This window comes from Crassostrea angulata, chromosome 2, assembly GCF_025612915.1.
Source record: "Crassostrea angulata isolate pt1a10 chromosome 2, ASM2561291v2, whole genome shotgun sequence".
Taxonomy (NCBI): Eukaryota; Metazoa; Mollusca; class Bivalvia; order Ostreida; family Ostreidae; genus Magallana; species Magallana angulata.
In genome coordinates, this window is record NC_069112.1 from 73,127,310 (window position 1) to 73,179,479 (window position 52,170).

General features: G+C 32.2%; 2 protein-coding genes across 3 annotated transcripts; one reads left to right on the top strand and one right to left on the bottom strand.

Annotated features, from left to right (window-relative positions):
* Positions 1-18,017: 18,017 nt before the first annotated feature.
* LOC128172342 (multiple epidermal growth factor-like domains protein 10) lies at positions 18,018-50,156 on the bottom strand. The gene is made up of 11 exons (XM_052838144.1): positions 50,022-50,156; positions 37,480-37,710; positions 29,570-29,821; positions 28,999-29,133; positions 22,670-22,807; positions 22,389-22,526; positions 21,871-22,002; positions 21,605-21,742; positions 21,375-21,506; positions 20,909-21,055; positions 18,018-19,562 (listed from the first exon to the last, which is right to left on the bottom strand). The coding sequence occupies exons 1-11, from the start codon at positions 50,071-50,073 to the stop codon at positions 19,279-19,281; spliced, it is 1,779 nt and encodes a 592-aa protein (XP_052694104.1). The 5' UTR covers positions 50,074-50,156; the 3' UTR covers positions 18,018-19,278.
* On the top strand, positions 31,946-35,137 carry LOC128172346 (uncharacterized). 2 transcript variants are annotated; one of them, XR_008242250.1, is made up of 5 exons: positions 31,946-31,981; positions 32,426-32,955; positions 33,073-33,603; positions 33,777-34,473; positions 34,942-35,137. XR_008242250.1 is itself a non-coding variant. In XM_052838147.1 (4 exons), the coding sequence occupies exons 1-4, from the start codon at positions 31,977-31,979 to the stop codon at positions 33,803-33,805; spliced, it is 1,095 nt and encodes a 364-aa protein (XP_052694107.1). In that variant the 5' UTR covers positions 31,946-31,976; the 3' UTR covers positions 33,806-35,137. The 2 variants fall into 2 exon arrangements, 1 of the variants encoding a protein (XP_052694107.1); XM_052838147.1 differs by having other exon boundaries at positions 33,777-35,137.
* Positions 50,157-52,170: the final 2,014 nt, after the last annotated feature.

Below are 52,170 nucleotides of genomic sequence, written 5' to 3' on the forward strand. Positions count from 1 at the left end.
AGCATTAAGATTCATAACAAATCTCTGTTACAGTTATTCAAACTGATTATGATATTTCAATCAGTGTACTACATATATATATATAATACTGTATTCCATCGTTCTAAATCTGATTTCTGCATGAGCTCTCTTCGTCGCAGTAATGTCCAATCATATTGTGACTTACTGATATTCATTTGTTTTCTCTAATTCGCTGTTGATACACATCACGCTGATACAGTTTTGCGCTACAATAACGCACGACTTCAAAAGTAGAACTTATTCTGAGTTCATCGTAGATTGAGTCGTATCTACTACTTTACCTCAATGCAGAAAATCGCCAAAAGCTGCGAGTTTCTGAGCAATCGTTGCTACAGTATGGCTTTTACATGTAATCATTCGTAGACAATCGCACTAAACTTGCATTGCACTTCTTCACATATATGTATTCGCAATACATCTTCTACATTCGCATCCGCACAATCTGATTAAAATCCGTTTTAATCAAATTGACATCGCAAGACTTCGTAGTACTAGAGTTTACATATATTACACCGAGTATCCTACAAGTTGCTAAGAGTGTTCATTGGGTATCTGTAATACATAGAGATGAAGCGAGATTTGATTCGATTACGATGGTGTGACCGAGTAATTGATAAAAACAAGGTTTTTTGTTGGTGGAAAAAAAGAATCGGATGGCAAGTGATTTGCTGCGTTTTTTTTCTATTGAATTTAATGTACAACTGGTAGTCATTGCAAATCTTCTAATATCATACACACACATAGTATTTTTACTTCCCTGTGTTCTGAAATGTATTCTTTATTAATTATCTTTTTTCAGTAATTGAATTAAATATTACAGTTACATTTATTTCATGATGGTGATAATTATATTATTCAACAATAAAGATTATAACAATAGGACCCCCCCTCCAAGAAAAAATTGTATTTCCCAAAGGGCATCGATGGAAAGAAATGAGATTTCTCAAGGAGAATTGTTCTTTTTTAAACTTTGGAATGGAATGTCCAGAGGTTTTCAAAGCGGTGAAACATGTTACTAGTATTTATTCCGCGGGATATACGACCTTCTGCTGGTCACCCGTCAGATGACTTTCTAAGTTACCCAGATGACGCATTATATAGAAATATCACACGGGGGTATAATGATAATGCTTGTTTGATGACTGTCAAAACAAAACAACAATAACACACATTATTCTGATCTGCCTGCTCGTTATGAGAACAAAAGAGTACCACGCGGCAGTTAAATTATTAGAGCACTATAAGTCAAAATCCCCTGAGTAACATTTTTGGGGGGAAAATGATTATGATTACGGTTTGAGGAGGGCGAGTTGTTATTCATGGATAACACAGGACACCTTAATCCACAAATCAAATCTGCAAATTATTTGCATCCCTTTAAACGTCTTTAAATTTATATTAATATCTTTTTTTCGATTATTTTATAAATATTATACCGATCACATTTTTAATCTGGTGTCGTTAAATTTGCTATTTCCGGTCAGTAATTATAAGTACAAATTTGCAATTACCACTAAATCAACTGTCATACTACATGTATTAATATAATCGTTGCCCTGTTTGATAATGTGTACTTTTCGTACAAAAATTCAATTAGTTAGAGAGAGAGAGAGAGAGAGAGAGAGAGAGAGAGAGAGAGAGAGAGAGAGAGAGAGAGAGAGAGATTTAAAACACTTGCAATATTACCGCATACTCCTAGTTGTAAATGCGCACGCATCATTAATTATTTGTACATGTAAGAGAGAGAGAGAGAGAGAGAGAGAGAGAGAGAGAGAGAGAGAGAGAGAGAGAGAGAGACATTTAAAACACTTCCAATATTACCGCATACTCCTAGTTGTAAACGCGCATCATTAACTATTTGTACATGTAAGAGAGAGAGAGAGAGAGAAGAGAGAGAGAGAGAGAGAGAGAGAGAGAGAGAGAGAGAGAGAGAGCCTTTTTTTGAAAAAGAAATATATAGTAATGTTCAACACTGGCCATATTACTGCATGCTCGTAGTTCTCAACGCGCATAAAGTATTTGTACATGGGAGAGTAAGAATCTCTAACATGCTCGGAAAAGGGGGTAGGGGACTCCATATTAGAAACCCCCTTTTAAATATGTAGATTTTGGAAAAAATGTTTTCAGCGAGAATATAGTGCTTGTGTGTAAGGGGGGGGGGGGGTCCAGCCCCTCCCCCCCCCCTTCCGGCTGATGCTGCTATGTGCCTATGATGTGCATGTTTTAGTCTGTACATGTAAATGAAAGAATAATATAAATGTGTACATGTAGTCTTTGTTAATGATTCAGATTGAAAGAACAAGTCGAAAACTTTAGTTGCTAGTATTAAGCAGTGTTTTTGAATTTTTCTTTCAATAGATTGTCTCTTACATTGCAGTGCACAAAATTTAAACGTCTTTCTTAGACTGAAATTGACACATACACAATGCTGCAGTAGGTAGTTATTTCGTCTGTAAAATTCAGTTTGGTTTCCTGTATTGTGATATACACAAGGCTTGTTCTTTAGTTACTTGTCAAACCAAAGGAGGGTATCTTAAAACCATTGATCTATAATTTTGTTTTTTTTTTTTCAATTGGTATACCTCTGTCAATTAAAAGAACTCTCGAATTGACATTCCACATCTTAATTTCAAAACAGAGATACTAATATAAAAAAATATCCGATACAGAGTCACCTAATCGCTAATCTACTTTTTGAAGCTAGATAATCGTAATCTAACAAAACTTTGTAGCGAATTTACTTCGTTAAATTTGTGTTTTTATTGCATGTAACTAAATGCATGAATTTTTTTTATCCACATGTCACGTTGTGAAATTCAATCTTTTGGAGTATTTTCAATTATTTTGTAAATTAATTTTTCGGACTTTGTGTTAATTGCTACTAAAACTTTTCATCTATTTCGACAACTGTTTTAAAGACGTTATAAATTCAGCGCAGCATTAATCCCACCTGAGGCACACTCAGTGATGGACAGCTAATCTTTTAATTGACTTCTGTTTATGTTTATCGAAACTTCTTTCATCTTATTATCCTTTTATGTACATGCTGCTAAAATGTCACGAATCACTCAATAGCTGTTCTTTAATTGATTTTCTTACTTCTGTACATATTATGTTAATCCTTCAAAGTGTTATTACATTGTTCATTTGATTATAATAATTCTGAATTGTAAATTAAAGGCAGTTAGAACCAGACCCTCAGTGCTGATGCATACCAAACTCACATAAAAGTATATTTCATGTAAAGTCTATATAAAAGTCTGAAAACTAAAGCGTGTTGGCTTGTTGGAGGTTTCATGAGGCTGGTTCCAACAACAAGAGAATAAGCTCAAGGTTGGCCCAGAATTAGTCATGTACGGGAAAGAGCGCCCCGTAATAAACATCTTATTTCAAAATTGTAAAATACTTCAAACATTGCTTCGGGTACCTGTCTCACTACATGTAACAACATGTTGTGTTAAAACTTTTGATATTGTTTGTTACTTTCTACAATAAATTTTTACTTATTGATTTATATAACGAACGTTTTCAGTTGAAGCAATTCGTGACAATTTCAGAACTCTAATATATTTTCAATATTGCCTCGGGCACCTGCTCATGGCATGCATTAAACTCATGTGTGTATATCTTGTATATTCTGTGTTAGTTCCAGTGTTTGTCTGATCGTTAGCAAAATTAATATAATTGTCTTTTATCTACCTACTCATATATAGCAAGATATCTGTGCGTAGAACGTAAATCGCCACGACTTCTCCTGTTATAAATATAGATCTTTCTTTCAAGATTTGAAAAAAAAAACAGTGTCTCAGATTTATCGCAAGTTGGCCTGGCGAAAATTTCGACTTTAAAATTTTGTAATTGTAATTTGTAAGAAATTGTAGTGTAAATCGGGACAATGCGACAGGGCCTAAGAATGGTTTTCGTAAAGGCAACAATTTATTCAAAGCATCGTAGGAGTCTTTGCAAAAATACACGTTTATAATTCTTTAAATGCGTGATTAGCGACCAATGAAGAAAGACAGATTTAGAATGTTATAATGTATATACATCTTAAAGAAGTTATACATTGTATTTGCCTTTAAGATTTCGAGTTAATGTGATTATACCTGACATGCGGTAAACGGCGCATCTTAATTATGCGCTTACAAGTTTAAAAAATGTCATGATATTTTAATTTCTTTCAAGTCACAAAGTTCTAATAGGTCAAAACCCATGGTCAGTCATGGTGTGTAACAGTAAATTTCAGCTTCATTCAAAACTTTGTACCCTGTTCATGCTTCTTTTTATAGGTATGTCTCTTTTGAATATAATTTAAGATGAAACACCTTTGACGAATACAAATGCATCCATTCCAAATATATAATATCCACATGTACACAATGACATGCAGTTAAACACCCAAAAGTATACAGTTAATTGGGGTTTTCACAACTTGGTTGCAAAACATGTAACATAACAGCCATGTTTGGTATCAGATACCAGATTTAGTTGCAAAATATGTTTATAATATGGTTTATATGATAGGTTGTTGGTACATGTATCATAGAAAGATTATGTAGCTCGAAAAACAAACTGTATCACAAAATATTTCTATCTTTAGAATAGATATTGATAGAGGTTGTCACAACCACTTTCAGTACCTAATTTACATACTAGTATAGCAAAAAACATGTAGGACCCCCCTCCCGAAAAAAAAATGATATTCTCAACGAATTAGCTCCTATTATTTTTCTACAGGGAGTATATAGGAGGCCGGTTACATTAATCAAATCACAAATTAGCTATTACTGTACATTATATATCGTCTTTAAATTTTGAATAAAGTTGATATATATTGCTGATGATGATTGTAGGGTCATTTCATATCCTGATGTTTTATACATTGCATAGCGATACATCAGAAGTGCGAAGACAATGACCGTGAATGAATCCCAAAATCAGTGTACGTCGTTGCAAGTTTTAGGAAAAGTTAATCTGTATTTTATCAATGCCGTGAAGCATATAATTCAGACCCACCGCTGTGGGAATTATCTCTCATAAGAATAGTGATAAAATGCGATCTGCAAGCTTACAGAAAAGTCGGCCAAATTGTTTTGGAGGAAGTATACAGTGAAGTGGAACAGCGATAAAGGTATCTATTTAAAACTTTATGTTGTACTTTCAGAATACCTCGCATAATAGAAAACATTTAAAACTTGAAATAAGGGAATCCACCCCATTCATACATGTATATCTTTATTTTATATTAAACTGTCATTATGCAATGTACATGAACTCGAGGGCTTGATTTTGTTTCAACAAAAACATGGCCCATTATTCCCAGTTTGAGAATTCAAATCCGTGTTTTTATTAATAAATTATTATAAATTAAATTTATTTAAAATATACTTATAATTTTTGAGATATACCAGTCCTTGTTAATCTAAACAGTGACATTCAAAAACTACTTTTAAATTTATATATGCACCGTGGTTATCCCACCAAAAGCACCCCATCACCTCGGATAAGAATTTTTAGGATAAGCGAAAATGGGTTTTAAATTAATTCTAGACACCCACTTGCACACATTCAACGTGAAAGTTGTAGATGTATTGATAAGCACCGTGGGGAGGGGGAGCGGGGGGGGGGGGGGGATGCGTAGTATTCCTTTTACTTTCAGTTTCATTTTTTATATGTTAATTTTTTTTTTAAAATGTCTGCTGGGTGCCCACCCCCCTCCCCCACAGTGCCTTATTGAAACAAAAACACCGATGTAGCCTGATATTTGTGTACAAACAGCGTAACTGAATATTATCTAAAATACTTCTCACCCTTGTTCCCGCTTTAAGGTTATTACTATACATGTACATGTATGTGCGCACTTGTTAAAACAGCGGATGTTAAATTCGGAGGAACTTTTAATTGAAACTCGAACTAGAACAAAACCGTTGTCAGTTTGATTAAAAGCTTGCAGGTAAATTATTTTAAAGCGCTCGTTAGAAAATATAATAAATCTTACATCATAACAAATAAATATTTCTAAGCGTTGTTTACGCTTTCGGAATAACGCTTTATAAGATCTAAACGGCTGCAAAAATGTAACCGCTCCCCCACTTATTTTGTAAATGACGAACGGTATCTATTTATATATGTCTACCCTCTGTACTATTGATTTTATAGTATAGAGGGTAAAGATACATAAATAGATATCACTCTTCATTTACAAAATTAGCTGGGGAGCGCCTATGCAGCCGTTTAGTTTTCAAAGCTGTAAAAATACTTCGATATGGCAGCTATTTTCTTCAGCTTTCAATAAACAAAGAATGAAGGATATTATTCTAGAAAAAAACCTGTTAATATATTTATTATTTGAGATATGAGGAAAAAGCTGGAGATAGTGTGTATACCCTTATATAATAAACGAAAAAAAGACAAGTCCACCTTGATATGAATAATTTTGAATAATTTTAAAGTAAGATAATAGCCAACCGGCCGCGGAAATTCAAATCATCATACATTTGAATACAATTTGATACATCGATCCATCATACACAACGCACATTAATTTGTTGCAGTTTCAAATAAATAATTATGCTTAGAATTTCGAATAGTTTTAATCAAATGATTCTTTGTATGTTTGTCAACTTGTATAGAGCCCCATCCAACCCCCCCCCCCCCCCATCCCCATATTGATTTGCCACAAATCTTTGAAAATAAGTGTTTTCAACAGAAAAAAGTTAATAAGCAATAAAAAAAAATCAAGTCATGTGAAATTATTAAATCTTATATTCTGATTGTGTTCTAAAAGTAACTAAATCTAAAACAAAATATACAATATTTCTTTTCCTCAGATACAAATACAAACTATCCACTATTATAGTCAATTTTTATCTTAATTATTCATCAGGTACATGTAGCTGAATAAACAATGGATTGGTTTGAAGTGGGGAACACATGTTACTTCGGATAAAATGAGACCCAACCTTTGTGTATCAGGACCAGTTATAAAGACTATATGTTGAACACCTACATGTATATCAGACATGGAATATTCATGAGATACTGACTGGATGTGTTGGAAGGATTTATTGGCAACAACTTTCGTGAAAACATATCAGCGCGTCAGGGTGGATATTTTTCGAGGAATTTGAATAGGAAGACAATATAAGTTTATATAGGCATCAAACGTTACTCTCGAGAGATCTTATTCTATACGCTATATATTTTCCCGAGTGTCGCAAAAAAGTACGATTGTGAAAGCTTGGCGTGTAGGTCTTTAAATCCTCACAGGAACCAATGTACCCGAAATGCCAGAAATTACATAAAGGCTTCCTAGCTAAATTTTGATTAATAATGCGATCATCCCTCCAAATTATCGTTAAACAGAATATGTAGCTTTTTAGCGATTAAAGAAAATAAATAAATACTACACTTATTCAAAGTATAGTTAAAGCATTCCAAAACAGTCTTTGATAAGACGACCAGTGTAAATAAGTTGACTGTCCGCATTGTCATGAGACTGCATGAAAGAATTGCAGCAAAGTCATTTTTTGTTTATTTCTAATGCTTCGACTTTGTAAAGATGTCGTCTTGTGTTGGGAGAAATTTACCCCCAAAGAATTGCAACACACACATTTTTTTGTTTATTATTGTCCTAAAATTTGTAAAGATGTCGTCTTATATTGGGGGAAATTTACCCCCAAAGCAATTACAACACAATCATTCTCTGTTTGTTTTTATCGCTTCGACTTTCTAAAGATGTCGTCTTGTGTTGGAGGAAATTTACTCCAAAGAATTGTAAGACAGAAACTTTTTTAAGGCTTTGAGTTTGTACAGAAGCGTCTTGTGTTGGAGGAAATTTACTCCAAAGAATTATAACACGGACATTTTTTTAAGGCTCTGACTTTGTAAAGATGCGGTCTTGTGTTGGAGGAAATTTACTCCAAAGAATTGTAAGGCTTTAACTTTGTAAAGATGCGGTCTTGTGTTGGAGGAAATTTACTCCAAAGAATTGTAACACAAAAACTTTTTTAAGGCTTTGACTTTGTAAAGATGCGGTCTTGTGTTGGAGGAAATTTACTCCAAAGAATTTTAACACAGAATTTTTTTTAAGGCTTTGACTTTGTAAAGATGCGTCTTGTGCTGGAGGAAATTTACTCCAAAGAATTGTAACACGGACATTTTTTTAAGGCTCTGACTTTGTAAAGATGCGGTTTTGTGTTGGAGGAAATTTACGCCAAAGAATTGAAACACAGTCATTTTTAGGGTTTTAATTTACGGCTTTGACTTTGTAAAGATGCGTCTTGTGTTGGAGGAAATTTACTCCAAAGAATTGTAACACAGAAACTTTTTTAAGACTTTGACTTTGTAAAGATGCGGTCTTGTGTTGGAGGAAATTTACTCCAAAGGATGTTAACACAGATGTAAAGATCTTTGTAAAGATGAGGTCTTGTGTTGGAGGAAATTTACTCCAAAGAATTTTAACACAGTAATTTTTTTAAGGCTTTTACTTTGTAAAGATGCGTCTTGTATTGGAGGAAATTTACTCCAAAGAATTGTAACACGGACATTTTTTTAAGGCTCTGACTTTGTAAAGATGCGGTCTTGTGTTGGAGGAAATTTACTCCAAAGAATTGAAACACAGTCTTTTTTAGGAATTAATTTACGGCTTTGACTTTGTAAAGATGCGTCTTGTGTTGGAGGAAATTTACTCCAAAGAATTGTAACACAGAACTTTTTTTGTAAGGCATTGTCTTTGTAAAGATGCGTCTTGTGTTGGAGGATATTTACTCCAAGGAATTGTAACACAGTCATTTTTTTGTTTATCATTAAGTCTTCAAATTTGTAAGGTTGATGTCTTGTGTTGGAGGAAATTTACCCCAATGAATTTCAACACAGTTATTTTCTGTTTATTTGTAAACTTAAGGCTTTGAGATCGTATAGATGTCGTGTTGTGGGAAATTTACCCCAAAGATATTGCAACACAGTCACTTTCTGTATATCTATATCGCGTCGACTTTGTATTGATGTCGTCTTGTTCTGGGGGAAATTTACCCCCAAAGAATTGCAACAGATATGCATACCTGTATAGATTTTAAGGTTGAAAATTTGTAAAGACGATGTTTTATCTTGGGGGTAAATTTGCCCGAACAGTGTAACATATAATCCATTGTCGAACTTTACTCAGATTAATCGCTTGCATAAACTGCATTGTATTTGGGGGTAAATTTACTTTGTAAAAAACGATTAGATTTTTTTCTTGAAAATAACAATTTATTGTAAATAGAATTTAAATATATTCTGTATAATTTTTAGGATATGTCAAAGCTTCACTTTCACCAGTAACTGTTTTTGCATTTGTCTTTGACTGTTTATTCTCCTAATATCCCCCTTAAAAATTCTTAATTTCATATTATGTATACAGAGAAGCTTGGTTAGTTTTTGGGGGTAAATTTCTATTCTGAAGAGTTTCTTGATTTCTTGTTACGTGTTATGATGTGTTATGCGGAAAATAAAGCTTAAACTGTCTTGATTTGCTTATATTTGTGCTTTTATGAGGTAAAACGTTCAAAACAGACAAAAAGATTTTCTGTTTTTATTTTGGAACGCGTTATAAACATGTCAAAATGCATGCTCCATTTAAACAATACTCGACACAAAAATTTCATATTAGCTATCATGACATAGAGCACAGGCAAACATGGTATATTGCTGGTTTAAATGTGGTTATAATGTTGTATAAATTTAAGTTATACAGAACACGATATATTTGTTGACAGAAAGGACTAAAGTAACGTAACCTCTAAATAAATTTGGAATGTTGTTATTTACATTTTGTTCATAAATATTTTTTTTCCAGAGATCTTATTCTATATTGATATTTTATTTATGTATATATAAAATTCAACATTACTTAATTATTTTTTTTTGGTAGAGAGTCCACTGTATCTTCGCCATTAATTTAACTAAAAATAACAAGTCAATTTTAAACTTCCAAGTTGTACTTAACATCTTGTGAAGTAGATTTCCCTGTTTTATTATATTTCAAGTGCATAAGAGATCTTCGATGTTAACTAACGCAGAGGACACGGCAATGAAGTAAAACTTGCTCATAAACACACTTTTAAACTAATACAATTAATTGCGGTGTTATTAATATGCATTTCTTTAGGAAACTCAGTCTTCAAATGCAGTGTATTGGTATGTTGTAAGCATCATTAGTTATTATATGCTCACTGGCTGGAAAACTCTATCTCTCTCTCTCACTCTCTCTCTCTATCTCTCTCTCTCTATTCCTCTCTTTCTCTCATGATATTATTAATTTATGGAACAATTAGGACTATTTTTAACACCTGATTTCACAAATGTTAGATCGATATCGACTTTCTACAATTTGATTAGATGGTTATTTCTATTGTTTGTATTTGCATTTTTTAAAGATATGAAAAGTAAAAATACACATGTCACATGACAGTTTGTTATTGTCATTTTACATATAACAAGCGGTGTGAAACATATACTAATGCAAGTTTGTTCAGTTTTTAAAACCATGTGATATAAAAATGTTCTTATTTCTAATTTGATGACCTTAAGATAATCTTTTCATTGAACTCGAGAATATTCCACATAACTCCCTCCCTCCCTCCCCCCTTCCCCCCCCCCCCCCCCGAAAAAAATATAAAAAAGAATGACCGCCCGTGTACATGTAATTACCCGCTAAGGTTATAAAAACGTAATATGCTATATATGTAAATTTGTGTTTAAAATTTCAGATATCGAAAAATTAAGAACCGACCTTGGCAAATTTATAAAGTTTTTATACTCAACAAGACGTTAGTTTTAGCCGTTACCTCGTTTTAAGTAGCGAAACAAATGTTTGTGCTATATTACCAATGTAAACAACTCACCAATAGAACAATTAAAATTGGTAATTATTAATCTATGTAAACGTTACTCTTTTACGCCTACAACAGGGAAAGCGCTCATCAAACTATTTATTTATAGATCAAAAATCTTTTCGTCATATAAACCAAAAATAATTTACAGGGGCAAATCAGAGCTGAGATAATATTTCATTTCATTAAAAAACGAATAATATTACGGCAAATATGGAATGATCGTACTAATGTCCGAAGTTTCATTGTGCAACCCATTGACGAATTTTACAAACAGAGACTTTAGACAGTTAAAATTAATTAGAAATTTCCAACATTATTTTTTGAACTGCATATACATGAAACAGACATAAATACCATTATTTTGGCGTATTTATTAAATATTAGCAAACTGAATATAACTAGAATTGTCGAAAGAATGATTAATGATCATGATCTCTATCAAAGCAATGATGTACTACTCATTACATGCAGCGTGCATTTACTGTATAAAACTACATTTTTTTTTTACCAGGAAGTGACTTGTAAACCATACTACGTGCACAGCAAACATATTTGATTTCATCTACAAGGCTATATTCAAGTACTTCCGGGCAGCGGGTAAATGCAGCAGCAAAACGATTTCTGTTTCTCGTTGATGTTGCTAGAAATCGAAAGGTTGTCTACAAAAATAATTTATTTGTTCGACAAAAAATGTGCTCCCGAAATCCTCTCAGTGTACTTGATTGATGAAAAGGGGATTCCGAATAATTTTGAATGACGGAAAAAAAATGATCTTTGTACTTTTAATTTGTTGTTGTCCATTTGCGGGAATGTTTGACTTTGGACACGAGTGAGAGAGTGCAGTGTATAAAAACTATATAACAAGAAAGTATTATGTGAAAACGTTTCACCGGATGTGATTTCCTTGACATAAATATGACCTCAATTTCTGTCCGGATATATCCTACGAATAAAATGTTAGGAGAGTTATTCCTACACAGTATACAACAAACATTTATAAACGCTAAGTAACAGGAAACATTAATATCCAATATTTAGATGAGAAGTCTAACAGTTTGCGTTGTTCGTATCTCTTTCAAGTTCTTTAACTTGTGCAACATAGAAATGTTCTCATTTAATTTGATTTGGTGCCTCTTGCAGTCACTTTAAAAGTGTTTATTGCAGAAAAGTTATTTAAGAATGATTATGTTTAATTTGAACAATTCTTGTCGTATGATAATTTGAGTTTTATTCCACTGCTCATAATTTATTCCGCTGATACACTACTGCTCATCAACATTTTTACGAATACATTGTTTTTAACTCCGCAGTTTAAAATATCAATCGTTTTGGTTTGAATTATTTATAATTCAGATTGCCGAAGTTAAAATAACTTTATACCTATTTTTGGTTTTTACTTTTTACGGAGATTTATACGAGATATGTACATGGTAGAACTGTGATATAAATAATGCATGCAATGTGTTATTATCATTTTCATTAACTATAATTACGTTCTAAGCATACACTAAAGGTAACCCCGTCTTAATATAAATCCAATAAATATAAAGCTTATACATCGATAAACATTAAAAAAATTGTGTTTGTTTATAAAACAAAAAACTTCTATCAGGAAAGCTTGTATTTGTGTTTCAAAATGTATTTTTTCTAAATCCCAGGCGATAGCATCGTCCATTATATATGTAGGTGTATCTATCTCTTACACAGCGGTGATCTTCATGATATTGTTCTGCTCTAGTACAAAAACGAGTAGCACAAAACTCCACAAATACAAGCAGCATTGTCACTGATTATTGAATTTTGTTCTAAAAGAAGCATTAACAATCAACTAACTCTTTAAGTATTTGTTTTAGATGTTTTATATTTCCTCATACGGAGTTTCCTCTTCTGTTTTTTTAGAGTTGTATAAGTCTCCTCTGGATCCCTCACATGTAATTCGTCGTAGTGAACCACTCCATGACTTCTGAGTTTAATGTCCTTGTCGTTGACGTCACGTTTCCCGTTGTGGTTGAAACGTTTCTTTATTATTTTGAAGAAAACAAATATTGCCGCCATCATCAATACCAGTCCAATTACGGAAAACAAGATGGAGAATACGACAGTCAAACTCGTTTGGGCAGCTTTATTTTCTAAAATTTAACAAAAAAGTATTGAATATTAAACATAGATAATTGGTGATAGTATACAGTAAATTTTACAACAAATTAGATAGCATGTATTGAATGAAAAGCTAATAGGAAAAGACATCTATATCTTTAAAGAAGTGTTCATTCTATAGTTTTCGAATAGTCAAAAAACTACAAAGAGAAAACTTTGTTTTAGGGGAGAAAGGACACAAAAAAAAGAATATTTGGTTTCTTTTTCTGTACTTGTTTATAATTCTAAATCCGATTTATATTTAACATTCTTGGTAGTGATTGACATAAAGTATAGAGATTATTTCTATTCCATTCTCTATATCGATGTATATGTCTTAAGTCTATAGCAAAAGTTGTTATCGAATATGAACGACTGAGGGTATTTATTGTTACATAGTTAAATTATTGTTACATAGTTAAACTTGTTAAAGAACTCCTTGAATTAATTCATTTCGTTTATTCCTATCCCCATCCACGTATATCCATGGGGGATGGGTAAATTTACGTGGTTGAACAATATTCCTCCCATTACTAGCGAAATCACAGCACAAACGTGTTTAACTTTAGCAATATAGCAATATAGTTTTATAAATTCTCTTTATCCAGTGACATACATTACGCATTTCGACAATTGATGTATGCAAATTTATGTTTCATATTGAAAATGAAACGTAGCTAAGATCTGGCGATTTATAGTCAACTATATGAGAAAATTCGAATTAACATGGCGTAATTTTAACCCAAATATTTTTAAAATAGTAACGTATCTTCAGCGATGTACATGAACGAATTCACGATTAATCATGTTGACGATATTCCTCAAAGTTTCCTCTGAGTTATGAACTTGTTCTTCTCTAAGTAAATTGTTAAATATAGTTCAAAATTCGGCTCAGACGGCTGCTTGTTTCGATTAAATTAGGGTGAACTTAATCTTCTGCTTACTTAAGATTTTCACATTGGACATCCTTCCAACTCACCATTTCTCAAAAACGTTTGCTTCTTACCTTTACAGGGCCTCATCCAACAAAATATCAAGTTGTTGATTTAAAAAGTTTATTCTAATCGTTTTGATGAAAAAAGTGTCACTTCCATATCAGTTAGTTTTGTTACAAGTAATAACATTGTTGTAATCTTCAACTAGTCATTTAGGTATATAGACGACGTATTTTAAATCAAGAATTGTTATTTCCATTCTGACGTCGACTTGATATATCCAAGTGAACTTGAAGTAAAATATACCACAGAGCGTAATTTATCTGTTCTATATTTAGATAATTAACTTTAAAGTAACACTAATGACAACTTAACACCAGTGATGATGAACATGATGACTTCAATTCTTATAACATCAACTTTTCTTAATGTAGCAATACACAATCAACACCTGTATATTGAGTTTTTGTATCATAGTTTGTTCGCAAGGGCAAGCTCTATGTATGGACAATTTCAAAAACGAGGCAAGGTATTGACAGACAAGAAAAACATAAGGTAAAAAATACCTTTGTTAGGTATTCTTTTTTATATGCATGCAATTGTCTGAGTTAAATTTCTTTTTCATGTAGAAAAAAAAATCATGGTTATAAATTGTACTGTAAAAGAAATCTATTTTCAGATTTTCAGAGCTTACTGCTATGTTAAAGAAGCAATATGAAAAAAAAATCATTCCTTGAATTCCCTGTGAGGACTGGAAGTTATGAGAATTCAAACAAAATATAGTTTAAACACATTTGGATACAAAGATCTATTATCCTTCAAATGTCCTCATCGTTTTTGAGATCTCGGTGAGAAAACCGTGGACAAACGGAAGTGCACAATGAATACGAAATTTTGCAGTTTTGGTACATTTTCTCAGTGTATATAACTGTTTAACATACAAAATCTGTCCAAGACAAATGTTGTAACTATTGTAAAAAAACACAGATTTGTTTGAACCCTTCTTGTGAGAACCAAAAGTGGCAGTCGATAAAATGAAGCAGAATAAATTTGAAAAAAACATAAAAAAAAAACTACCAGAAATATTTGAAATATCTCATCGTAAATATACTTTTTAAGAATAATTTTTAACATCGTTTAGAAGACTAATGTTAGATTGTATAGTAATATATAAATCTTATGCAGAATGACAAAAAAAAAACAACAGTTTTTGAAATACGCCCTGTGCACACCGGTGGTACATGTAAGGACAAAACTAACAAAATAGCTTGAACACATTTACATTTTCAAAAATGTCAGTAGGATATCATTTATTCCAAAACAGCTACCTAAGTTTTACGAAAATTTCACCAGAAGCTGTATGCTTCTGTTCAGTTACAGTTACATATGTCATTTGTAAGGTTTATACTAAAATATTTATTTGATGTAAAATGACTAACATGAAAAAAAGTCAACTTTTGAATTGCTTTCCATGTCTCTATGGAATCATCTAGAGAATAAAAGTTATGCAATATTTACTGATGTCATTGAAAAAAAATGATAATTCACTTGAACAAGATACCATTCGAGAACCATGAAACTGTTTTAGTTGAAAAATTTAAACTTAGAAAGACAAGTAACGACAATAAACGATAACAGTACCTTTTTATCCTAGTGCCTGCAGTGGTTCGGGATTGTGGCTTATTTAAAAAATATTTTGTAGATAGTAACAATTTTTTTTCTACAGTGAAAGTATGTTAACACATCAGCATATTAGTAAAGAGTGAAATCATCCATGAATTGAAACAAATGTTTACCTAGGAGTTTTGGAACGTAAATGTGTTAACTATTCTGGCAGACTGCTTTATATTCGAGTCGAAGTTAATCCAAATTCCTTTAAAGACACATACGTATCAATTCTTATTATTTCGTTCTATTTACTTTTGCGTTTCTCAAGCAGTAAAAGACTTATTGTAATATTTACACATATAATACTCCATAAAACATTTTCAAAACCACTACATACACACTTATTAGATTCTCTGGAACTTAATGATGTACTTATTATTGATATTTTGAGTGATAAGGAAGTTAAATAAAGCAGAACCAACAGTGTTGTTGGATATAGACTTTGACAGTGTTTAGAATGTGGATTTTAAATTATTTGAAAAGAGGGGAAAAAATATATTCCATTTTACAAAATGTGAATATCTTTTATATAAACATGTCAAAATGAATACTCCATGTAAACAATACTCGACACAAAAATTTCATATTAGCTATCATGACAAAGAGCACAGGCAAACATGGTATATTGCTGGTTGAATGTGGTTATAACGTTGTATAAATTCAAGTTAAACAGAACACGATATATTTGTTGACAGAAAGGACTAAAGTAACGTAACCTCTAAATAAATGTCGTTATTTACATTTTGTTCATAAATATTTTTTCAGAGGTCTTATTCTATATTGATATTTTATTTACGTATATATAAAATTCAACATTACTTAATTATTTTTTTTTTTTTGGTAGAGAGTCCACTGTATCTTCGCCATTGATTAACTAAAAATAACAAGTCAATTTTAAACTTCCAAGTTGTACTTAACATCTTGTGAAGTAGATTTCCCTGTTTTATTATATTTCAAGTGCATAAGAGATCTTCGATGTTAACCAACGCCGAAGACACGGCAATGAAGTAAAACTTGTTAATAAACACACTTGTAAACTAATACAATTAATTGCGGTGTTATTAATATGCATTTCTTTAGGAAACTCAGTCTCCAAATGCAGTGTATTGGTATGTTGTAAGCATCATTAGTTATTATATGCTCACTGGCTGGAAAACTCTCTCTCTCTCTCTCTCTCTCTCTCTCTCTCTCTCTCTCTCTCTCTCTCTCTCTCTCATGATATTATTTATTTCTGGAACAATAAGGACTATTTTTAACACCTGATTTCACAAATGTTAGATCGATATCGACTTTCTACAATTTGATTAGATGGTTATTTCTATTGTTTGTATTTGCATTTTTTAAAGATATGAAAAGTAAAAATACACATGTCACATGACAGTTTTTTATTGTCATTTTACATATAACAAGCGGTGTGAAACATATACTAATGCAAGTTTGTTCAGTTTTTAAAACCATGTGATATAAAAATGTTCTTATTTCTAATTTGATGACCTTAAAATTATTTTTTCATTAAACTCGAGAGTATTCAATATAACTCCCTCCCCCCCCCCCCTCCCCCCCCCGAAAAAAATATAAAAAAGAATGACCGCCTATGTACATGTAATTATCCGCTAAGGTTATAAAAACGTAATATGCTATATATGTAAATTTGTGTTTAAAATTTCAGATATCGAAAAATTAAGAACCGACCTTGGCAAATTTATAAAGTTTTTATACTCAACAAGACGTTAGTTTTAGCCGTTACTTCGTTTTTAGTAGCGAAACAAATGTTTGTGCTATATTACCAATGCAAACAACTCACCAATAGAACAATTAAAATTGGTAATTATTAATCTATGTAAGCGTTACTCTTTTACGCCTACAACAGGGAAAACGCTCATCAAACTATCTATTTATAGGTCAAAAATCTTTTCGTCATATAAACCAAAAATAATTTACATGGTCAAATCAGAGTTGAGATAATATTTCATTTCATTAAAAGACGAATAATATTGCGGCAAATATGGAATGATCGTACTAATGTCCGAAGTTTCATTGTGCAACCCATTGACGAATTTTACAACAGAGACTTTAGGCAATTTAAATTAATTAGAAATTTCCAACATAATTTTTGAACTGCATATTCATGAAACAGACATTAATACCATTATTTTGGCGTATTTATTAAATATTAGCAAACTGAATATAACTAGAATTGTCGAAAGAATGATTAATGATCATAATCTCTATCAAAGCAATGATGTACTACTCATTACATGCAGCGTGTATTTACTGTATAAAACTACATTTTTTTTACCAGGAAGTGACTTGTAAATCATACTACGTGCTTAGCAAACATATTTGATATCATCTACAAGGCTATATTCAAGTACTTCCGGGCAGCGGGTAAATGCAGCAGCAAAAAGATTTCTGTTTCTCGTTGATGTTGCTAGAAATCGAAAGGTTGTCTACAAAAGTAATTTATTTGTTCGACAAAAAATGTGCTCCCGAAATCCTCTCAGTGTACTTGATTGATGAAAAGGGGATTCCGAATAGTTTTGAATGACGTAAAAAAAAATGATCTTTGTACTTTTAATTTGTTGTTGTCGATTTGCGGGAATGTTTGACTTTGGACACGAGTGAGAGAGTGCAGTGTATAAAAACTATATAATAAGAAAGTATTATGTGAAAACGTTTCACCGGATGTGATTTCCTTGACATAAATATGACCTCAATTTCTGTCCGGATATATCCTACGAATAAAATGTTATGAGAGTTATTACCACACAGTATACAACAAACATTTATAAACGCTAAGTAACAGGAAACATTAATATCCAATATTTAGATGAGAAGTCTAACAGTTTGCGTTGTTCGTATCTCTTTCAAGTTCTTTAACTTGTGCAACATAGAAATGTTCTCATTTAATTTGATTTGGTGCCTCTTGCTATCACTTTAAAGTGTTTATTGCAGAAAAGTTATTTAAGAATGATTATGTTTAATTTGAACAGTTCTTGTCGTATGATAATTTGAATTTTATTCCACTGCTCATAATTTATTCCGCTGATACACTACTGCTCATCAACATTTTTACGAATACATAGTTTTTTAACTCCGCAGTTTAAAATATCAATCGTTTTGGTTTGAATTATTTATAATTTAGATTGCCGAAGTTAAAATAACTTGATGCCTATTTTTGTTTGTACTTTTTACGGAGATTTATACGAGATATGTACATGGTAGAACTGTGATATAAATAATACATGCAATATGTCATTATCATTTTCATTAACTATAATTACGTTCTAAGCATATACTTAAGATAACCCTGTCTTAATATAAATCCGATAAATATAAAGCTTATATACATCGATAAACATTAAAAAATTGTGTTTGTTTATAAAACAAAAATCTTCTATCAGGAAAGCTTGTATTTGTGTTTCAAATTGTATTTTTTCTAAATCCCTGGCGATAGCATCGTCCATTATATATGTAGGTGTATCTATCTCTTACACAGCGGTGATCTTCATGATATTGTTCTGCTATAGTTAAAAAACGAGTAGCACAAAACTCTACAAATACAAGCAGCATTGTCACTGATTATTGATTTTTGTTTCTAAAAAGGCATTAACAATCAAATAACTCTTTACGTATTTGTTTTAGATGTTTTGTATTTCCTCATACGGAGTTTCCTCTTCTGCTTTTTTTAGAGCTGTATAAGTTTCCTCTGGATCCCTAACGTGTAATTCGTCGTAGTGTTGAACCACTCCATGACTGCTTAGTTCAATGTTTTTTTCGGTGACGTCACGTTTCCTGTTGTGGTTGGAACGTTTCAGTTTTATTTTAAAGAAAACAAATATTCCCGCCATCATCAACACCAGTCCAATTACAGAAAACAAGATGGAGAATACGACAGTCAAACTTGTTTGGGCAGCTTTATCTTCTAAATTTAACGAAAGAGTGTTGAATATTAGACATTTTAAATAAATAGTGCCTGTTTGGGAGGGTAACAGTTGAAATTGACACCCCGAGAAAACCATTTCAACCGACGCGAAGCGGAGGTTGACAATGGTTTTCGAGGGGTGTCAATTTCAACTGTTATCCCCCCCAAACAGGCACTATTTATTTTGTTATACTGAATGTCTTAATTTTAAAGAAAACATCACTGCTTTTAGATAGGAATAACATGAATTCTACGGCGAACCGTACGCGCATGATTTTTGCGCATGTAACAATTCGTAATATTACCCGTTGCTAAGTACGTTGCGAACGCTGAGGGTAATAGAACAGATTATGAACTGCATCTAAACCAATCAGATTTCAGTATTTAACATGAAAGTATAACAAAAATATTTGGTGATTGTATACAGTAAATTGTACAACAAATAACATAGCATATATTGAATGAAAAGCTAATAGGAAAAGACATCTATATCTTTAAAGTAGTGTTCATTCTATAGTTCTCGAATAGTCAAAAAACTACAAAGAAAAAACTTTGTTTTAAGGGAGAAAAGACATTTCACAAAAAAAGAATATTTGGTTTCTTTTTGTGTATTTGTTTATAAATCGAAATCCGATTTATATTTAACATTCTGGGTAGAGGTTAACATAAAGTATAGAGCTTATTGTTACTCCATTCTCTATATCGAGCCATATTCAGTGAGGAATAAAAAAAAACGCTGCATCAGTTTGTATTGTTTGTTTCTTTGAGTTGCCTTGTAGAATTTCTTTTTCAAGGCGTTATGTTTCTTTAGACATATTTCCTGGTCCATACTTAATGATATATGTATCTTAAATCTATAGTGAGCTAGAGTTAATGCCGAATATGAGTGAACAAGTGTATTTATTGTTACATAGTTAATTGCTCTATGATTATTTATAGCAAGTAGTAAACGAACTGCATTTTTATAGAACATGGCGTAAAACAGTATATTTACTTTAAGTGTATGATATTTCAAAAAAAAAAATCCTAGTCATAACGTTGTGTTTGGTGCTTACTATTTTATATGACAGCGTAAACGTTTTGATTCCATTTATATTTAATTTTAACTTTGCATATTGAAACTAAATAACAAGGATTATAGGCATGTGCAACAGCTTTCGTGATATTTATATATACAAGTAACTTTTTGCTTCACTTTCTTCGATTATCAACGTACTTTAAATTATTTTTTTTATCATTATTATTATTTGTTATAATTTTGGTCGAGCTCATATATTTTTTTTAAATCATCAGGAAAATGCTCATCATATTTAATCTGACAAAATCTGATCAGAATAGTTACGTACTTTCCTTACAGGTCGGTTCCTGATACCCGTGTTCACACCCCTCACTACAGGATCCAGTGACAGGGTGACACGTTGAGTTATTCTCGATGTTCAGGCAATTTCCACAAGTGCTACTGCAGTTCTCTCCAAAGTACCCCGCTCTGCAGTCTAATTTATTTGTAATTTAAACTTTGATTAATTAAAGCATTTTAAACATATAATGAGCAGCTATGATTTAATAGGATTTTCTTTTTAATTATATTATGTGCAGAAATAACCACACACTTTGCTAAATAACAATTTTGATTTAGCTATTCTTATATCCTGATTTGACTTGGCCAATTCACCTAATAATTAACAGGAATATAAAAAAAATAACATTTTTTTTTTTTGCAAAATGCTCTATGAACTAACGCACATGTCTAAGTACAAAGCTGACCAACTATTATTATATAGCAAACAAGCAGAAACATGAAACAAAGAATACCCATTTCACAGTGTAGCCCCCTCCATCCCGGTTTACACCCTAAATCACAAACACCTGATTTTTTGTTGCAGCTGTTGCAGTTAGCCCCACATGTTTCTTCACAATTGTAGTCAAATGTTCCATCTGCGCATTCTGTTTTAGAAAAAAAGAAATAAAGCAAAAATTGGAAAATTCGATCTGTTACTAACAAGGTAATGTTAAATCAAATTTTCAAAATTCTAAAAGCAAACCTTCAATGCATTTATCGCCCTGGTAACCTTGGTTACATCCATTAAAACAGGTCCCGTTGATGTGATGACACTGCGCTTCGTAATTGCATTGTCCACAAGACATGGTGCAATTTTCCCCATACAATTTACCATCACAGGCTATAAATATATATTTATTATTCGCAAAACTGTTCGCTACTAAGATGACGAAAAGTACTTTTAAATGTATGAGTTAAGAACAATAACGACTACAACACTGAATAGAGTATGATGTTTGAAACTATTACGTTGTTGGCAGTTTTCTCCCTTCCATCCTGGATTACACCCCCTGTCACACCGACCATCTACATTGTTACATCCTGAACATTTGTCGTTACATTTATATGCACAGTCTTGTCCATAAAATCCATTAGGGCATGCTGAAATTGATGAACAATTTCAATTCATGTCCACTGCTATATTTTAACTGTATAGATACATGTATTTGTAAATGAATGGAAAGTAATTGAAATATTTATTTGGTCGAAAGATATTTACTGATTAAGTATGTCCTCTGTATATTGACAGACGGTTAGAAAAGTATGAAGAAAGAACATTGTGAAAAATTTCATCACAAGCATATATTTTGTAGATTGTGATGTTCCACAATCTTTATGACTTAAATCTATCTATCTATCTATCTATCTATCTATCTATCTATCTATCTATCTATCTATCTATCTATCTATCTATCTATCTATCTATCTATCTATCTATCTATCTATCTATCTATCTATCTATCTATCTATCTATCTATCGAACTTACATGTTTTACACAAATCCCCTTGATAACCAGCATCGCATCCAGTCAAGCATGTCCCATTGATGTGGAAACACTGGTTACCATCAAGACATTGTCCACAGGTATCATTACAGTCAACTCCATATGTTTTAGATTCGCACGCTTAGATAACATTGTATATTATTAGCATTATATAGAAAAGTATCAGTAAAAGTAGCACTTAGCTAATGTAATTTTGTGTAAAAAGTTATTTCATGACAGTAAGATAAAAGGTGTGTTACAATATTGCTATTGATCACACTCACTTTGGTTACACAGATCAGACTTATATCCTCGTCCACACCCATCAAAACATTTCCCAGTGATATGGTGACACTGTGTGGAATTTGAGCAAAATCCACAACCGTATTTGCACCCATCTCCGTATGTTCTGTTCGTGCATACTGTATTATAATTGGATAAACAAATATTTTAAAATCAAACATTGATTTAAAACCTTTATAAATCATACAATATTGAAAAATATAGATAATTTTTCAATAAGAATCCTTAAACGCTTGAAGTGATTTGCTACTTTAAGTTCAAGTCATCGCATTGCAAAAGCTTGTTGTATCAAATCCACATCCGCGAGAAATTTTAAATTGTGATATGTCATACCATTTTCGATATAATATGAGATGTGTATTGCGAATGTCAATATCAGTGTGTTTGTGTCAAAAAGAGCGGATGGACGTGGTCCTCTACTCTTAAATGAGTCCTATCGCTTCGATGTTCTGATAATATATTTTTATCCAAGGTAATAATTTGATTTATATAATTTGATTTATAGACACAGAGTTTTCAACAATGTCATACATGTTAGCGATATATACATTTTCTGTTTAAAAATGGCAAATGCAATTGTGAAAAAGGTTAAAGGACAGGGAAAGAGGAGTGTCGTAAGACCACAAGTAGCAAGTCTAGTTGGAACATTAAAATCAATTGCAGAATTTGAAAAAAGGGCTATTGGCGTGACCATAACATATCCTACCACGACAATTAATAGATGTAATAATGACAGTTCTTCGTCGTCAAAACGTGTTACCGGTGTGACTGTTATGGATAACATCATGACAATTCTTGTTTATATTCAGAAAGAACAACGTAATCAGATGAGAGAAGATGTTAGAACACTGCAAACGTGCAGATGAGTTGTACAATTGCACTGACTCAAACTGAGTAAGATAAACTTAATGCTTGATGAACGTTGTTCATAGATGTGTTTGATAAAAGCTATTGCATTGGTAAAAAAACTGAACATTCAAAAAATACACCTAGTACAAACATGATAACTAATATCAATTCACAAACATAAACATGGCATATATTCAGTGACAGTTTCGTCCGGATAATTATGAATGTGATATACAGTGTGTAATGAGGCACTAGTATTAGAAAATATATACGGTAAAAATGAATGACTTGGTTTATGTTCGGACACATGTCTGAAACAGTGTCAAATTAGAGAAGTTCTATGACTAGGAAATTTAGACCTTATAAAACAATATTATAAAGTAATTACAAACACATTCCGTAATTCTGCAAACTTACAATTGTCGAGACAACAATTAAACCGAAGAGTTTATAATGGTATAAGCAACAGTGTTTTTAACATTATATGTTTCAAAAATGGCGGATGCAATGGTGAAGAGATGTAAAATAACGGAAAACGACGATGGTCGTAAAACAACAAGTAAAATGTCTAATTGGAACACTAAGTTTAGGTCATGAGTATCATCATTTTATACTGATTTTTTGTATGGAGATTAGTGTTAGTGTTATTAAAAAGTGTTAAAGATTTTTAAGACTTCAACAGAGTGGGTAAACGCTTCGTTCGACATTACGGGACAAATTACAAAGGCTACTACGTGACCGGTGCGTCTACTGTACGACGAGATTTTTTAAGGGAGGAGATCGTTGAATCTTCACTCGAGGTGGAGGCACATTATATTCAAATCAAAGTGGTTCCTCAAAAAACTTCTAGGCAAGCCTCGGGAATCAGACAAAAAGCATATAAGTGATGTTGCTAAGGATAGTTCACCTGAATTTAGTTCAGTAAAGATGAAGATTCTGGTGCTCAAGAATATTTTCATGGTAGATTAAGTAAATTATCTCTGATTGTTGGATTTTGCAATAATCTGAATTTGAATTTGGTGGAAAAAAATTCAGTTAAAAATGTCATATTAACAAATGTTTAACCTTACTCATAGATGTATTTAGATGAAGAAGTTGAAAATTATTAAAAATGGACGTCATAAGTTTAACATTTCAGATTTGCATTTATGAAAACAATGTTTACAGTGCCGAAAAAAGATTCTGAGAACAAAGGATTTTTTTTTAATTTGAAAGAGTTAAATAAAATTATTGCCAATTATCACTTTAAGATGGTAGTTTTTGAAGCAGCATTAAAATTCGTCAAACAAAATGTTATGATGGCATCAGTTGTTTTGAGAGATAGATATATTGTTAAAATTCATGAAGAAGATAGAAAATGTCTTCGATTTATTTGCAAAAAGAAAGTTTTATGAGAAAACTTGTTTACCAATGAGAATTTCTTGTGCTCCAAGAATATTTACGACACATTATGAAACCCTTCTCTCTATTTCGCATCATATTGGATTTTAGAGTACTTTATATATTGATGATTTCCTTTTGATTGATGATTCAAAGAATGAATTTATTTCAAAAGTGGCAAAGCCAGTACCTTTAATGAACAAAGTTATATTATTAATTTGAAAAACATAGTGTTAAAATCTTGCTATTATATTGATACTACCATTTACCTATAAAAAAGAAAGATGCACAAAAGAGACTTGCAGTAACATGAACGAGAAAGAATCCATATATGTTAGGTCTCTAGGCTAATTACATGTAGTTTACTTGTATCATCTTTATTGTGATTGATTTTTGGCCGTTAGATTATAAAATGTAAGAAAAAGAAATCATTGAAATTGCACAAAGAAAACAAATCAATTTAGAGTTTCTAAGAATATTAAAGAAGAATGAAATTTGGGGATTTCTAACATCATGTCACACAAGACAATCATCAATATGGGTAATTCTGATAAAAATATCACAACAAATGCTTCTACATGTAACGATGGATAAGACGCAGTCAATAAAAATGTTGATATTGGTATTAGATAGAAAGATAAGGAAAAAAAACATCATATCAATTGTTTGGACCGGACAAAGAAAATGTGACCGACATTGAGTCACGAAATTTTTTATGAAAATAATGAATATGTGTTAGATAAAGGAATATGAAAAATGACGAGCAAAATGGACCTCTTAAAAGATGGAGGAGGAGTAAGCATCCTCTGCTGATCGGTCACACTCACCGTGTGCTCTTTGTCGTAATGGGGAAAAAAACCCCGGAAAAGTCCATGGACAATAAGGTGATAAGTTATTGTTTAACAATTAGTATGAAAAACGTCAGTCAGCAGGCGACACAGGGCGAAAAACAATCTTTAAGCAAGTCCTTAAAGGTGGCTTAAAGGTGGGTTAAAGGTGGCGTAAAGGTGGCTTAAAGGATATACAATCTTTAAGCCACCTTTAAGTTACCTTTAAGCTGAGCTTATAGGTCCTTAATGTCCAAACTTCTTTAAGTCACCTTTAAGCCATCTTTAAGCTACCTTTAAGCATCTTTAAGTGGCATTTACGCTCCCTTTAAGTTGTCTTTAAACCATCTTATGTTCCCTTTAAGTCAAGTTTAATCAAACTGAACAATACAAACATATTAAATGCAAAAGCTCTTTTCTAGAGAGGGGAGGGGTGATCTGAGTGATATAATTTTCAAGGAAGGGTGGGGGTGTTTCAGGCAGTTTTAATTGTCGCTTCATTAAACACATCGCTATCATCAACAACGCTCCGATGGACACAGATTGCCATTATAAAATTCTTTACAAATTTTTGTTTTGTTTCAAAATTATTCAAAATTATTGTAGGGGTGAGCGCAGTCTCTGTATCTAAATTTGTGCATGAAATTATATTTAAGTATGTTTGTTTCCTATTATGAATTAATAGATGAAATAAATCTCTCTCTCTCTCTCTCTCTGTCTCTCTCTCTCTCTCTCTCTCTCTCTTAGTTCATCCGGTAATTAAACAAATTAAAGATAATGAACCAAAATTGCATGATTTAATTTAATAATCGGTTGAAGGTGTGTATTTTTTTCATTCTAATTATTTCTAGGTCTAATTCTAGATCTGCTAGATACATGTTAAAGATGAAAAGACTCTCAACTGCCTTTGTTATATCGTGCAGGATATTACTGCTTTGTTTGTCTAGGCATAGTTTTGTTCGTTTGTGTATATCTAATTAGAGTCTATTGTTTGTCCAACTTATGAAAACCCCTGGAACTAACACAGAATATACAAGATATACACAACAGGTGTGTCGTGTGCCCAGGTGCAAGTCAGGGTTTATAAAGGCGTTGAAATCTTAGTATGTACGTGTATACGATAAGTCTAGTGAATAAAAGTTTATTTACATTTGTAAATCATTTTCAAAGTATTATTTCCTAACTCTGGGTTTTAAAAATGTTATGTCTACAAATTAAAGATACATGTATGTAAGAGTAAAATCTAAAGGCTAATTTATTCCTGTACCGTTGATCATAAATAGGGGTTAATTGTTTAAATATATGTATAAGAGTAAATATGTCACATACCCGGCCTGGTACATCATACAATTGTATGTACAAGTATATGTATACATCATTTGCAATTATTGCCACATGCAGTAAATACGTCACCCGTAATTGGTAATATTGTTTGTTATAGAATTGATAGTCTAAAAATCATGTATACAATTAAATGTTTAAACATACTGGAACGGCGCCGTGATCATGAAAACCGGGAACATTGCGTAGAAGTAATACCCTCAGGCTAATAGTTTCAATGCATTTGATAAAAGAAATGATTTCATCTTCTTCCTTGCATTTCATTTAGCTATAAATTAGATGAAAGTTTATCTACTCTGTTTAAATGTATTTACTAAGTAAGTAAAGGTATAATATATTTTTATTTTCACTGAAGACCAAGTTCCGTATTTCATTCTAAATATATGCATGCATGTAATTTATAAATTAGATATGATTGATTGTTACGATTTGAATGGAAGTCAAAATCTTTTCAAGTAAAAAATACACATTGAATACATTGATTCAATATCCACTGATAAATAGGATATAAAAACCTCGTAAAATATGTAAGTTGCGCAGAGGAAGTGAGGTGATGCTGGTAAACGAAGGGTCCCGGGTTCAATCCTCGTCTTGGGCGTTTTGATTATTTTTTTTTTCATTTTATTTCCTATAACAAAAACCGTTTTAATACCTTTTCTATCATTATCATATAGTTAATATATTTTGTTGGTAAATTAAGCACAAAATTGAATTAAAATATTTTTTAATGGCTTAAAGGTGGCTTAAAGGTAGCTTAAAGGTAGCTTAAAGGTGGCTTAAAGGTGGCTTAAAGAAGTTTGGACCTTGAGGACCTATAAGTTGTACTTAAAGGTGGCTTAAAGATAGTCTTTAAGCTGCCTTTAAGCCATCTTTACGCTTTCTTTAAGTCATCTTTAAGCAACACATATAGCTGGCTAAAGGTGGCTTAAAGATCGTCTTTAAGCTACCTTTAAGCATCTTTAAGCTATCTTTAAGGAGAACTTAAAGATGGTCATTCATCCTGTGCGACCAAGTGAGAGATTGTATTTGCTGACAAGGTTGTTGTATCGACCATATAACTAAGGAGAATATGACTTCAAACAAAACTATTGATAGTCCTGTTTTATCAACTTGTTTGTCAAAAGCTATTTATATAATATACGTATAATTTATGTATAATTAATATTTAACTATCAAATTTAAAGAGAAATTGTATAGCCAGAAAGAGATTCTTTTGTCTCTCAGTTGAATATGCAGATGGATATGCATCTATCATGGAAAGCTGATCCACATGCAATTTGCACTAATGCATGCAGTATTTTCTGGTCAAATTAATATAGTTAGATGTTTCAACTATTAGCTTTCATCAGTAGATGTGTTCAGAAGATAAGAGAAGACCGCTCAGAATGTTTGATGATCATTCCATTCTGGATTGATTCTTTCACACAAATAGAAAATACATTTCGCAGACAACCAAGTGTCATTACAAGGTCATTTGAAAGTTGCAGCATGCTGAATCTTAGGAGACAGTTTGCAAACTTATGAAATCTTGCTTGCTTCTTGGGGATATTCAACAAAGAATTTATATGGTACATTTATTAGAAGATGGGTACACTTCTGTCGTGAAGATAAGTTAATTCATTTCAGCAATCTATGAAAAAGGTTTTAAGTTTTCTGACAGAGCTTAAGACGTTTTGGCTGTTTCCTTCATCTAACGTACTGATCTACACTAACAACAATAAAGTAGATTTTTCTTACTAGTACGACTAACTTTTTAATTTGTTAAGAGAAAATACAACAACAAAAAACATCCGCATGTTGAGATCAATTTCATGCTTATCTTAAAACATCAAAACGAAACTTCAATGGCACAACTTGCATCAAATAATACTATTGATATCTAAAATAAAAATAAATTTCCTTATCTAAACTACCTAATTCACATCGGTGACCCTGGTAACCAGTTTTACAGCCCTGGCAGGTGCCCGTCTCTATGTGACAGTACTGACAGTTCTCGTCTGGACAGGGAATAGAACAGTTTGCTCCATAATATCCGGTTGTGTTGCAACCTTGACGAATTGTGAAAATTTATCAAACTTCTATATGAATTCAATAATAAAATCGTAGTTGGTATATCAATGTTTACTGTTCAACAATTTATAATAATTAATCTTAGACCTTTTATAAATCACAAGATCGTTAATCTTTTATCAGCAGTTAAGAATAAAATATTAAACAAATCTAATAATCATTATTAATTAGACATATCAGAATACCTGAATATGAAAAAGGTTAAATCAATATAACGTACAAAGAAACAACGGTTTTAATTCTCTTTTTGTCTCTCCTTATTGTCTTTAAAAATTAAAATAAAGACATAGTAATTAAATTCAAAATTTAGTATTTAACATCATTAAAATACGTTTAATAGTAATGTGCACTAAAAGAAAATTATGTATTTTTTCTTTACTGTAAACAATTACAGAGAGTGCAAGTACACTGTACCATAAACTTCTACTTCACAGAGTTCATTTTGAGCATCATCAGAGTAACCGTCAGGATTTACATCTTTTAGCCTGTCGTTGTAGTAGATGACGTACTGTCCATGTATAGGACAGGTGGTAGTGAAGACAGCAGGTATGGTGAACCGTGTAAAGTTGTCGTCCTTGTAACACAGTGTTCCCTGTAGTCTGTCTGTTGTATTGGAGACGTACACCGAAAATCCTAGAAATCTTGCTGTGTAGCCATTTTTTGAATCTATTTGATAATAAATCATAGTTTTGTTAAAAGCGATAAACATTTATATATTAGTAAAAATTTACCTTTCTTTCATTGAGAAGATCCCCGTTACATAAAAAACCAGCAAACATTTGTTATAACGTATAAATATTCAATCTTACGCTACAAAAAGTATAATACTGTGTGTGCAATTAGAAGTGTTTATATCATATGTAGCACAATTTACGTGCTAGTTACCCATGTGTACTCTTGGTGGTTGTTACATTTACGATGCTGTTTTAATTTGTCTTCTATTTTTAGTTATCCTGTACTGGACCTCTTATTCTATTACCCTTTCTGGTACCCCTCGATACCTGTATATATCCACCTGAGTTTAGGTTTTTGGGTCTCTTTGGACCGGGTAAAATCACCTGCACGTTCTTCCTGATATTATCAGTTTCGTTAGTTCAATTCTCTAATTTTGTAATACAGACACGGCTTCTGAGGTGAGTAAACCAATTTACTTATTCAATTCTCTTTCTATTTGTTAATTATAAGGTCCTAGGATAACTTTGTTGTTTCAATGTGTTTTATTTGTAATTTGTATTGTTTGAATGTCCCTTTCGTAAGTTATTCGTTTGTTATGTTCGCTATATAGTTCATTATTTCTTTAGTTATCTATTGTCGTGAGTAGAGTATATTCATAGGGCTGCCGTAATTTGAGTGTATGTCGTGTTTAGTGACTCTAACAGTGTAATTGGCAAGTAAATGTCGTTACAGTATTTTAAATTACGTGCAAAGTAATTTGGTTTATCATTATGTATCGTGAAATGCAAGTAAATGTAATGCAGCGCTGCCACGTGTACCACGTTGTCTCACTGTTATGTACGGTGGATCATGTGAGTCATTACTTGTATGGAACTTTATGTGTATGTGTAACTTAATGTGTATGTTCTGTGTACGCAGGTCCCGAATATCGAACACTAAGTAGTGTTGTGTACAGGAATGGAGTAACCTGTGAAGTTCAGTGTACCAGTGTCCTGACGACGACTATCAGCCCATGAATTTGTTTCAAATTGCGTGTAATATAAATTGTGAAAACGTTACTTTTGGTGTTTTATTTTATAAATTCTGGAGGTGTTTTGAAGCCTGTCGGCTAGCCCGCAACAAATGGTGACAGAAGTGGGATTCAAATCCAGTCGACATAGACAAACCTCCACTTCAACATGATGACGACAGTTTTGGCGCAGACCACCTCAATGCACGGATCAATCTTCATTGGATCATGTTGTACCAACAGATTTGTTAAAGACCCTCATCGACTTAATAGGATTCAGGAAAGTCAGCACCCTGTGACCAGAACATTATCTCATGTGTGTATCATTCTACCAGCCATGATGAGATTCGATGTTATGAGGGAAATGCATCTAGACGGATCATCAAGTCGAGTTTGAAGTCCATGCATTGACCAGGCGGAAGGACAGTTTCTTGTTTTCGTTTTGAGCATAACATTATAACATTTAAAATTTGAATTTCTTTATCTACCGATAAAACTGTTCAAAATTATATTTATTTGGTTATTGTGTCATTTAGAATTTTTTTTTTTTTTTTGGACAAAATTCTTTGTTTTTTTTTTTAAACTGTTTGTATGTACTTATATTTAATTTTGATTTTTTTTGTAGGAAAGTGTTTGACAGAGTTATTCGGGACCTAGAGGTCAGCTGTTGACACTGAAATTACGTCGTGGATACATCACCTCAGTAAGTTGTGTGTCTGTAAGTTGTTCACGTTTTCACATCACGTTTGAAATATAATATCTATCGTGTATTGGTGTCAAACTCAGGTGTGTATCGACAGGTATGTTGGAAGTTTCCATTTTTTCAGTTGTCATATAGTGTGTTGTCTGTATGAGTTATTGTCTCTTGAGTTTTCATCATGTCACAGTCTTTAAAATCGATCATTGATTATGGAGCGTCATTGGGTTACAAGGAGGAAACTCTTAGAGACTTTGTTAAGCTCCAACAAGAAAAAGAACGTGAAGAGCGGAAGGCGGAAAGAGAACGAGTAAAGGAGGAGCTAGATTTTAAGAGATTGATGGAAAAACATGACAAAGAACTACAGATACAGCAAATCACTTATCAGCAGCAAATGGAGATTATGCAAGAGAAAGAAAAGTTAAAAGCTGCAGGTGTTGATGAGGTGAGTGTTAAGTTTAAGGGACCAAAGATCCCGCCTTTTGAAGATGGCAAAGATGAAATGGATAGTTACTTACGTAGATTTGAAAGATATTACAGCAGTAGCAAAAAACGTCGTGGGCTATGAGTCTTAGTGCACTTTTGAAAGGTAGGGCTTTAGATGTTTATGCATTGTTAACCAAAGAGGATGCTTTAGATTATGATAAGTTGAAGTTAGCTCTCCTACAGCGTTATGAACTTACAGAAGATGGCTTTAAACGAAAGTTTAGATCAGCTAAGCCTGACGTTGGCGAAACTTTTGTTCAGTATTCTGTCAGAATGAGTAGTTATTTGCAGAGATGGTTGAAAATGGCACACAAAGCAGAAACTTATGAAGCATTGTTTGATTTAGTTTTACGTGATCAGTTTCTTAATGTTTGTAATAGAGATCTAATTCTGTTTTTGAAAGAGAGAACGCCAAAGAGTATTCAAGACATGGCACAGTTGGCAGATCAGTATCGGGAAGCAAGAATGACCAATGCGGCAAACTTAATCAAGATTCAAGGCCAGGGATTTCAATCTTCAACATTAAGCGTTCCTGGAAACTTAAAGACAATCCAGGTGAGAATAGACATCAAAACACAAACAAACCTTTTGTTCCAAAATCAGACAGACGTTGTTACAAATGCAACCGAGTGGGTCATATTGCTTCGGAGTGCAGACCAAAACCAAAGGTTGGCATGGTTACTACCCAGGAATCACCGGACACACAGGAAACTTCACCAGTAGAGGCTGAATTTCCAGCGCAGGTATCTTTTGTAAATACAATACCTACAGACACTGGTATTAATACATTTGTACTCGATTCTCCGACAACAGTGTCTCCATCATGCTATCTTCAGCAGCAGCACAATATGCCATTGTCAGCAGGATATGTTGAGGGTAAGCCCGTTACAGTACTGCGAGACACAGGATGCAGTGGCATAGTTGTACGGACAAGTAAGATTGACGAGCAAAATATGATTAAAAACAAGTTTCAAACATGCATTTTGGCAGACGGTTCATCTATTAGAGTACCTGTTGCTTCTATTTTCATTGACACGCCCTATGTTACAGGTACATTTGAAGCATGGTGTATGGAGAAGCCAGTTTACGACCTCATCATTGGTAATGTGGAGAAAGTGAGACCACCTGGAAATCCAGATCCGCAATGGTCAGAGGCTCATGCTGTTGAAACTCGAAGACAAGCCAAAGCAAAGCTCAAACCGTATCATCAACTCAGAGTTCCGGAAATTTTAAAAGAGAACATCACTCCACAGGATAATAAAGTAGAACAGCAAACATTTGACCCCTTACAGAAAGTACGTCATGTGTCAAATTCAGGCAAAGAAGAGGACTATAAGATTGATGTGAAAGGTAAATCAAAAACGTTTCATGTAAATATGGTGAACAAGTATAGTGACAGAAATGCTGATCCCCCGAATGTAAACCAAGATGATGAAGCTACAGTCAGCTCTGCTGTGATTGACCGCCCTGAAGATGAAGAGGTCGAAGAATATGGATTACCAAGTGTCGGGGACAAGGAGGAGTTATCGAGTATGGACATCAACCAAGAGCTGGGCCCTAAAGATAGGCAGAAGATCGTAGGTAAAGACCAATTGAAAGCACAATCAGACAAAGAAAAGACAATCGAAGAAGCGGTGGTACATGTACCTTGCACAAAACGTAAATTAAGAACTGTTCATGGTCATTATACCCTTTACAAGAAGTTCATTCCAATTTTGTTATCAATTGTGTTACTCTTTACATGTTTATTAAAGCAATTTTTTCTTCTGACGGATGCTTCTGAGAGAGGAATTGGTGCAGTCCTGATGCAGTTTGACGATGAAAGCGGATTGAAACTTGCGGTAGCAAATGCCAGCATGAAAATGAAGGATAGTGAGTTCAGATATTCCACAATCGAGAAGGAATGCTTAGCAATTGTTTGGACGGTCAACAAATTTCAACTGTATCTCTATGGTCGTGAATTTCTAATTGAAACCGATCATCAGTCGTTGATGTATTTGAACAGGGCTAAGGTGATCAACGCTAGAATCATGAGATTGGCACTTGGTCTTCAATCATATAGATACCGAGTCATTGCAATTAAAGGCAAGGATAATCAGGGTGCAGATTATTTTAGGAGACAATGAATGTGTGTTATTTTGTGTACCTATGAACTGTTGGTTTTAAGTGTTCGTAAATGTATGTTCGGAAGTATAAGTATACTTCTTGTAAAGGGGGAGGTATTGTTACATTTACGATGCTGTTTTAATTTGTCTTCTATTTTTAGTTATCCTGTACTGGACCTCTTATTCTATTACCCTTTCTGGTACCCCTCGATACCTGTATATATCCACCTGAGTTTAGGTTTTTGGGTCTCTTTGGACCGGGTAAAATCACCTGCACGTTCTTCCTGATATTATCAGTTTCGTTAGTTCAATCCTCTAATTTTGTAATACAGACACGGCTTCTGAGGTGAGTAAACCAATTTACTTATTCAATTCTCTTTCTATTTGTTAATTATATGGTCCTGGGATAACTTTGTTGTTTCAATGTGTTTTATTTGTAATTTGTATTGTTTGAATGTCCCTTTCGTAAGTTATTCGTTTGTTATGTTCGCTATATAGTTCATTATTTCATTAGTTATCTATTGTCGTGAGTAGAGTATATTCATAGGGCTGCCGTAATTTGAGTAGTAATGTGTATGTCGTGTTTAGTGACTCTAACAGTGTAATTGGCAAGTAAATGTCGTTACAGTATTTTAAGTTACGTGTAAAGTAATTTGGTTTATCATTATGTATCGTGAAATGCAAGTAAATGTAATGCAGCGCTGCCACGTGTACCACGTTGTCTCACTGTTATGTACGGTGGGTCATGTGAGTCATTACTTGTATGGAACTTTATGTGTATGTGTAACTTAATGTGTATGTTCTGTGTACGCAGGTCCCGAATATCGAACACTGAGTAGTGTTGTGTACAGGAATGGAGTAACCTGTGAAGTTCAGTGTACCAGTGTCCTGACGACGACTATCAGCCCATGAATTTGTTTCAAATTGCGTGTAATATAAATTGTGAAAACGTTACTTTTGGTGTTTTATTTTATAAATTCTGGAGGTGTTTTGAAGCCTGTCGGCCAGCCCGCAACAGTGGTGAGGAGTTTATATGTTTAATTTATCAAAACAAAATTGGAACCTCTGAAAATGGGACATTTAGCTCGCGATTTAAAATTCAGTTCGCGCATAAAAATGTGGGTTTTTTTAAAAATTTTAATTTTCTTGACATTATTATTTCATTTCCTATCACATGCCATCTCCTGTAAAATACAGTTTTCATAACAGCGATTGATAAAAAATGTGTTATGTTACTGCACTAATCATTTGGGGAAACCCAAAACAATTATATTGGCAAAATATATTGGATTGATGCAAAAAATTGCAGGCAAAGTGTAAACTACACATCAAACTTAACTGATAAGGCGGACGATTTGGTTACACTTTTTCAACGCTTCAGTGTTCAAAAACCTGATATTTTATGATACGTATAATTGTTTTTTGTACGCATCAAAAAAAAAAAAACCTGATATTTTAAAAATTGTTGACTGTAAAGTGGTAACAACGTTATTGTTGGCAAACGATACGCACAATTCTGATTAACGGACGATCATGCACAATGCACAAACTATTCACAGGATACCCGGACGATCATTAACTTTATGAATTCATGAATTTTCATGATACGAGTTGATGTTTATGTAATTCCCTACGTACAATTTAGCTGTGCGAGATCTAAGTATTTTTTTTTACCCTTGTTCCAAAGAATTTCAACTTTACACATTTCATATTTCCATTTTTTCCAAAATACTGAATACACTTAATTGGATTCTATTTAATCTAAATTATAAAGCATCTAAATGAATTTTAATTATAATGAATGTTTATACAACAAAACGGAAAGGATTGCGCATCATATTTTTATTTGAAAGAAAACTAAGGGAAAACTATTTTATTTTAGGGGGAGTGACTAAGGGATGAATAAGCCTAGCCGCTTTAATTCAACCTGATTCTCTTGCTTGGAAAGCAGACTGATTATAAATATGTTTCAACATACGATGGATGTTTGATATAGACTGATTACAAAATCATGCAAAACTAACTCGACTTATCAAAGGTTTGAATGAGTTCTTGAAATACTCTTAAACGACAAAAAGAAAATATTTTAGGAAGACTAGCACTGACATAATACATGTATGTTAGTAATTGTCAAATTATTATTGACAAAAAAATATACAAATAATACAAAGATATGAATACTTTGTAATTGTCATATATGTAGAAAGTATTCAATTCAAATAATGTGTGATTTATAATAACAAACGCAGCTCAGTATCGCGAAGCGCCAGGGAGCAAAGCAAACTCTTACGATCAGTGCGCGGGTAAAAAATATAGCAAACTAAAAGGAAAATTCGTCCAGATTAAAATTGCATCCCTTGGTCCCACAGCAAGTCGACATCGTAATGATGATCGAAATGGAGTCGACATTGCCATGTTGATCGAGTAGACATTGTATCTACATTGTACACCTTCTTTCTTGTTAACAGCACAATGCTGATCGACATCGAGTCATCACAGTGTCTACATATCAGCCCTTCTTTTTTCTACATTACACCTTCGACATTACAGTATTGATTGACACCCAGTCTGCTAACCTTTTTCAGATCAATTACATCGACAAGATCACAATGTTGGCAAACATCGAGTCGACATTGCGATTTATATTTCTGAATCATGTTAATAAATAGTGCAGATGATTTGTTTATACATTTTCATGCAGAATCGTGTGAACAATAATTTCAATTTCAGGTCAAAGTTTTACCAATAAACATGTCTTGTTGGAAGAACAATTTGTTTAGGTTAAAATTTACAAAAAAATGTGCAATTACAATGGTGAATATGTAAGAAACAGAAAAAAGGTACTTTTGAAGACTATTAAGCGATAATAAACATTATTTGATATTTTAATCATGATTGATTAATTGATAAAAGTTTAAAAAATATATTTAATTTCTTAATTAAATGAACTTTCTTTTAAATACATTAAATATATTCATTTAAGTTATGTAGCACCTGTTGTTTAATTATGTTGACATAAATATTTCAAATATACATTGACTTGTCCAAAAATTTATTATTGAACTATTGTTAATCATGATTTTTTTTGTTTACGAAACAAGAAAGAAAATATCAAAACTATGCATAGCATGTAAATTAAGTATTGATTTACAATTTTCTACAATGCGAAGTAAACGACGTTCTATGAAAGAAATAACATGGAAATGTCGACAACTCCATTTTGGCTCAACATCGTCGACGTCGGGGTTACCACAATGTCGACGATGTAAATGTAAAAATATATAAACAATGACGAAAATAATAATTTTCTTCGGAAATGGAACGTCTCTTTATAATAAAATTGATGAATTACCCCAGGGTACGTTGTCCGTCCTGTAATATATGGTAATGTGGTGGATGCTCATTACTGTAGACAGGTTAACCCACCAGTAGGCTACATTTTGGTTTTCAGCTGACAGGACACATTGGCCATTCAAACCATGTAAATCTGATTTCAGTCCATCAACAGCATTACTGGCGTCAAATGTAGCGGCGTTGTTATATGGTTTCCGCTGTTTTGCTTGTCTGTATAAAGCCACATTTTCTGCCAGTGCACCAATGTACAAAATTAGTTTTAACCAATATCATTAAGGTACAATTAAGGTGTACTAATGCATTTTTTAGGAAAACCGATTAAACAGTAGATAGGATATGCCGTTAAAAATTCCAATTGTATGACCATTCATATCTGTTATTTATCAACATCTTTAGGCTTACGCCACTTTAAAAGCTCCACAGTGTTAAGAAATGTTCGGCAAAACGCTTATACAAAAATCATATTAAAGTAAATAAAGTTTGAATTGATAAAAACATACAAAGACACATTGATAGAACTTTTAAAAAACATCTGTAACGATTACAAAATATTTACAGGGTATACGTATTAAAAAAATCACAGGGTATAGATGACTTAGTCTATTCAACGAAGTTGATTCTTAACATTTTGATGAAAAGAGTTTCACTTCCATATCAATTGGTTTTTAAGGTCTTCCGTTTCCAACGGAAGACCTTATTGTTTTCGTACTGTTTATTATTTTTTCCCCCAAATTTTGTGCACGCAATTTCTCGTAAACTACTCAACCGATCTCGACAAGATTTTCACAGAAGATGGGACATTATCTGAATTTTATATGTTTTTGAAATTTTTGGCGTCGTCACTTCCGATCCGGATTTAAGGTAGATTTTGTAATTTTTTACGACCAATTTTGTGCAGAGCTGATCTCAGAACGTAATTGAGATATGACTTTGAAATTTTCAGGATAGGTAGACCATGGTTTGAAGTTGTGCACTATATAGTTGTTTTGCACCAGTGGCGCTATTCTTTGGATTTCGCTTAGGCACGAAAATGGGGTACAGATTTCGAATCAAAATTTTCATACGTTTTCATCAGTATCTTTTTACCGGTTGATATTTTGTTAAGATATATAGAACTAAAGTAGTAGATAATCAAAAGTTCTATCCAATTAAATCAAGAAAAGGGGGCTGGCCGTTTTATTTAGGGACCAAGAGACTCGTAAAGTCTATAACGAATAACTTGAAGACGATAAATATTTTGTTATGCATTATAGAATCAAAGTTGTTGATCACTACATTATCGGTGTTAAAAAGTCATCGGCAGGCCCATGTTTGACGTAATTAGGGATTTTTATTCATTATCTTAATTTTTTATTTTTTATTTTTTTTTTTTTTGGGGGGGGGGGGGGGGTTATTTTGAAATCTTATCGATATTTCGTGGTATCATTTAAAATAAACAAAAAAATCGGACGGAAGACCTACTCGTTACTCGTAACGAGTTCATATCTAGTTATTATTAATTTTTTTCCCACAAATTTTGTGCAGGCAATTTCTCGGCAACTATCTAACCGATTTACGCCTTTTTTTTTTTTACAGGTGATTGGAAGTGATGTTTTTTGGGTTTTTTTTAATATGTTTGCCGTCGTCACTTCTGGTACCGATTTATCGTTGATTTTGTAACTACGACCCATTTTGTGCACGCTTGATCTCGAAAACTGATATGAATATGAAGTCTTCAGGATAGGTAGACCATAGTCTGAAGTTGTGCCTATTGTGTTTGTTTTTCGCCAGTTGCGCCATTCTAAAGAGCTCACTATGGCTCGAAAATTGGGTACGAATTTTGTTCCCCTTTTTTGTACACACGATTTCTCAGAGATGGCTCGATAAATTTTCTTGAAAATTTCAGGAGTGATAGAAAAAAATTATATCTCGAGTATCAATTTTTCATTTTTTTTCAAAGTTCATTTCTTGTTGTCCGTTTCCTGTCCCGCGACAAAAAGCTTTTGACATTGAGATCTCAAAAATGACAAGGACTTGAGCATTCAGACTTTGTAGGATTGTATACCTATAGTTGTAGATGTCTTTAAACTATTTTGTTTTGTTCGTCATAACTTCCGGTCGTCACCGGAAGCACTTCAAAAATTATTTTTTTTTTGCATTTAATTTCTTTCATATAGAATTGAAATATAAGTAATATTCCTTTCATGTGTCATGCATCCGATCTTAAATAAAAACAAAAAAATCTACTTCCGGTGAAATATCTCAAATATCTCAGGAAGCGTTTTTTATATAAATGTTTTACCCACGAGATCTCAGACAGTCAAGTGATCAATGCACGAGAAACTTATATAGATAATAGAAATTTGATAGAAAATGTATTTAATCTCTTTCATTTTGTCAACCGTCAATTCCGGTCTTTACCGGAAGGGTTCAAACAAATCAAGCTAGTGAAAAATAAACTCTTTTTATTTGACAATTTTTGTAAAATTGATAAACAATAAAGTACATGTGTCTAATGTTCAGGAAATAATATCTTTTTATTTTCACTGTGCATTTCCGTTTGTCCATTTCCTGTCAAGAGACAAAAAAAAACCAAAAAAACAAAACAATGACTCCACGAGATCTAAAAAACAGTGATGACTTGAACAACCAAACTGTGTGGTATGATAGCCCTAAGTATGTGTCCATGTTTACATTATTTCGTTTGAATCGTCGTCACTTCCGGTCGTCACCGGAAACACCCAAATATATTTTTTTCCTTATTTTTGTTTTTTTTACATTGAATGAATACCGGTATATCATTGAACAATCTTATATGTTAAATAAGCAAACATATTCTACTTATCAAATATCTTAGGTACCTATCCTTCTAACAAATTTGATACCCGCGATACTTTAGGCACTGTAAGTGATTGAGACACGAACTTCTATGAATGATTGACAGTTGATTGAAGATGTGTTAAATGCGTTTTATTTTGTCAACCGTCACTTCCAGTACTCACCAGAAGAGTTCAAACAATTCATGTTTTTAACAACTTTAACCGATTGTCTTTGATGTTTTAATCTAGCATGATAAGCAGTGATGTACATTAGGCAAATGTATAAAAAAAAACCAGCTTTAATTTTCATTGATGGCTTTCGTTCGTCCGTTTCCGGTCTCGAGACAAAAAAACTAGTTTCAACAGGATCCCAGATTTGGCAAAGAGTATCGATATTTCATCGTATCATATAAACCAAAATCGGACGGAAGACCTACTCGTTACTCGTAACGAGATCTAGCATTGATAAACTCGTTGTAATCTTCAACTAGATATTTATGTATATCGACGACGTATCATAAATTAAGAATGGTTACTTCCATTCTTACGTCGACTTAATACATCCAAGTGAGCTTAAAGTAAAAGATATCACAGAGCCCTATGCATCTATTGTTTATATTTGGATATTTAACTTAAAAGAAACAATAATAGAAACTTATAACCAAAACCTAATGATAAACATGATGACTTTATTTTTTTTATATTTTTATATTTTCTTACTTATGTAGAAATACACATTCATATTGAGTTTTTATCTAATAATTAATTCGATACTAAAAGGGGCATGGTAACGATTTTGGTCAAATTTTATTTTTATGTTTTTATTATTTACAATGCTTCAAAAATTCAATTCTAATGATCAAATTAAATTTGAGAGTCGTTCGTCATAGAGTTATATGCAAGATACAGGTCTCACAAGTGTTTGTAATGTAAATAAGGCTCGTGCCCTGTTTTTGTTTACATCGGTTCAATATACCAGTAAAAAAAATTCTACTTATTTGGCTATCTTGTTATTTATTTTAAGCATAAATAAACTGTTCCTAACGTTTAACACATTCGTTTTAGATTTAAAACTGATATTTTTACTTCAACGATCAAAATGTAAACAAGCGCTTTGTTTACATAGCGAAGCATTTCAAGCTCTGTAACTCGCTTATAACTCAACAAATGATACTCAAAGGACGATGTGCGGTATGGTCAAATATCTGCCCCCGATTTCAACCAATTTTTAAATAGTACCGTATAAAAATGAAATCTTCACAAATCATTGTAAAGAGGATGCCTATAACTTTGATAATGATTTTAGTCATCATTGCTCACTCCCTGTTTATCTTTGACGTCACCTAAATGACCTAATTCCCGCAAATTTGCAAACAAATGAAGATATTCTCATTTTTGCTCTAAATTTTGCATTCGGAAGTATAGAGCGCAGGTCTGCTCAAGTGCGATTTTAACATATGTTTTTCTTCAGATAGTTATACATATTATACTAAAAAATGGTACTTGAGCAAGCCTGCGCTCGATGTTTCCCAGTCGAACAACCATCGGAAAACACCCATTTTTTGCTACAAAACATCAATTTATCAAAATAATGCAATATTCCTGACGTCATTTCTACATTATGACGTCACTGTGGTGATAACCTTTTACACCTTTGTTCCCAATATGATTTTAACTATCTTTCACCTTATTTTAAAGGTCTTTCTAAAACTTTGATTTTGGGGGGCAAAAATTGCATAAAACCGCACTTAGTTCTTTCGGTTGCCTATTTTTAAAGCATTGTAAATGTTAAAATCGGATAAATAATTTTTGACCAAAATCGTGACCATGCCCCTTGAAGGCCAAGCTCTATGTATTGACAATTTCTAAAACGAGGTAATGTATTGACAGAGAAGTTGATAAAAGTATGCTACAGCAACAAATATGTATTCTTTTTATATACATTCAATTGTCTGTTTTAAATTGCATTTTCATGTAGAAAAAAAAATATGGATAAGAAATCTCCAAAACTCACTGTCATGTCAACATAAAACAAAAATTAATTTTTGAGTTTCCTGTGAGGAATAGAAGTTAAGAAAAATTAAACAAAATAGTTTAAACACTTTTTGGTACAAATATCTATTATCCTTCAAATGTGGTTGTAAAATTCACCCTTTCTGAGATCTCGGTGTGAAAACTGTGAAAACCGGTTGACAAACGGAAGTGCACGATGAATATGAAATTTTGAAGCTTTGGTACATTTTCCAACAGTATATAGATATAACCGAGAATAGATTCAAAAACAGTCCAAGAAAAACTGTTGTAACTATTGCAAATAAACACAGATTTGTTTTAACCCTTCCGGCGAGAACCAAAAGTGACGGTGGACAAAATGAAACCGGGCAAATTTAAAAAAAAAATACCGGACATATTTGAAATATCTCACCGCAAATGTATTTTTAAAAAAAATAACATCGCATAGATGACTCATGTAAGATTGTATATCATTTTTTTAATCTTATGTAGAATGACCAAAAAAAAACAGTTTTTGAAATACCTCCTATTTCATTCGGTGGTACATGTAAGGACGAAACTAAAATCAAAGTACTGAAGAACTGACGGGAGTTGATTTTGTCAATCCTTATTTATTTTAAAATCAATGATATGTTATTTTGCTTGACAAGTAAATGTTTTTTCTAATTTGAATTACGCACATTTTTAAAATATGAATTTTTGGACTTATTCAACAAGAATGTCGAGAAACCCCATATGAATAATGTTAAATAACTGGATAAATGGATACGATGTAGACACAATTTTAAAGATAAAATTAATTCATTCAAACTATGAATCAGTATTAGAAATATTTCTTGAAAATTGTATGGATCCAAGCAATATTGAACTCTAGTCTCGTTCAACCAAACGCTCGGCTGACACCGTAAATCTCCGACAAGGATTTACGGAGACAGCCGAGCGTTGAGTTGAACGAGACTATATTGATCTCTTGCGTAGGAATACATACGACTACAAAAAATATTTAAATTGTTCGTACCATATAACATCTGACCATTTTCAAGGTAATTATAAATAACTTTCCTTAAAAAACAATGCTTTAGCATACATCACATCGAATTTATCAAATTTTTTTTAAGAACTAAATCTTGTCAGCAAGGAATTGTGCTGAGGTCCAAACACTGTTTCACTTTCGGTTTGTCTGAGTAACTGCATAGGAGAGTTGATTAAAATCAACTCCCAAAAATAGCTTGAACACCTTTACATATAAAGGGATATCAATATCACAAATAGTGTATACTCAAGTCTTTACCGTTTCTTAGATCTCGTTGAAATATTGTTTTTAGCTATAGGACTGGAAATGGACGAGCGGAAGTGCTCAATAAAATCGAAAGCATTTCTTCTTTTTTTTGTCAAAAATACATAACTGTTTTTAATTCTACGTAAATTGTTCAAAGAAGAACAGTTAGACTTATGAACATTTTGATTTGTTTGTACCCCTTCTGTGAAGACCGGAAGTGACGGTTGACAAAATGAAACCAGTTTAACACATCCTCATTCAAACGTCTATCATCAACATACAATTTATGTCTTAATCATTTACATTTTCTGAAATGTCATAAGGACACATTTTTTTACCCGAAAAGAGATTTTTTTAAATATCTCACCAGAAGTGATAGGCTTTTGTTTATTTAAAATTGGATATATGACATATGTAATATATTTGATTACATTAACCCCTTATGATAATTTACATTTACATTTCTTAAATTGGAACTGTTAAAGTTTTCCCAACTCCTGTTGTGAAAATGCATCACTGCAATGATAGTCACGTGTTAAGTGTCATGTATCCTCTTTACTCCCCTCACTAACTTGATTATCTGCTATTATTTTTAATATCATTATCGCGCTAACAAAAATAACCCCTTTTCATGAGCATGACACATTATAAAAACCAGTTTGTTCTCTCTCCATGAGGATGATTATACAATCTCTTGCTCTTTTTCAGTGATAAAACTTGACTTTACCGGAAAATACTTAATATTTGATACACTGTTTTATGACAAGCATTTTAAATGACTATATATATAAGGACGGAAGCTGACAAGTTTGTGGTAAGCGCATTCATGTTAAACGGGGAATATAAGGAATTATACATTTAAAAGCTTCTTCAACGTGAAGACTACATTTTTTTTCTATCGTCAATTTTTCTTGCATGCACTTATGTAGCAATATATCTTTAACATCTACATATGAGTGTTTTATCTCTTAGTTTATTGGATAGCCAAGGGCATTGTTTATGTATGGACAGGTCTAAAACGAGGCATGTTATACACAAACAAGTTCATAAAACAAGATTATCAACTACCTCGATTGAGGTCAATATTTTGTAGTTTTCTGGTCGATACAACGACTTCAGCAAACGACAGCAAAATAAAATCTTTCTCTAGGTCAAAGGCCGACGTTATCTATTTATACTTATCTTAAGAGCACTTAGAAGTTTTGGAATCTGTTTTCCCGATTACAACACAGAGAACATGTCTTCCGTTACTACCTTAATTTTTTGTGGAGGTCATCGTTTGTTGTCTGCCTCTTTTTCTATTTTCCTTTGAACTTTTGTTTTAAAAAACTGTTCATTATTACAATTTTGTATTTGCAATTCTGATGATTTTTAGAATACTCCATCAAACTATCAGGCCCTATGAAAATTTGTTAAAATGTTCCTGGTTATCTTTATTTTTCGGATTTTTAGATATTTGCTCAAGAGTTTTCTTGTTTTTTTTTTTGGTTTCAGACATTAAAAAAAAATATAACTAGAAATATATTAAAACAACAAAAATTAAAGAAAAATTATAACTATGTACATACCACGGCGAAAAAATAAAGCGTTATACACTCGACCCTTTTTTAGCCTTATGGAAGCTTTCAGGGAAACTTTTACAGCTTCCATCATTATATGTTAAGAAATGCATTTTATAAAAAAGAAAAAAAGAAAAAAAGTTCATTAAGTAGACATTGAAAATGCATCACAAAACTGTAGTTCATTTCTTATATACATTTATAAAATATCCAACAACATTATATTTGTGAAGTGCTAAATAAGTCAATGTTTACAACACGGCACGCCTATTATAGGCCGAACATTTTACAAACGCCCCCTTTTTTACCTGTGCAAACTTCAAAATGATGCCGCTTGTCAATCAAGTTTGAAACAATAGCACCCAGTTTGATTGACGTGATCGTCCGAGCGTGATCTTGCCAGGTCCGCGGATTTCTGTTTACTAGCAATTAACAACGTTATCTTTGATATCTTCCGTCATGTATGAAAATAGGGGGATCGAAAATTGATTTTTAAACATTACCAGTATTAAAATTGATTATGAAAATGATTATTCAGTTATTGAAAAAACGCATAACTTATATTTGAATTATGTTGAATGTGTGTGACTTAATAAATTCCATGAAAATGCATGGACAGCTCCAAAACATATAAAATTTTCTTTTTACAACAAACGTACACTATGCTACTAAAGCTATATTTACTTGCAATTCACTCAGTTGGAAGTTGGTGCATGTAAACGTCACTCCATGGAAAACGAACTCCATTAATTGTCGACGTATAATGGCTGTCTTTACATTCCACATTCTTACTGATCGTATGGTTTTCTTATACTATTTTAATTGTTAAAATTAACTTTTTAAACAATGTCAAGTGCTAAACACAATGTACTGAGCTGTACTTTTATAGCAGAATTAATTTAATGCATTTTTTCAATTGTGCTTTACACACGTGTGCTTAGAGAAAATTCGGACGACACATACCATTTCCGTATAAAATCGCTTTGTATGGTCATTAGAACAATAAGATATTTAAACTAAGACCAATTCTGACTAATTCTTTATTTCCTGTGTATTAATTTGCCTCCTGTGTATAGCGATTAGCAGCGTTCACGACCACAGGTAGACTGCAAGCCCCGGAGGCTTTCACACCTCTAATAATTAAGCCCCGCCCTCACCTGAGATTTACCACCCGGTAAAAATGTTCCGCCTTTAAGTCATGTCCATTGACAATGCATAGATAAACATTTCATTAAAAGACATATAAATGCATTCTGATAAGTAACATATAACTATTTCCTTATTACATTTATATATATTCTTTTCTTTTATTTAGATAAAAACCTTAAATGTAAAAAGCAATTCAGCTTCTATGGCAATCTTCATCATCCATCTGCTATTCTTTTTATTTTATTATATCGCATTAACGAAATTTAACAATTTCAAGTGTATACCACAGCAGAAAAACCAAATATGACTATATAATCCTGTTTTAAGTGATAAAAAATGACTTTACCAGAAAATACTTAATATTTGATACACTTTTTTATAACAAGAATAAAAAAATCTATTATAAACATAAAGGCGGAAGTTTAGAAATATGTGGCAACATAAGCTCATCTTATTCAACACGTGGGATTTCGAGAATTACACTATTAAAAGCTTCTTCATAGTTTTCTTTCTTTCTTTTTTTTTTATTTCGACGGTAGTTAGTTAATATTATTCTGTAAAACAAACTGGTCTAAAATTTCTAATAAAAGTACTATTTTATTCCTAATAAATCGCAAAAGGAATTAATTTCCGTGTAAAAGCACTGGAAGCAGCCCTCGGGGATTTTAAAATCTCGCTTTCATTTTTAAGATACAGTTTTGAACTATTGAAAGTTATAACAAAAAATTGTGATCGCGATTTTATGTTCTCGCAGAATTAAGTACTCGCGTAAAATAAGGACTTTACAGTATTCGACGTGTATACCACTACGATTCGTGCTATGTTACATCGTTTTTTACAATAACTAGCTACTTTGTTTTTTGTACGTTTACGCACTTGCGTGCTATTTGATAGACATTTTTCCATCCAATCAAGACAAAGTAAATATATACACACAATACATAGAACAATTAAATTCAACTTAAAATTGTGTGCATATCCATCTGAATTCTTTTTTCTTCTAGAGCATTTTAACAACGTGATAAAGCACCTAGTGAAAAAAAACCCACCCCTGATAAAAGTTTTAAATAAAATATTAACTTTGATTGATAAATACATTTTTAACAAAAATTAGCACACATGCAAATGCTACATTTTTTACGCATTGGCCGTTTGATATTTAAGCATTCAAATAACTGACGCATTCAGAAGTGATGTTGATATAAAGTGTATTACCATTGAAATGGAAGTTACATAAAAAAAAATTAGATATACGTCATCGGTTAATGATGATGGTGATAACTTCATTAGCCAAGTTTTATGACCATGAAGTAAATGTGGAGATCACCTACTGATGTAGCCTCTGAGATATTGTCATTTTGAATTCATTAAATATCATTTTGAATTCATAGTTGAACAAGTTTATTATGATGATTAATTAATAAATTAAATTTAAATTATATATATATATATATATATATATAATATATATATATATATATATATATATATATATATATATATATATAATTAGCCAAGACGATCCACTGGTATTCGTTAGAAATTGAAATAAAATTATCATGTTCCTACTATAACCAATAGAGAAAGTTAAACAATGCTAAACATGGCCAGAAAAAACCCCATCAATGTGACAATATTGGACAAGAGGAAGACAGTTTATACAGAGCCTTTACAATTTATAGTATACACGTTTCCGCAAGATACATGAAAAAAGTAACAATTTTATCAGATGACAACTAAAATCAATGCCTTAAATCTTTTTTTTTTTTTTACTTTAATTAAATATTCTTATAATGCTGATTTAAATTTGGATTTGTTTAAATTAGTTTTCATCAGTCAGCAGTGTATAGCCATATGAAAATGGTGCGAAAGAGGGGGGAGGGGGGGGGGGTAGATGACAATCACATTTACTTGCTTTTAAACATTTACAACTGGATATGAAAAGGCTTATAAAAAAACATTTTACATACAATAAATGCGTCCATTTTTAAAGGGAATAAGACGTATTTGTCCAAACTGAATTTTAAAGAGATTTTAAGGACAAATTTGAAGGTAGTATCAATCATTGAATTATTATAAGAGAAATAAATTAACAAATTCCTAGTATTTTCTACTTCACTATTAAGGGAAACCTAGTGTAATTTATATCTTCCGACAGAATGTATTACACGACCCAATGTTTCAATTCTCATATATAGAAGAATAGATAGCCTGGTAACGCGGCCTTTGGCCACTTCAGATCCGCATGAACCATAAAGAAAAGTATTGTTCTGTTGAAGTATTTAACATGCATGACTATCTCCCTCTAGAAGACTAGCAATGGTCTTTAAGTTATTTAACTTTTTTGCAATATTGAAAAATATCGATATAACAAAACCATATCAATACAATCTGTAATGCATTTCGTTTTTGAAAAACAGTATTACATTTACCACATAGCTGCAAATTATTCATTCAACTTTTTTTTAATTTGATAAAATATGTTTAGAAGCCGTATACAAAATAAGATCAACGAAAGAAAAATAAAGTCGTGCAACTTTTTTTAGGCTAATTTAGTTTTTGATATATTTGATATTTTAAAAAAAACCCAATAACTAGAATTGTTAAGACTGTGCCGCCTCAAATATGTATTTTATTCGTGTTAGTAAGAATTGTTTTGGTACGAGTTAATTTTCGGATAGATGACGTCATTCAAGTTTGAGTGTGCCATGCCGCGCACCATGTTTTTTGTTGTTTTCGGATGGTAATCTAGGGAAATAACAGTGTAAGTACTTGTGCACATGCCAATACACTCTTTTTATATCAAAGAACACTTTGTATAATGCATATATCTCAATTACTTGTCTAACTGTTAAAATTTATGATATCTGAAGGCTTCGTGCAGGACTATGGTGCGCCATTAGTGTCTATGTCGTACATTCATGTTTTATACTTAAACATCATACTAGAATGTATCTCACTGAATGAGATTATATTACATGTAAGCATATTTCATAAGAAATCATATTGATTGTCTGTTCGATATTATAAGTACAGCATATAATTGCCTTGCACAAGAGTCCTGCTTAAATTTTAAAACTATGGAAACTTATTTGTGACATAAAAAATTGTCAGTGTGGCTAAGGATGAAACTGTACTATTGTTTTACATATGATTGTTTATTGTTTTGCTTATGATTGTATTATTTTGTATTGCAGTCTTTTACCATATAGAATAAATTGGTTAACTGACTGTCGTCTTATTTGGCATCCCACGGATCAACAATATTAGTGGCAGTACAAAGACCATATAATAATACTAAAATGATTTTTATTAACGTATGTACAGATCTTTTTATGAATCGGGGATGACCAAATACATTGAGGGTTAAAGTGTTTTTTTTTTGGTTACATTTGATTGTTAGCAAACAATAGTATAACTAGAATTATCAACGCATAATGAATAATATTAATAAGAAATTTATCAACTTATGTACAAATTCAGTATGTACATCGGGGACGGCCAAATACAGAATTTATCTGTATTATCTGTACTTTTTGTATTATCTGTATTATCTGTATTATCTATATTAAGACACACATTTAACCAGGAAGTAACTTGTTAAACCAAATTCAGGCGCACAACAAAGATATGTCTAGCCTCATTTAGCACACACAGAAATAAACACTCATTAACATTTAACAATTCTACTAAACAGTAACTTAGCTTTAACTTATTGGAAACTTAATAATACAAGACTTACCATATGCACCAGTAAACGCCAACAATCCAAGACATAGCCACCGAAAAAACATCTTTGTAAAAAAAACTTAAAACTGAGGAAGTTAAAACATGGGGAGCTTCTGTGGTATATCGGATATTGGTTTCCGCAAGGTGCAGATCATGGGGATGTTGTGTAAACGAGTGCACCTTTTTAAAACCCTGTCTAATGTCATTATTTTTTTTTAATTTCTTATGGCATGAAATAACACAAGCAAGTGGTTTAAATAGCTGAATTAAACTCAAATTACATCTTTCTTTCTTTTTTTAACTGAACTTTATTTATTTGACAACGATTGATAAGCAAGTTCTACAAATTATTTTAATATCTCTCGTTGAAAGGGATGTTAATGCAATGGGGTCATTGGTGTGCGAAGAAGCCGGATTACCCGGAGAGAACTAACGTGTCCAAGCATTTTTCTTTTAACAAATGTATTCCACAGAGCGGTTCTGGCATTCACTATGGTTTGTTGACAACTCGAACAGCGATATGCGTAGAAAACTATGTCTTGCTTAGATTTTAATAAGACAACAATATTTCATCCGTGATCCTTGCTACAATATCTTGGAGTAACTCATTTGCAATATCATGTAGCCGGCATAGCAATCTATAGTTTGTCCAGCGTCATGAATGGGTTTCCTAATCAGATGAAGTTTACTTTCGTTTCAATATAAGTAAGTGTTTAGCTGATAGATGAGTGACTTACTTGCACTATATATATGTTTAAAACATGTCAGCGTACAAAAAGGAGATGATGTCAGTTCGTTCATTTTTAAATTGGCATAATGTGTTTATTGCAGAAAAGTAATCAAGAAGGATTTTGAAAATATCTTATCGTAAAATTCGACTTTTATCAAACTGCCTAGATTTTTACACTTTAATATATTTTTTCAACTAAGTCAATCTGTTTTTAATTCTAACATTTCTGATTACCGTGGAAAATTCTACTTGAAGGGAACACATCCGGTATGATTCATTTCTCGCGACCTCGAGACCTAGATAGAGATCTACAGAGAGTTTTATAAACAAGACTTACGACAGTGGAAATCATATAAAAATAAGTATGTAAAAAGTTTGTACCCTATTGACTTAGAATGTTAAAATTTCTTCAAGGCGATTGCTCTATTTTAATAAATTATTTGTAATGAAATTACGGAAAACTGTGCAAAGTGTTAAAAAATCATTGCTCCTAGCTAGCAACGTTAAAAACCTAAAAAAAAATCAATAGCTTATTTCTCATTCTGAACAATCATTGCTTTTAATATATACATGTATATAGGAACGTACTTCTGGGGAACTTGCATTCAATCGCAAAATATAAAGGCAATCATTTTCATTTGATGACAAAATGTGAGATTTAGTATTTGTTTTTTTCTAAGTTTCAAAAATAACCCATGGTCTTAAAAAATAAACTCGAATAAGTATATGTTTGACAACAGCTTGTTACAGGCAAAATGACAAAAACAAACTCTCATATGACATGTGAATTTTTACTTTTTTTATCATTTATAATAGAAAGGGCTTAAGTAACGTAACCTCTAAATATTTTCTTTGTTTTTTATTATTTTTATTTTGTTCTAAAATAATTTTTATTTTTTTTTTTAGAGATTTTATTTTATTTTGATATCCTATTTGATTTTAATTTAAAATCCATTAATTATTTTTTTTTTTTTGTAAAGTGTCCACTGTACTTTCGCCATTGATTTTTTAAAAAATAACAAATTTCCAAGTTGTACTTAACCTCTTGTTTTTGTTAAGTATATTTCCCTGTTTTATTATATTTCAAGAGATCTTTAATGTTAACCAACGCCGAAGACACGGCAATGAAGTAAAACTTGCTTATAAACACACTTTTCTTCACTAGCCTAGGGTTTTCGGTCCACTTTCCTCCCCATAAACCCTTGGCGGATCCCATTACGAAAACTCGGTGATGTGGTAGCGCTATCTAGAGAGCAACTTGAGTTGCACCCCTTCCATTTTACATTTTAATCGAATTAAACAACGGGTTATATACACACTACAGCATTAATACAACTTGAAAACATGTTGACTACCGAATATCGGAACATAATAAACGATGTTATTAAATACGAATGAAGTCATAACCTAGGGAAGCATGGAATGTTTTATT

Coding starts and splice junctions, on each gene's coding strand:
- LOC128172346 (XM_052838147.1), top strand. Junction 32,956..33,072: donor TGGCATAGTTGTACGGACAA/GTAAGATTGACG, acceptor CCTATGTTACAG/GTACATTTGAAGCATGGTGT. Junction 33,604..33,776: donor AGATAGGCAGAAGATCGTAG/GTAAAGACCAAT, acceptor TGTTTATTAAAG/CAATTTTTTCTTCTGACGGA.
- LOC128172342 (XM_052838144.1), bottom strand. CDS start 50,073: ATGTTTTTTCGGTGGCTATGTCTTGGATTGTTGGCGTTTACTGGTGCA. Junction 29,134..29,569: donor CTGTGAAGTAGAAGTTTATG/GTACAGTGTACT, acceptor CAATTCGTCAAG/GTTGCAACACAACCGGATAT. Junction 21,743..21,870: donor GGGAGAAAACTGCCAACAAC/GTAATAGTTTCA, acceptor ATATATTTATAG/CCTGTGATGGTAAATTGTAT.